The sequence below is a fragment of the Tetrao urogallus genome (assembly GCF_951394365.1).
Source record: "Tetrao urogallus genome assembly, chromosome: 1".
In the NCBI taxonomy this organism is placed as follows: Eukaryota; Metazoa; Chordata; class Aves; order Galliformes; family Phasianidae; genus Tetrao; species Tetrao urogallus.
The window spans coordinates 116,163,510-116,222,224 of NC_136813.1; the positions used below are offsets into that span (position 1 = coordinate 116,163,510).

General features: G+C 41.7%; 1 protein-coding gene across 1 annotated transcript; it reads left to right on the forward strand.

Annotated features, from left to right (window-relative positions):
• Positions 1–6,580: 6,580 nt before the first annotated feature.
• Positions 6,581–30,002, forward strand: LOC306958536 (kell blood group glycoprotein homolog; the record flags this gene model as incomplete). The annotated part of the gene is made up of 18 exons (XM_079550077.1): positions 6,581–6,598; positions 9,368–9,509; positions 11,744–11,941; positions 12,563–12,687; positions 17,252–17,398; positions 18,012–18,074; positions 18,999–19,187; positions 19,583–19,728; positions 20,945–21,068; positions 22,504–22,614; positions 23,714–23,812; positions 24,349–24,426; positions 24,853–24,956; positions 25,843–25,953; positions 27,099–27,166; positions 27,398–27,555; positions 28,436–28,531; positions 29,826–30,002. The coding sequence occupies 18 exons, from the start codon at positions 6,581–6,583 to the stop codon at positions 30,000–30,002; spliced, it is 2,154 nt and encodes a 717-aa protein (XP_079406203.1).
• Between the last annotated feature and the right edge of the window lie 28,713 nt (positions 30,003–58,715).

Genomic DNA, 58,715 nt, shown 5'->3' on the forward strand with positions numbered 1-58,715 from the left:
GAACCCGCACGCATGGGGATCCCTTGAAAACTTCAGGGCTAAGCCCCATCTCACCTGCACGCACGGGGTCCCCTCCCCAGCCGGAGGGCACCCCAGTCGCACCTGCACGCATGGGGATCCCTTGAAAACTTCAGGGCTAAGCCCCATCTCACCTGCACGCACGGGGTCCCCTCCCCAGCCGGAGGGCACCCCAGTCGCACCTGCACGCATGGGGATCCCTTGAAAACTTCAGGGCTAAGCCCCATCTCACCTGCACGCACGGGGTCCCCTCCCCAGCCGGAGGGCACCCCAGCCACGCTTGCATGCATGGGGATCCCTTGAAAACTTCAGGGCTAAGCCCCATCTCACCTGCACGCACGGGGTCCCCTCCCCAGCCGGAGGGCACCCCAGCCACGCTTGCACGCATGGGGATCCCTTGAAAACTTCAGGGCTAAGCCCCATCTCACCTGCACGCACGAGGTCCCCTCCCCAGCCGGAGGGCACCCCAGCCACGCTTGCATGCATGGGGATCCCTTGAAAACTTCAGGGCTAAGCCCCATCTCACCTGCACGCACGGGGTCCCCTCCCCAGCCGGAGGGCACCCCAGTCGCACCTGCACGCATGGGGATCCCTTGAAAACTTCAGGGCTAAGCCCCATCTCACCTGCACGCACGGGGTCCCCTCCCCAGCCGGAGGGCATCCCAGCCACGCTCGCACTCAAGGGGATCCCTTGAAAACTTCAGGGCTAAGCCCCATCTCACCTCCACGCACGGGGTCCCCTCCCCAGCCGGAGGGCACCCCAGCCACGCTTGCATGCATGGGGATCCCTTGAAAACTTCAGGGCTAAGCCCCATCTCACCTGCACGCACGGGGTCCCCTCCCCAGCCGGAGGGCACCCCAGTCGCACCCGCACGCATGGGGATCCCTTGAAAACTTCAGGGCTAAGCCCCATCTCACCTGCACACACGGGGTCTCCTCCCCAGCCGGAGGGCACCCCAGCCACGCTTGCATGCATGGGGATCCCTTGAAAACTTCAGGGCTAAGCCCCATCTCACCTGCACGCACGGGGTCCCCTCCCCAGCCGGAGGGCACCCCAGTCGCACCCGCACGCATGGGGATCCCTTGAAAACTTCAGGGCTAAGCCCCATCTCACCTCCACGCACGGGGTCCCCTCCCCAGCCGGAGGGCATCCCAGTTGAACCCGCACGCATGGGGATCCCTTGAAAACTTCAGGGCTAAGCCCCATCTCACCTGCACGCACGGGGTCCCCTCCCCAGCCGGAGGGCATCCCACTCAAACCTGCACGCATGGGGATCCCTTGAAAACTTCAGGGCTAAGCCCCATCTCACCTGCACGCACGGGGTCCCCTCCCCAGCCGGAGGGCACCCCAGTCGCACCTGCACGCATGGGGATCCCTTGAAAACTTCAGGGCTAAGCCCCATCTCACCTCCACGCACGGGGTCCCCTCTCCAGCCGGAGGGCACCCCAGCCACGCCCGCACACAAGGGGATCCCTCGAAAACTCGAGGGCTAAGCCCCATCTCACCTGCATGCATGGGGTATGGAGGGCACTCCTCTCCCCATATCCTTTCATTTTTTCTCAACAGGATGGATTTGTCGTGGTCAGATGTTTTCGTCTTCCTCCGTGTTGTCTCGTCTTCAAGGAACTTAGAGAAGACCATCCGTGCCCAATGCTGCCAGCATATCTGCCGGCACACCTGGAAAATAAATTGTTGTGCTCAGTGTAGATGTTCTGCAGTTCTTTGCACTCCGGAAAGCAGGCTGGATGGGGGACGGCACTGCAGCTCTCCCCCCACCCGTGGGAGAATGCATGCAGTCCCAAAGGGCTGCCCGCTGATAAGTAGCACCACCCTGGGAAGCCTCAGCCTCAGCCTCAGCCAAGAACTGGGGGAGAAGCAGGGGCTCCAGAGCTGCGCAGGGCCCAGGGGAGCAGCGAACTGGGATGGGGGTAGAGGAAGGTTCCACCACGTGCCGGGTCCCACCGACACTGCTCTTAGCAGGACAGAGAACATCACACTTGTGCAGCTTCTGCCATTTCTTGCTCACTACCTGCAGCAGCACCCAGCTGCATCACTGCACCTGCACTGCCGGTGGAGGAGATGTAGCTGCTCCCCGGATGCCGTGTCCCCAGGTTGCCCCTACCCCCACAGGAGCTGAGTGGTGCCCCACAGCAGGAAGCATCACCAGGACCCCAACTGCCTTTAGGAAGTGCTACTTGCACCCCAGCACCCCTGCACCACTGCTCCCCGTTCCTCTCCATTCCCACTGCAGCCGCTCCATCTTCCTGGAGAGCAGTAGGCATGTGCCTTCAGTGCTGGAAGACAAGAAAAAAGTTGCAGGGTGGGGGTCCAGCTTTGGAGAGGAATGTGGTACCAGGCACCCCGTCACCCCACACACAGGAGGAGGGATGCAAGAAGTGCTTTTGTCCTCTATCTGGCACCCAGCCTCAGCCACAAACTATTTCCAAAGGGCACCATACAGAGGCTGGAGATGCAAGGACAGGGCTCACCTTGCTGCTGAGCTGGGAAAGGCTTTGCTGCACTTCTATGCTCACTGCAGCTCCAGACCTGCGGGAAGAGGAACTCTGAGAGCTACCTGCAGGGGGATGCAGCCCATGCACCACAGTGTTTATGATTTGACCTCTGACTGGAGATTTGCTTACAACCACTGTCACCATAGTGGTCGCCTCATATGGCATCTTCAGGGTGAAGAAGTATGCTGTGGAAGCCCTCAAAGGCCTTTCCTAGTTGTATGTTGTCATCTGGTCTCTTCCCAAAGAGGTCTCTCTGATGCATTTCTGACCCTTGGTGGTTCTGATAGATCTCTGCTCTGTTACGTTCTTTCCTAGAGAAGAGAAGAGTAGAGTAGAGTAGAGTAGAGTAGAGTAGAGTAGAGTAGAGTAGAGTAGAGTAGAGTAGAGTAGAGGACCATGGATAGGATAGGATAGGATAGGATAGGATAGGATAGGATAGGATAGGATAGGATAGGATAGGATAGGATAGGACAGGAGGTGGAAGGTTCCTACGAAGGCCATGTACTTAACTGCATGAGAGCTAACAAAAAGATAAAGCACATTTATAAGCGCATTGTCCAAATGTCCCTTGCACACTGACAGTCATGGGACATGTGCTACCTCACTAGGAAGCCTCCTTCTGTTTTCAACCACCTTCACTGGAAATAAATTTTTCCTGGTATCCATTCTGAACCTCCCATGTCATACCTCTGTGCTGTTCCTTTGTGTCCTTGCATCTGTTAGAAGGAAGAAGTAAATGGCACCTCCCTCTCCATTTCCCTTTGGAAAGTTTTGGAGACAAATAAGGTTACCTCTGTTCATCCCTACCAGCCAGCCAGACCATCTTCAGCTTCTCCTCATACCACATGCCTTCCAGCACTTTTACCAGCTTTGATGCCTTCCTTTGCATCCATGCAAGTATCTTAACATTCCCTCTATATTGTGGAGCACAGAACTGCACACAGTATTTAAGATGAGATTGCACCAGTGAGGAAGACTGTTAAGCAAAACAGACCTGGCTGGCCTGAAAGGGTCAAACAGAGAACATGCGGCCCCTCCTGAAAGGGAAGGACTGTCATGTGAGACTGGCAAGCATAAGTTACAGCTTCTTCGTTCCGTGACCAAGAGCAGAACATGTTCTGTGAATAGAACACCTTTTGATCATAATCCACAAAAGAGTTAATTAAGTAATGATGTATTGCTGTCAGCTGCATGAATGTTATCTGATTTAAGTATTGTATACTCGCATAGCAAAAAGATATAAAAAGCCTGTAACAACAATAAAGATTGCTTCTTGCGCCACCAGAGCCTAAGCCCGTCTGTTCCAGGCGTCTTGAGCTGGTCTCCGTCACACCAGCACTTAATAAAGCAGAAGAATTGCCAGCCGCAGCTGGCTGTGCTGTGTTTAATGCAGCCCATCCACTAAGCCAGAGACCTTCTAATAGGAGATGAGATTACTAAGGCAGGACATTCCCTTCATGATCTCCTGTGGACTATGCCTGGTAAAGGCTTTGTTCTTTAAGTATCTTCCAATAGCAGGTAATATCCTTAACTTTTCCAGGGCCTGAGCTTAGACCAGCAGGTCTGTTTTCCGGGTATTCTCTGCTCCCTTATTCTTGATCAGCGTAACACTATCTAGGTTCAAACCAGCAGTGGCCTCCCACGACCTTTGGCAAATAGGTGGAAAGGGTCCAGCTTTAACATCTATTAAGTCCTTCAGCACTCTAGGATGAATCACATCAGGCCCTATAGACTTATGAACACTGAGCTCGTACAACTGTTTCTTCACAATTTCTGGCCACAGTTTGGAAGTCACTGCTCTGCCGGTCATGGTCTTCAAATTCAGAGGACTCAGCAGCCTGAAACCTGTCACTGATATTAAAAACTGAGACTAAAATACAAAAGCTAACAAAGAAACAAACAAACAGCAAAAAAAAGACAACCAAGAAAAATCCGCCACATTAAATGCCTCAGCCTTTTCCTTATGCTACTGCAAATGATGCAGAAGGTGATGTCTCCTCTCCTAAGTCATTACAAAGCATATCAGCATTGCATACCGCAGCTGAAACTGTTTATGATTTTATGATGATCTGGGGTCGTTAGCTGAAGCTGACTAATTCAGACTCTGTAGTTATATGCCTTTTCAGGTAGACTTTCTTTCATCAGCAAATTCAGGGTAGGGACAAAGCACGTATTTATCCGGCAGCAGTAAGCCATGTAAGCATACCCTACATTTTCCACACTATCAGTTGGATATGCAAGTTTTCATTCTGTCAGGTGCCACCGGACAGTGGAATGTCCTTATGTGCATTTGCGCTTAGAGAAAAGTCTGTCTTGGAGGAGACTGCATGTTTGCATGCATGTTTTATTGAATATGCAACCTCTAGAACTCGAAGAATCTAGACAGCTGAATATGTATTCATGCATACATTAATATGGTGCTTTTACATTGTGAAGTTGTTTTCTCCTAGTAACGTGCAAGTTTATTTGAAGACACTCTTATCAACTACGGAAAGAAAAGACAAAACGTTTCTCTGTAAACTTTGTCTAATCACTGAGGAAGGAAGAGGGATTGGCAGTATATGTTGGAATGACGTCACAAGTAATCCTTATCGACTGATTCCCTTCTTATCTGTACAGCACAGATGACAGCTCTGCTCTCCTGAGTTCACAAGCTAGTCAGAAGGCCTCTAGCTTTTTGCTCTGTGACAGAATCCCTGACTCTCCTCTCCTCTCCTCTCCTCTCCTCTCCTCTCCTCTCCTCTCCTCTCCTCCCTCTCCTCTCCTCTCCTCTCCTCTCCTCTCCTCTCCTCTCCTCTCCTCTCCTCTCCTCTCCTCTCCTCTCCTCTCCTCTCCTCTCCTCTCCTCTCCTCTCCTCTCCTCTCCTCTCCTCTCCTCTCCTCTCCTCTCCTCTCCTCTCCTCTCCTCTCCTCTCCTCTCTCTCCTCTCCTCTCCTCTCCTCTCTCTGGTCCAGAAATTTTATACAGCTTAGAAGGTAAATGTACAGATATCTTCACTACCTAAAGCCTGAGAGCTGTTAGATGCTCTCATTAGGAAGATGGGGAGTTCAGACACATACAGAAGATGGATTAAGAAACTGCATACTGCTGTGAAAGATTTTGTGCTATCAGCCCTTTTGGAAGCAGATAGCAAACTGCTCTGACCATCCCCCTCAACTCCCAGCTTCCACACGATCAGGTCTCAACTCCCAGCTTCCATTACCCTCTTTTTAATGCCTCTGGGAAGTGATTCTATCTCATACTATTTGAAGTAAATAAGCTGCCCTCCTAAATCTTTCCAGTACATACTCTTCAGGAAGCAAAGACACACAGGCTGCCATCACCTGAGAAGCAACGTAAACAGAGTCAACGATCAATGTGGTTTTCGTGCATCTCAGTTAAAAATAACAATAAAGAAAAAGAACCTGGACCTGCGTTCGCCGCTGGAATGCACAGCTGGATGCAGATCAGAGAGAGCCAAATCCAAGTCAGCATGTCGGCCTTTCTTTTGGAAGAGGAGGAACAATAGTATCCATAGCCCACAGCATCTCGCTATATACAGAGGCTTCCAGTCCGTGGGACATCAGGTTGAGCAGGCTGAGAACAGGGAAAATATCAGACCCAAACAGGCTTCGATAGCAAGGCCATTGGAGAGGAAAGAAGCAAGTAGCTGAGGGGAGACGTAGAAACACATCCTTCTCTTCACATAGATTTCAGTCTAACTCCAACAAACAAACAAACAAACAAACAAACAGAGCCAACAACCAGAAGGACCCACGGTCAGAAGGAATTGCAGAAGGGAACAATGCAGCTAATTTTCTGGTGGAGAAGGTGGGTGGAGAATTGCAGAAATGTCACAGTTTCCCTCCCTCCCATTTTCTTCAAGGGTGTTTTCCTCAGAGCTCTTCCTTGCTCTTCTCCTCCCCACAGCAATCAGCCAAGCTGGGAAGAGGAGATTGTCTCTAAACTCAGCAGTGTGCCTTGAGCACAGAACAAGTGCTGATAGTAAACAAGTAAGCACAGTCGACAGCTGTGGCAACCACAGAGGCAAAGCCTGCTCAGTGACAGGAATGAAGGCTGTTCCAGAGGTAAGGAGGGTTTGTCTTTCTTTTCTGGTCACAGCTGTGCTTCTTACTGTTACTGGCCTAGAGGATCAGGGCAGCAGAGTTTTGGAACTCTGCATCCAGAAGGGTCTTGCCCCTGTCCCACAGTGTGCGGGGATTTCGAGCTCCTTGCTCTTCCTGTTACTCGTCCGTGCTTAGGCTGTATTCAGAGAATAAAGAACTGCAAAATGGTAATAATTTTATAACAGGTGGCCAAAATTTCCAATGTGAAAATCAGAAAGTCTATTGCAACAGATAATTCAGGAGCAAAGTGAATGTAAATAATTCACTTGTTCCTAAATGGTAAGGGATGAGATCTTACACAATGAAGAATAGTCATTTTTTTTCAGCCAAGTAAATAGTAGTTAGCCAAGTAATAGTAATTCCTTTTCAGCAAGTCAATTTTTTTTGCTCACTTCTCTGCCATAGTCTGCATTTGGAAAGTAAAAGCTACAGTGTTTTATGACCCTAAGGAGTCAGCAGAATAGAATTAGAAAGGTACAGAAGCAGTTAGGCATTTAACCTTTGCAAGAAGTTTACAGGAGTCAAGTAAGATGCTTTTGCTTTTGGCAGGTTTCTGTTAATGACTAAATAAATGGACATTTAAAAGATATTGGACAATAGTATTCTCCTCCTCCTCCCACCCCCCCACCTCTTTCTGTATTTTCTGTTCTCTTAGTGTGCTGGTACAGGAATCACTAACACAGTGTCCAAACATAGTCCACTATTATATTACTGGAGATGATAATACATTTCGAGAATGATGAACAGGCTGTTCGTTTTCTTAGCCTTTCCATGTGGGAAGGAGTCCATGCTGAGCATGTCTACTTCTTGTAGGCTTCATGATTTTTGTAAATAGCCATGTTTCCTGTTTTTGCAGTAAATTAAATAAATATTAAGCACGATGACGAGCACAGTTCTACATAATCTTTAGCTGATGCATGCAAAAAACAAACATGATTGAAGGCAAAGTTATACCAATGTTACAGAGATGGATCAAAACCAAAATCTTGGAATGGAATCTCGGTGTGAAGGTTCAACCTCTACTGCCGTACCAACAACCCCCACTCTTGGTATTGTGGGGCAACATAATTCAAGAGGAGGCGTTACTTTTGGAGCATCCCCCACAGATAGAAGCAGTGAGCAGGAAGGACGTGGAGCTCTTGGAGCGGGTCCAGAGGAGGGGAACTGAGATGATCAGAGGGCTGGAGCACCTCTCCTATGAGGAAAGGCTGAGGGAGCTGGGCTTGTTTAGCTTGGAGAAGAGAAGGCTTCAGGGAGACCTCATTGTAGCCTTCCAGTATTTGTAAGGAGAGTATAAAGAGGAGGGGCAATGACTGTTTCAAGGGTGGGTAGTGATAGAACAAGGGGGAATGGTTTTAAACTGAGGCAGGGGAGATGTAGGTTAGATATTAGGGGGAAGTTTTTCACATAGAGGGTACTGGTGCACTGGAACAGGCTGCCCAGGGAGGCTGTGGAAGCCCCATCCCTGGAGGCATTCAAGGCCAGGCTGGATGTGGCTCTGGGCAGCCTGGTCTGGTGGTTGGTGACCCTGCACATAGCAGGGGGGTTGAAACTAGATGTTCATTGTGTTTGTTTTCAACCCAGGCCATTCTAGGTTTCTAGGATTCTACGATCCTATGATTTGAACTCGCCTACAGGGACTTCATTAAAAGAGAGACATGGATCTGTTGAGGTGCCTCCAGAGGAGGACCACAGATGTGATGCTAGGGATAGAACCTCCCCTATGAGGACAGGATGAAAGAGCTGGGGCTGTTCAGCCTGGAAAGAGAAGACTCCCGGGAGATCTGCTAGTGCCCTTTCAGTATCTAAACGGGGGCAGTAAGAAAGAAGGGGACAGACTCTTCAGCAGTTCTGTTGTGGCAGAGCAAGGGGAAATGGTTTCATACTAAAAGAGGGGACATTTATATCGTATATTGAGGTTTAGAAGTTTTTGGTGTTAAGTGTAGCGAAGCACAGGAACTGATTGCCCAAAGATGTGGGGATGTCTTGTCCGTGGGTACATTCAACATCAGGCTGAGCAACTTGGTCTAGCTGTAGACGTCCGTGTTTATTGCAGGGGATTTGGACAGGATGACCTTGAAGGGTCCCTTCCAACACAAACAATACTCTGATTCTTTGATTGGGATGCAGGAGCTATTTCTTGAGGAGATATCTGAAATTAGTGCTCAACAGGCTGTCCAGGCGGATTGTGGATTCTCCTCCTCTGGAGACATTCAGGACCCACCTGGACACCTTTCCTGTGCAGCCTGTTGTAGGGGGCCTGCTTGGCAGGGAGGTTGGACTTGATGATCTCTGGAGGTCCCTTCCAGCTCCTGCAATTCTGTGATTCACTCAACTTATCACACTAACAGAATAAAGAACCACTAGTCCAGACCATCCTGTAATCAGCTTTATGGGCTCCAAATAGGCTTTGATCTCTTCAGGAGGCTATTCAAGGTGATTCCGTAAACCAGCAGAAGCTAGGAAAGGACATGCCTCCTCATGGCAAGCTGGTTCTTAGGTGCAGATTTCATAGCCCTGTGGAACCTGCTGTATTTGGAAGAGAACGGGAAACAAAGGGCGTGAAGCAAAGCCTATGGGAGTGGACTGGGCCTCCTGTTAGCCTTCTGGCACGAGTCAATAGTGAGTTTCTAGTAGCTTAGGGAGACGGCATAGCATATGGCCAGTGCTAAATGTAATGAGTTGTCTTTTCTTCCTTTTTTTCTGCACATTCCATTTTTCTCTCTACAGACCTGTGACCAGGAGCTGGGAACAGGTACAAAGAAAGAACGATGTCTTCGGGAGAAAAGCCTACTTTTGTGCGCCCTTCTTCTCAGTACTCTCCTTGGTTTTGCATTACTCATCACCTACATCACGATGACTTGTGCTCCAGGTATAATGTGGAATATCCTTTTCCCTGACTCCATATCCACCCTGTTTTTAAGATCTCTTCCTCCCTCTGCCTGCATGGATTATTGTGCCCAGTGTCTGTGTGAGGGTAAGACTTTCAGAAAGACAAAGAAGCGTAAAATACCAGCTGTAAAAAAGGTAGACTGTTCTGCCTCCTCCTTGTGTGATAGTAGGGAGTTATACCCCTGCTTGTCCTCCTCTGACTGCCATTTGATAAGCCTGGGCCCAGCTTTGTGAGAGAGCAGGATTATATTGTCAAGAAGTTCTTGAATTTCATCATCCTGGCTTCTAGCTTCTATGACCCTGCTCCATCTGCAGTCAGCTCCAGGAAACTGGCTCTGAATCTGAGATTTAGAGCTTCTCTTCCACTTGTCTATCCTTGATTTAATAAGCCTAGTTCTAGTTTTCTAATACCAATCACTACACTGATATACAGAAAACTCACATTCTCCTGGGCAGTGGGGAAGCTGTGAGTGGAGACCTGAAATAGTCAGTTATCTTTCAAATTCACTAAAAAGCTACCTGCAGAACAGTCCACACAAATGCCTGCAGAGTAGTCAACACAAATATTTAGCTTAGATAGCTTAATATTGAGGCTGTGTTTATATGGGTGGGTACACGTATCTCCTACTCCAAAACAAGCATGGTTGACAGGCACTTTTCTTCAACTTCTGTCATGAACGGTTCACTAGAGAAACTAGGGAAAAAGTTGTTAGTTTAGATCGTGTCCATTTCCACTCTGCGTACCTCCTTCCACTTTAACAAACCACAGTTTGAAACCATAGCATGAAAATCTTGCTTTGATCTGTGAGTGGTTAATTTAATAGTAGAGCTGATGTTGATGTTGTATCTGATGTCGATACAAGACCCTGACACTAAGTGAGAGCATACACCCATTGGGTTCACAGCATTCCGGATGAAGGAGGTTTTAAATGAAAGCAAGATACACCACAAGCAAGTCTTTGTCCTGTTTAAAAGCTGTCATTGCCAAGAAACGTCTGTTTCCCATGCTTGAACACCTCCCTGCGTGCATTAACCTCTTCTCCTCACCTCCTTTGTACCATGTCCTCCTTTTGCTTTGTGTGTGAACATCACCAGTAGTTCCTTGTTTGTCGCCTGGTCAAATCAGTGCGTGCTGTTTGAGAGAAAACAGAGAGAAGGCGGAGTAATGCAACCTGTGGCTGCCGAGCTGGAACCACTGGAGGGCACCACCCCTGGACGAACTGCCTGTCTTTGACTGACACAATCTCCCTTGCAAAGTGCAAAGCAGCCTTGGTGTGAAGTCAAAGACAGAGGGTATATTACTGCATCCTCAGCCAAAACTTACAGGGAGTTCAACAGTCTGTATGCAACGGAGCTTGTATCAAACAGAAATCTTATTATAAGTTTCCTCTTGTTTTCTTTTTTTTCTGGCACTCTTGGCCAGACTCCTGAATTCTAGGAATGAGGATTTCCACAAATTTGACTGTGGCAGCTGGGAAGGCAAACACTCAAGCACAAAAGTATCAGGAAACATCTCTGATGTGTTGTTGGAAGAAAACCAGCTGATATTGAAAAGGCTTCCTTCCTTCCTTCCTGCCTCCCTGCCTCCCTGCCTCCCTGCCTTCCTGCCTTCCTGCCTTCCTCCCTCCCTCCCTCCCTCCCTCCCTTCCTTCCTTCCTTCCTGCCTTCCTGCCTTCCTGCCTCCCTGCCTCCCTGCCTCCCTGCATTCCTTCCTGTCTTCCTGTCTTCCTACCTTCCTGCCTGGCCTGCCTGCCTGCCTTCCTGGCTCCCTGCCTCCCTGCCTCCCTCCTTGCCTTTCTTCCTGCCTCCCTCCCTCCTTTCCTCCCTCCCTCCCTCCCTCCCTCCCTCCTTTTCTCCCTCCTTTTCTCCCTCCCTCCCGCCCTCCCTCTTTCCCTTCCTTCCTTCCTTCCTTCCTTCCTTCCTTCCTTCCTTCCTTCCTTCCTTCCTTCCTTCCTTCCTTCCTTCCTTCCTTCCTTCCTTCCTTCCTTCCTTCCTTCCTTCCTTCCTTCCTTCCTTCCTTCCTTCCTTCCTTCCTTCCTTCCTTCCTTCCTTCCTTCCTTCCTTCCTTCCTTCCTTCCTTCCTTCCTTCCTTCCTTCCTTCCTTCCTTCCTTCCTTTTTTTTCTTTTTTTTTTTTTTTTTTCTCCCAGTTGTTGAATGTATTGTCCTCATTCTTCAATGTCACTGCTCAGATCTCTCTTTTCCTTCCTACCCAGGATCATGTGATGTTGAACCGAGCCTTGCACTCTTGACCAGACTCCTGAATTCTAGGAATGATACTGTAGACCCCTGTGAGGATTTCTACAAATATGCTTGTGGCAGCTGGGAAGGCAAACACTCAAGCACAGAAGTATCACAAAACATCTTTGATGTGCTGTTGGAAGAAAACCAGCTGATATTGAAAAGGCTTTTAGGTAGGAAGAGGTGATTGGTGTGGTACCTTCAGCATCTTCCTCAGTCAGAGATGAGAAAACCAAGAATTGAGTGCACAAGCATTCCTATAAGGAACTGAGTCCAGTTTTTTGTTGTTTTTTTTTTTTCATTCTTCTATCATAGAAAGTAGAGATTTACACCTATAAGAAAAGTCATATTAAAATACTTACATTTCAGACAGTTTAGTTCTTCTCTCCAAGTGTAACAGATGGAAGTCATTCCTTAAAATTTAGGAAACCAGATCATTTTCTTACTGCCTTCTAAAAGTAGATACTTTTTGCTGTGCCTGTCTGAATGTGCACTCTGGCTATGTCCTGATTCTATATGAGACCAAAGCCTAGATATGCTCCATGTTTATGTTGTCATCAGTTTCCATGCAAAGAAACTCATGGATTCCTAAGACCAAAGTCTTAGGAAGAGTCATGGCAAACATGAGCTCTCTTGCTTTGGGTTACTTAGAGAAGTGTGAATGTGTTTACTGAATTGGTCTGAATCAAAGTGAAAGGTGATGTTCTCTTAGAAATTTTCCTGTTCTAATACTGCCCATCTTTATTAGCTCTTTTGTAGTTTTTCGCATATATATATATTTTTTTTCTCCTCAGAGGCCCCACACTTTGAGATAAGAGGCTCAGCTAAGGAAAAAGCAATCCAGTTCTATCGCTCCTGCATGGATACCCAAAGGATAGAATCCCAAGGAAGTCAACTATTGAAGGACCTCATAAATCAGGTGAATGTTTGTGCTACTCCTTCTCTCTCCAGAAGGTAAGATAATTATTGCAAGGGATAGGAAAGGGTGAAGTTCAGGCTATGTGATCCTATATAACAAAATTTTGCTAGCGCCCAACTTGTAGGAGAGAAATCTGTTTTTGAGTGTCGTTTAAAGATTTAGCTTTCCAACCATCAGATACCTAAATGTGCCCTCATGACCATGCATGTTAGGACTGACGTGCAGCAACCAAGACTGCCGAGTGAGATCATCTTTAATCTCAAAAGCTCAGTTCAGTAGGATTCAACTTACAGATCAGGGAGCATCTTGTAAAATGGGTGAAATGCTTGTGTATGAGATCTGAGGACCATCTGCTACTTCAAGTTTCAGGACATCTTGCTTGGAGAGGAAAACGCTTCTCTTGTCATTCTGTGAGATTCCTCCCAGTGCCAGGGAAGGTTGTCTATCTTTCTGTTAGCAAAAAACATTTATGCCCTCTCTCCAAGGAAGATGCAGAACCCTTTTCAGCTGAAGGAAAATGACTGCAGGGCATCCTGTGTGTCTTCTTGTCAGGGAGGAGGAACCCTACATCCCTGATGTTTTTTGTTAAAATGAATGTTCTGGGCAGAAAAAAACCGGATGAGGTTTAACAAAAGCAAGTGTAGAGTCTTGCATCTGGGGAGGAATAATTCCATGCACCAGTACAGGTTGGAGGATGACCTGCTGGAGGGGAGCTCTGCGGAAGGGGACCTGGGTGTCCTGGTGGACGACAGGTTGGCCATAAGCCAGCAGTGTGCACTTGTAGCCAAAAAGGCCAATGGCTTACTGGGGTGCATTAAAAAGAGCGTGTCCAGCAGGTCGATGGAGGTGATCCTCCCCCTCTACTCTGCCCTGGTAAGGCCTCATCTGGAGTACTGCATCCAGTTCTGGGCTCCCCAGTACAAAAAAGACAAGGATCTCTTGGAAAGAGTCCAGCGGAGGGCCACGAAGATGGTGAAGGGCCTGGAGCATCTCTCCTATGAAGAAAGGCTGAGTGAACTGGGTCTGTTCAGCCTCGAGAAAAGAAGACTGAGAGGGGACCTGATCCAGGTCTATAAATATCTAAGGTGTTGGGGGCAGAATGGCGAGGCCAGACTGTTTTCAGTGGTGAGTGGAGACAGGACAAGGGGAAATGACCGGAAACTGCAGCATAGGAAGTTCCGCACAAACATGCGCAAGAACTTCTTTACAGTGAGGTGACGGAGCACTGGAACAGGCTGCCCAGGGAGGTGGTGGAGTCTCCTTCTCTGGAGATGTTCAAGACCTGCCTGGATGCCTACCTGTGCGACCTGCTGTAGGGAGCCTGCTTTGGCAGGGGGGTTGGACTCGATGATCTCTGGAGGTCCCTTCCAACCCCTACAATTCTGTGATTCTGTGATTCTGTGAATAACTTTGGAGAAGTGTGTCCTGTTTTCTCTTTCCTTCACAACAACATTTTTTCTGGTTTTTTTTTTTTTTTTTTTCCCCTGTATACTGTTCTGCTGTTAATTATAATGCATTTTTACTGTGTCACACAGTGACAGAATGGTTGAGGCTAGAAGGGATCTCTGGAAATCATCTTATCCAACCTCCTTGTTCAAGCAGGGCCATCTAGAGCCATCACCCAAGACCATGTCTTTCAAAATATCTCCAAGGAGACAGACCCCACAACATTTGCCAGTGGTCAGTAACCTACACAGTATAAAAAAAATACTTCCTGATGTTCAGGCAGAATCTCTTGTGTTTTAGTCTGTGCTCACTGTCTCTTGTCCTGTCACTGGGCACAAATGAAAATCCTGATTCCATTCTTTTTGCACATTCAGGTGCATTAATACACATTGATAAGATCTGTTCTGAGCCTTCTCTTTTCCACACTAGACAGTCCCATCTCTCTCGGCCTTTTCTTGTAAGAAGCTAGCATCCCTTAACCATTTTTGTGGCTGTTTGAACTCTCTCCATTAGCTCATGTCTCTCTTGTATTCTAGAGCCCAGAACAGTGCACAGTACTTCAGGTGTGGCTTCACTAGTGCTGAGAAGAGGGAAAGAATCAGTTCTCTTGACCTGCTGGCAATACTTTTCCTAATTCTGTCTAGGATACCGTTAGCCTTCTTTGCAGCAAAGGCACATTACTAGATCATGTTCAACTTGGTGATTACCAGGAGTCCCAGGTCATTTTCTGCCAGTCAGATTTTCAGCTGGGTGGCCCTCATGATATACTGGTGCTTACAGTTCTTCTCCACATGCAGAATTTTGTATTTCCCCTTTTTGAACTTCATGAAGTTCCTATGAGGCCATTTCTGCAGATTATCCATGTCCCTCTGGATGACCCTCTGGTGAATCAGCCACTGCTCCCAGTTTTGCTGTGGGCGCACTCTCCTCCGTAATCCATATTGTTAATGAAGACATTGAACAGGCTGCACCCAGAAAGAATGCCTGGGGTATATTGCTAGTTACTGGCTTCCAACTAGACTTTGCAACTCTGGACCTGCTGTTCATCCAGTTTTCATTCAATCTACTTCACTTGTCTGCATATCCAGCTCATTCATTCACATCTTGACTCTGAAGTTCATGTAGTGTCAGAAAGCTTTACTGAAGTCCAGGAAGATTCATGACTCTCCCCTCAGTTACTACGCCAGTCACTTCATTAGGGAACCTTATCTTATTGGTTAAGCATGACTTCCTCTTGGTGAAGCCATGCTAACTATTCCTGATAATTTTCTTCTTTATGTGCCTTGAAATGTTTTCCAGGATTAGCAGCTCCATCACCTTCCCAGAGACTGAGGTGAGGGTAACCAGCCTGCAGTTCCTTAAGTCTTCTTCCTTACCCTTCCTGAAGACAGGAATTACATTTGCTTTCCTACGATACTCTGGCACTTCTCTCAGTCTGCATGGTCAATCAGCGATTCCTGAGAATGATCTCACAGTAACACCTGCCAGTTCCCACAGCACTCATGGGTGCATCCCATCAGGACCCACGGACTTCCATATGTCCAGTTTGCCTAAGTATTCCCTGACCTGTTTCTCTTCCACCAAGGGTACACCTTTCTTGTTCCAGCCTTTCTTCATTGTCTGTGGGACCTAGATTTAGTGAAAGTCAGTGTTGCTAGTAAAATCTCTGTCAAAGAAGGTTGTATCTCAGCCTTCTTCATTTCCTATGTAACCAGATTATTTGTCTTTGTTTCCATCCTCTGTATGCTTCCTTTTTATGTTTGAGTTTGTATAGAAGGTCCTTGTTCATCCACACAAGCCACCTGGCATTTTTGCCTGATTTTCAATTCATTTAGATGAACAGTTTTGAGCTTGGGAGAGGTGACCCTTCAATATGTGAGTATTGTGTCGGGCTGGGCCGTTACAAAGTGTGCTGAGAATATTCACCTTGTGAGGAAAAACAGGGGCTTAGTGCTGGGGCCCATCTTGTTTAATGTTTTTATTGAGGACCTGGATGAGGGCATTGAGTGCACCCTCAGTTTGCAGGTAACACCAAGCTGGGAGGTGGTGTGGATCTGCCTGAGGGCAGGGAGGCCCTGCAGAGGGATTTAGACAGGCTGGACCACTGGGCTGAGGTGAATGGGATGAGGTTCAACAAGGCCAAGTGCTGGGTCCTGCACTTTGGGCACAACAACCCCATGCAGCGCTGCAGGCTTGGGGCTGAGTGGCTGGATGAGTGTGAAGAAGAGAAGGACCTGGGGGTGCTGGTTGATGCTCGGCTGAACATGAGCCCACAGTGTGCCCAGGTGACCAAAGGGCCTACGGCATCCTGGCCTGCATTAGAAATGGTGTGGCCTGCAGGAGCAGGGAGGTGAGCATCCCCTGTACTCAGCAACGGTGAGGCCGCACCTCGAGTATTGTGTTCAGTTTTGGGCCCCTCACTATAGGAAAGATGTTGAGGTCCTGGAGCATGTCCAGAGAAGGGCGACGAAACTGTGAGGGGTCTGGAGCACAAATATGAGGAGTGGCTGAGGGAGATGGGATTGTTCAGTCTGGAGAAGAGGAGGCTCAGGTGAGATCTCACTGCACTGTACAACTTCCTGAAGGGAGGCTGTGGTGAAGAGGGATTTGACCTCTTCTCCCATGCAACGAGCAGGACACGGGGTGATGGCTGCAAGTTGTACCAGAGGAGGTTTAGGTTGGACATGAGGAAGAACTTTTTCTCTCAGAGAGTGGTCAGGACTGCAATGGCTGCCCAGGGGGGTGGTGGAGTTGCCGTCCCTGGCAGTGTTCAAGAGGCATCTGGATGAGGAGCTGTGTGATGTGGTTTGGTGCTGGTGGTGGCAATGGTGATGAGGAGACGGTTGGACTAGATGATCTTATAGGTCGTTTCCAACCTTGTGATTCTACGATTCTAATATCAACTAGCTATTGTGGACCTCTCTCCCCTCTCAGTGTCATCTTGCAGTTTGCTGCTTGAGTGAAAGTTACAGGTAAGGAAGGTATGTAGAAATCTTCACGAGTTTCTTCTGTTGCTATTTGCTTTATTGTTTCTCAGTTGTCATAATGACTGAGCCCATAGGGGTGGCAGAAGTTCGTAAATATGAATCAAATAAATTTCTCTCTGTTTCCTCTCTAGGTTGGTGGATGGAACATCACAGGCATAGGGAAAGCAAAAGATTTTAATGAAACTCTTCAGATTCTCATGGGCAGATACAACACTTTTCCCTTTTTCAGAGTGCATGTGGGACCCAGTCCTTCTGATCCCAAGACCAATGTAATTCAGGTGAGTGAAATAAAGACAGAGAATTATCTGGAAATGCTGGGAATGAAGAGTCAATTGCGCAGTTCATGAGATCCAGCCCTGCTCAAGTTAAGCCTATGGTCTTTTCTGAAAAAAGTTTTCCTAACATTTTCTTTAATTTTCTTAGTTCTGTTACACAGATACACACACAAAACCAATCAATAGTTCAGAAAAATGAGCAGATGAGGAAGAATTAATTATTTTAATTTCCTCTGTTTGGCCATTGTATATTTCCATTACTGTGGAAGGATCTAGTTCTCATGTTCTTGGGTGTGGCTATTAGAATAACGTACAGTACATGTTAAGTGTTTAATACTTGTGGTGTACTATTGATTTTGCAGCGCATGGAGAAATATTTAAGAGTATTTATTATTTAAGAGAATTCCAGTCACCACAGATTTGTAATGGGATTGCAAATGAGATGCAGATTTTGATAGATAAACGAAAACTACTTAGTAAACATTTTTCAACAGTAAAACAATTTATTAACATTTCATATTCTGTGACACAGAGACAAAAAACATTTATTTAACGTACTATTACATTTCTGGTGTTTCTGGAATACTGAGATATTTGTCCTTTACTTTTTTTGCAGATTGACCATCCTGAGTTTGAGATGCCAGCTGAAAGTAAATTCAAAAAGAAAAATTATCTTGAGGTAACATATCAGAGGCTGAATAAAGGTAAAAATAGCTATTTGGCATAGGGATCTCCTTGAATTGCTTCCTGGTTCAGAGTGACGTATTTCCATGGGGTATGGTCAGTGACCTCTGAAAATGTCTCCAAATGGAATTTCTTAAGCAATTGATTGATTTTCTAAAAAAATAATAGTTTCTAAAGTGTAACCAATTTTTAGATGCCAGAATTAAAAATGTTAGTGTAGAAAGAAAAGATTCTAATTTTTTTCTTTTGTATTTTCTAGGTAGTATGAAACTCTATGTTTCATCTTGCAGAATGTTTAAAAAAAACTTTTTTTTCAAAGTGAAGGCTTTATAACCCATTAAAATCTCTGGACCTGGGGAGTGATTGCTAGCATTTTCAAGTTATTTTGAAGTATTTTAACCGAAATTGGGGAAACAAGGTCTTTGACCTTAGGAGTTATTGTAACAAAGTTAATTTCATCATAATTACAATTTGTCTGAACTGAGCTCATTTTTCTGCATAAAAACAGAGTTGATTTCAGTTTCTCTGTCTGAATCTTTCAGAATAGTTCTCAGAAAATAAGGCCATATGCAAGCATTCCTGTCATAGCTCATGAACATAGAAGCAATGCTACCATTTCCTCTCCATCCAAAATTCTGACTTACCATGTCACTATCTATTACAAGTCTCTCTTTTGAGTCCAAAGATAGCTGTAAACTGATTTTGGTATCTGAAGAAATAGTTAATTGGAAAAAAATTAAGATTATTTCCTTTTGGAATCACCTTGTTCTTCACTGAAAAGGGAGCTGTGTTTGATAAATTTTTGGACAGGACTATTGTGTTTTTAAAATCCTGTGGTCAGGATGGATGGGTGAATGGATGGACTGACTTACTTTTGGTCACGTCTCTCCCTGTGATCATATGCTCATATGTATTGCAGGTTCTCCGTGTGTATCTCTCATATTTGGAGAAACTGGGGGACCTACTTGGAGGTCTACAAGATGGTCCTCCTCATTCCTTTTCCCTTACCTTGTCCTTCATCTCCAATCTCCAGCGTGTTGTCACCCCCCTGCAGGAAAGACGGCAGAGGGGAATGCTGTTCTTTCGCACTACCATTAGGGAGTTACAGGTATCTATCTGTGCCTTAGAACTTAAGAAACACAATTATATATGACATTCACATTCTGAAGGTCCAGATCAAAACAGATACAAAATACATTGTTTAGATACCATTTCCTTGCAACTTACCCTTGGAGTCTGTTGAAGTTTAAATAACCTGTTAATTTGCTGTCTATTTTTTTATAGTAGTTGGACTTTTCAGGCCACAGAACTTTATACTGATTTAATAAAATAAATATATGTTATTCTTCTTTTCTACTATAATCAATATCCATAGCATAAAACAACTCAATTCACTGGAGTTATCTCTTATATGTATCAAAGGGACAATCCTAGTTTTCCTGTTATTTCTTGTCAGTTGATCTAAACTAGTGGTTTGCCACATAAGCTTTATTTTACTTTCAGGAAAAGGCACCTGCTATTGACTGGTTGTCGTGTCTCCGGGCTGTCTTCCATCCTATGCCAATTAATCTCTCTCAGCCAATTGCAGTGCATGATATGGATTATTTAAGAGGCATGTCACAGATCATTGAAGAATGGCACAAAGAAAGGTAAGAATTAATATTTATGGCTAGTAGTGAAATACATATAAGTATACATACGTACACATACAATATGGACCACTACAGTAGCTGATCTTAGACATTCAGTCACTCCAGTAGCTGGCCTCAGGTTGCCTGATCTCTGCATTTATTGGTACCTTCATATATGATCCATTGGGACTTGCAGCCCTACTCTGGTTGCAGGTACTCATGTATCTTCTTGCAACAAACATGTATGTACAAGCAGATCTCTTCAGTAGGTTGCACATACTGTTGGTTTTTTCAACAGCCAATTCTCAGACACTTTGTTTCTCCAGAATTCAGTTCCATCCCTGCCACACTCCCACCCCAAAGGAGAGAGAGTACGTACCCAGAAAATATTTAAGAATAGCATTTAATGAGATGAGACGGACTCTGGTGACCACACACAGGGTTCGGTGAGGCAAACATCCTGGCAAGCCAAAAGTTTACACTCAGCCATTCCCTCCTACCAGCTTTCCCCTCAATTTTACCATGCACGTTTCTCCTATTCCATCATCTCTCTCTTTTGCTGCCTCTGGTCATTCTTATAAACATCCCATAATAAATCTCTAGAATCCTCCAGTCTCTTTGATATATTCCATAACATGTTTTACCTAGTGCTAAAATTCTCTTTTCCCTTCCTCCCATAATTAGTCCTGTACCCTTGAAGTTAATTACCCCTTGAGTCTTCAGAGTGTTCTTGAGGGTGTTTCTTTGGTTGACTCATGTTAGTGGGTTTCATAGGAAAGTCAATGAGGAATTCATCCCCCTTTTGATAGACCCAGCAGTAGACCATTCAGAATATTTTGTTGCTATCATTCAAACTACCAGGTTCCCTCTGCTTCAAATGATTCCTCTGCACTTGCCATACCTCTTTGTTTATGATGACCTCATAACATGACAATCTGACTATTGCTGAAAAAAAACCTCACCATATCAACCTTGTTCTCTTATTCATGGCTTTCTGGCACTTCCAATGTGTTTTGTATGGTATTCTGCCTGCTTCTATTCATATTTGAATATTCAGTTCATAAAACTGAATACTGCTTGCTGTTCAGAACTGATTGGCTTCTGCTCATTTCCTAATGTTCTAATGGAATTACTGCTCAAAAATTTGACTTCATCTAGCCAGGAGGTGACTTCATCTTAATGTGAATCAAAGTGGTTCTCTGTATTGGTCTTTTAAAGTGCCATTTTCCTACAGGGTTCCGCATATCTATATGATTGTTTGTCTGGTTGGGAATCTCTCCCCTGCCCTTGATAGTCGATTCCAAGATGCACGTGAGGAGCTATCTAAGATTCTTTATGGGAAAACGGAATCCAAAATGGTGAGTTAATATTTAGCCATCTTCTTCAGCTTCTACAGCCACTGAATAAACTAAGACACACATTCTGGATGTTCTCTTGATATCTCACCTGGATAGAGCTCCTTAGATTTGGTGTGCACTGCAGCCTGCAAGATCAAGAGAAGCCTTTTAATGAAGCCTTCTTCCTCTAGCTACAGGAGGTGTCGAGTTCACAGGCTCTTGTCCTGTTGGAGGACTGAACCATACTAACATCTGCTGAAAAAGTAGCATGGTGAGCTGAAGGCAATCCAGGTGGCTCCTGAAATGTATCAAGGAAAACTTTCTAAACCAATAGACTCTATCTCAATAATAATCAATAATAATCAACTCTACTGGGGAGATGCAGTGCTGGACCTATTGTTCACTAACACCATTAAACTGATTGGTGACATCAGGATTGGAGGTTGCCTGGGGAGTAGTGACCTTGCAATGCTGGCTATTGCACTCTTGAGGGATATCACACAGGCAAAGAGTAAAATCAGACAGCCAAATTCCAACCCTTCAGAAAGTTAGTAAACATTTTTCCCTCTGGGAAACTGTCCTTCCTGAAGATGTTCAACAAACATTCAGATGTGGTACTACATGGGTTAGTAGAGGTATATTAGTGGTAGGTGGATGGTTGGACTAGATAATCTTGGAGGTTTTTCCAACCTAGGTGATTCTAGGATTCTATGAAATGTTTTCAGAATAAAACAGGAGAGATTTAGACAGGACATAAGGAAGAATTTTTTTTCAGTAAGGATGGTGAGGCACTGGAACAGGTTACCCAAAGATGTGGTGGATATTCCGTCCTTGGAGACATTCAAGGTCAGGCTGGACCAGGCTCTGAGCAACCTGATGTAACTATAGATGTCTCTGTTCATTGCAGGAGAGTTAGACTAGATGATCTTAAATGTTCCTTTCACCTCAAACAATTCTATGATTCTGTGATGATTCTATGATTTGACAAGGAAAACAATACTCACTAGGCCAATAAATGCTTTATGTTGGTGGTAGGTGGATGGTTGGACTGGATAATCTTAGAGGTTTTTTCCAACCTTTATATGATTCTATGATTCTATGTTTCTCAAAAAGTTGTGAAAGTAGACGTGATATACAAACTTTAGAGAGCTAATTGCATTGTACCATGGGATAGGAAACAATATATAGCTAACCACCTTCTTCTATGTTTTTGTCACAGCTAGAATATGAGTATTCATCTTATGTGAAGTTGAGTATTGTAAGTAACACAGTGCTTTACTGAGTTGAAGTTTCCTGAAGTAGCTTGAAAGGGGTTACGTTACATCCACAGCCGTCATTTTTAAATAGCTATGTATAAGCTAGTGACTGTGTGTTCACATATCTTTTTACCGTCTTCATCTTCTTGTCTCTTCCTCTTCACTCTCATATGTCTTGATTACTTTTTCTATTCTTACAGATCTCAGATGAGCGCTGGAGGAAGTGTCTGACTGATACCAGTTCCTTCTTTGAGCCAGTCCTAGGGCAGATGATTGTGAAAGAAATTTTCCCTGAGCAGAACAAGAAACTTGTAGGTATTCATCATCTTAATCCCAAGTAGAGCTCAGCTTCATCCCTTTTTTTTTTCTTTTTTTTTTAATCCCAACAACTAAGCAATACATCAAAGCAGGAAGATCATGTGTAGGTTTCATACCTTTTTATATATCATGTGGTTACTTATTTCCCCTCCTCATAGACAAATGGGATCAGAACAAGGGCACTGTCATTGCTAGAATAAACATTATTACCTTTATCTCATCTGTTAACAAAGTCATGTGTACAGCACAAATACATATGGAAACCCTACAAATACATGCAGTTTCAGAGTGCTTAACTGGGATGACAGTATCAACACTTTGCATCATAAATCCTGAAACTTTAAAGCAAGATTTTCAGTTATAAAGCCAATAAGCAGATGGCATGTGAGCCAAGGCTACATAATGTTTATGACCAGTTGTAACAGAAAAAAAATTCAATGACAAAAGATTCTGAATGGATCCACAGTAAATGGAACACCTCCCTGCACTGTTGAAAAAGCTTTTCTTTGTTGTTTTTTTTTTTTCCTTTGATGACCAAATTTCTTTTTTGGGGGGGGCAGGGGAGAGGGAAACTGATAGTATAGGCACCATGTTTTATAAAGAGTTTGCAATGAGAAGGGTAAACAACTCCAAGAAAAGACAGTGAAAAACTAAGACTGTATTGAAGCCCAAAACTAGATGAACAAAGCATAATAATTTTGTGAAGGAGAGATTCAGACTCTCCAGACATTTAGAAAGGGAGACACCAATGTGAAATACTCACGAATATTGGATTTTCATGTCACTATAGAACTGGGACAATTATTTTATCCGTTCCCATTTCAATAGCGATTGAACAAAAAGGGATTATGAGACTCTTATTTACAGTGATAGGCAAGAGGAAAAGGGGAGTGGGAAAGAATTGTGAGACCTGTGAAGAACTACTGTATGCCTACGAAACCGAGATCTAAATAGATGTGGAAACTACTATTTCCCCTTTCATCAAGAGAACTACTGTATTGTAGTTGAATTGCTGGATCATAGGAAGACAGTAGGCAGGCCTGAACAATGTGTTTCTGCACTTGTGACTGTGCCTTCTATTCTCCATTGCAGGCTGAGCAGATGTTCTCTGAGATCCAAGATACCCTCTGTGGTCAACTGGATCAGCTGGAGTGGATGGATGAACAAACTCGCCAGGAAGCTAAAACCTTGGTGAGTGCACAAGGCAGAATTAACTGAGGCCATCCTTTCCATCACCTTATCCACACACCAAAAACTATGTCGTTTTTTAAGTGCCATCAGGCATGTGTGATCATACACTGACACATAGGCAAAGAAGATCTAAGGATGCTGTGAATTAACTGTAATGAGGTACATTGTACCTTTAGTTTTATATATCTATAGAATTTAAAAACTACAAACTGAATTTAAGAAAATGTTATTAAAAAAGAAAAAGAAAAAAAAAAAAAAGAAAAAAAAAGAAAAAAGCACAATACTATGCCATAGGTCCCTGAGTGAAGAAAACAGAATAGCAAGAGGAGATGAGGTGTCTTGTTTAAATAGAGTGGTTGTTTTTGTAAAGGACTGATTAACAAGATCATAGTTTTGTTGCTTAGAAATAGTTCATAAAGAATTACCAGAATGTAGAACCTGTTGCTGGTCATGCTTCTTTTTTTTCTTTCTTTTTTTTTTTTTGGTTTGTTTGTTTGTTTTGTTTTGTTTTGTTTTGTTGGTTGTTATGATTTCAGGTGTCCAAACTACAAGTGGAAATTGGCTATCCAACTTACATACTCCAGACTGCCAAAGTGAACAAGGAATACCAGAATGTGAGCTAAAAAATATAACTATTTGCCTCTTACCAGCAGTTTACCTGTACTGGCTGATATTTTGCCTGCTACCAAAAGATTTCATGACTTCTGAATCAATGCAAATATCATATTGCTCTCTTTCTGAGAATGAATCCAATTAACCAGTATCTATTACTTCTACACTGTCATGCCTGTGTTGTCTCCTCTTGATTGTGATCTGCTTGCATGTTCTGTTCGGTGACAGATAATGTTCCTGTCACATCTTAAAGTGAGGTATTTTTAGAGCCAGAAGAAGGAAAACAAACGAAGAAACACACAATAGGTGTTCAATCTTTTGATGAACAATTTTTTTTTTTGCCTGTGGAATTTTCCTCTCAGTCATACTATCCAATTCATTACTCGATCACTCCATGTGATGGTGACATTTCTCTACTCTTTCCTTAGCTGGAGATAAATGAAGACACTTTTTTCCTAAATGTGGTGGCTTGCTTGAAGATGATGAGGGAGAATTCATTCTCAAAGCTCCTTCAGCATCATTCACAAGATACGTAAGTGTACAAGATATGTAAGTACTGAAATGAAAGATAATCAGAATAATGTACTTGTGGAATATACTTGTGGTGATCTCCACATCAATCCTCCCAGTCAAAACAGGTTCAAATGGAATATGTCACTCAGGACTGTGTCTAGCTGTATTTCTGTATCTTTTTCTATTGAGGGTGAAGGGGACTTGGGCAGAACTGGAAACAGTAGTAATAGATAATATTTAATTAGTCCTGAACTGAAGGCCATAATCATCTCTCCTAACTTACTGATGACACCTCCTAATCCTAAGGACAAGATGCTGCAGTTTTTTTTCTGCAAGAGTACGCATATATTAAAAATAAGCATTGTCTTGTATTTTCACCTATCTTATTCTATCAAAAACATCACTGTCGTGGAGAACAGTCTCAGACTCCTGAGAGAGGGATTTTTCTGCCCACTGTCATAAACCCTCGATGAAGAGAAATAGTTGGTGTTCTTGGGCTTCGCTAACTGACAGAAAAGCACTGACTTGATGTGAGTATTGGTGGAGAGATCTTAAAGGGAGGACATGGATGCTTCTGAAGGCAGGCAATGGAACTGAGTATACTGGGAATCTGACATTTTCAGTGTTGGTCATCATAGGAGGTTAATAATCTTGACTTATTTGACAGATGAAATCGTGAAGAGGAATCCCTTAATGTGAGTGAAAGTTATGCTCATAGCTCTGACTAACTCTAAATAAGCTAAGGTTTATATCACATACCTTAACTCTACATAATGTGAATTTCATCCTTCTCCTCTGCTGTATCAACTGTTGTAATGAGTGAACTGTTTCTGCAATGGAGAATAAGAGCAATCCATGAGGTAAAGAGTCAGTACATTCTCTCATTTCTCTTTTTCTGCTTCTAGCTGGCAGGTGGCCCCCTGGGCTGTCCATTCATACTACTCAATAAGGCACCACATGGTGGTCTTTCCTGCTGGAATGTTCCGCAGCCCTTTTTTCCACGTGGAGTTTCCCAGGTATGGAGAGTATGCAAAAGTGAAGCTGAATGTAGTCCTTTTACTACACCATGTTTCCAGAAAGAATATCAGCAGATCTGCCCTTAATCTCTCTTTCTTAGAGCATTCCAGATAAGGGGAAAAACAATTATTTTCTGAAGCCAGATGGAAATGGTTTGACAGTTCTGCTCTGTGAGGGTAGGAGGGCCCTATTGAGGGATTGGGACAGGTTGGATTGATGGGCTGAGGCCTGTGGGATGAAGTTCAACAAGTGTCAGGACCTGAAGTTTTGTCACAGCAGCTCCATGCAATGCTACAGGCTTGGAGCAGAGTGGCTCTCAAGCTGTCTGGAGGAAAAAGATCTAGAAGTGTTAGTTGACAGCTAGCTGAACAGCAGTGTGCTCAGGTGGTCAAGAAGGCCAATGGCATCCTGGTCTGCATTAGAAATAGTCGTCCAGCCACTCATCCCCAAGCCTATAACACTGCCCAAAGTGCAGGACCTGACACTTGGCCTTGTTGAACCTCATCCCATTCACCTCAGCCCAGCAATCCAGCATATCCAGATCCCTCTGAAGGGCTTCCCTACCCTCAGATCAACACTACCTCCCAGCTTGGTGTCATCTGCAAACTTACTGAGAGTATACTCAATCCCCTCATTTAGGTCATCAAGATACTAAACAAGATGGGCCCCAGTACCAACCCCTGGGGGACACCACTTGAAACAGGTTGCCAGCTGGACTTAACCACTACCCGCTGGGCACGGCCCTCTAGCCAGTTCCTTACCCAAAGGAGTGTACACCTGTCCAGGCCACAGGCAGCCAGTTTCCAGTGTCAAAGGCTTTGCTGAAGTCTAGGTAGACCACAACAACAGCCCCTCCCTCATCTACCAGTCTAGTCACCCAGTCATAGGAGGAGATGAGGTTGGTCAAGCACAACCTGCCTTTCATGAACCCGTGCTGGCTGGGTCTGATCCCCTGGACACCACACACACGCTGTATGATCTCACCCAAGATTATTTGCTCCATACAAATTTTACAGAGTACCACATCTGGAAGACAGTAAGTAGAAAATGTTTCTGAGTGCTCTTGAAGTAGAATAGGTTATAAAGAATTCTCAACTGTCTTTCTTTTCTTTTCAAAACCACTCTTTTTATGTTTATTTTTCAGTGCTGTGAACTTTGGAGCCATTGGGGTCTTCATGGCACATGAAATTCTTCACGTATTTTATGATTATAGTAAGTACCAGCTGTTGGGTGAAGCTTATCTTCTTTGTTTACTCTTCTGGACCCCACTAGCAGTTTACCTCAAGAGATCTTAAATCCTATTCCTTGCATTCATGTGTACATACATTATTAAAGCAAGTGAAGCTTGCCCATACAATATCAAATGGACTGCTAAGAAAACTCTGTGAGGGGTAGAAGTGAGCATCAGAAATACCTTAACTTAGGATTCTTTTCCCCCCACAGTGCATCCTGGTGGCTGTCCTACATGCAACAGTAGTATGCTACAGAAATCTATAGATTGCTTGGTAGAACAGTATGAAAGTTTTGGCTTTAAGGTCAGTGGTACTTCCACACTGTTGGAGAATACAGCAGACACTGGAGGTCTTGCCATTGCTTACCAGGTATTCTAGTCTACTTACTTCTCTGATTTCACTTCTATGACCATGAAGTCTACCAGATGGCTCAACTGACAAGTCATAACACCTGACTCTTGTGCTCCATTCCAGGATTTTTTGCAAGCCTGTGCCAGCAAAGCAGTGCTTTGCATTTCCTCTGCTGTTTAAACTGTAGGCTTTCCACCTTGCTTGTAACCTCACTACCACCATATAAAACCATTTCTTCCCTTCACCTATTCTGGGGACAACCTTTTTTCTTACTTCCCCAGTTAGATCACACTCACAAAAGCAAGTTATTATTTTATATTGGATTACTATATGCTTATGTTATACCTAAGCTGAGACACGAACTAGAATATAATGTAATATGATAATAATAATAGTCATAGTAATATTTTTCAGCAATACTTCTGTCTAGAACTCCTTCATGTAGGATTTGAGAGGTTTAATTAATTATTGAGTGTGGGGTGATCTGAGTTCTCTAGGTATCAGATGGTACCTATTACAATGTTACATGAAGAATTTTGAGAGGGTCAAGGAATTTTTGATGGTGTCCATAGCAACATTTTAAATTTTTTTATTCACATAAGTATTTCTTTCTTTGTAAATCATTTTCTTTTTTCTTTTTCATAGCGTAGTCATTAATCTCCTCTTCTGATCAGTTGTGTGTAGTAGTGTCTGAAAAGGGAAGCAAAGGAGTTGATGTTGCTCTTCTCCCTTCTTACAGATATTAGGGGTTTAGCAAGAGCAAGGCATCTCAGGGTGAGCAGAGATACAAACATGCTAAATGTATTAAATATATATTAGATTGATGTGTATAATTGAAAGAAGATATGTTTCTGGGTTACTGACTGAAAGGAAGTTTATAAGTTTTTTCTCTTCACAGGCCTATAAGAATTGGCTGAAAAAGCATAAACAAGAGGAGTATTTACCGAAGATCGGACTTTCACATGACCAGCTTTTCTACCTCAGTTTTGCTCATGTAATGAATTCTAGGCTAGTCATGTATCTCTCTCATTCTCCATTGTCTTTTGCATTATTACAGCTCTTCTCTCTCAATATTCAATCCTTTCTCCCCACTCTTTGAAGAACTGGATATGATGGATGTTGTTGGAAGGTTCAGCATCTTATTTTGAAAGCTAAAATTCATTTTCAGGTCTCCTAATTTGTCGTGGATCTCAAAGCAAACAAGAGGCCTTTCTATGAATATACCATCATAAATCTCTGAAATCTACCAATGTTAAGTTGTAGCAAACCAGTTGTCAGAGAAAGCTGACTTCATTGTCAGACACTAAATACTTTTTTTTTTTTTTTTTTTTTTTTTTTCCTGCTGTGAGCAATCAAATGAATGGAAAGAGAAACTTTAGTGGAAAAGTTGCATATTCCTCTGTCTCTTGTTCCATCCACCTCTTTGTTGTGATATACAGTAATTCTGAGTGATTGATAGAAAAAAATAATCAGAATGCTTCTTAAAGAACTAGAAATACACATACACTTAGCTGAAGATTTCTGTGGGAATATAGTTTAAGGATTTGTGCCATTGTACATAGTTGTGAAGCTGAGTTTATCAACATAGGATTTTGGATTTCTGCACTCAGAAAATTCTCATCCTTATTAGTCGCTGTGACTGTGTAAAGAAAAAAGTTCTGTGTATGTATTAGCATCAGGTCAGGGCAGTATGTAGAAAAGCAGTAATGCAGTTCTAAAATCACAAATAATTGGGTCTCAATACCAAGAACTGTATTTCAGAGGTGATCTGACAAGCGACTGGATCATTTCTCAATGAATAAGGACAGGAATCACAAGAATGAAGAACTTCAACTGTAAAGCCACAGTAAAGCCACATAACCTTCTTCCCAATCTCTCTCACAGTAATGTGGTGTTAAATACTCCCCTTTCTTAATGATCACTGATTTATTTTTGTTAATAAGCTGAACCTGAACACTGAGGGCTACATCTATACTGCCACAGTAGATGGAGTCCAATGTTACATAAGCCTGAAGTCCAAGATGGTCTAAATTTGTTGTGTTGTGGACTAGATGGCATAAAGAAAAACGCAAGTGCCTGATCAGATAGGGAAACTGGGACAGAGTGGAGGGAAAGGGATAAGAAACTAAAGTTCAAAAGCAAAGGGTGTTATTATTGTTGGCATCCACAAAAGCTTTTCCTTGTCTACTTCAGCAGTCCCAGTCATGTGGAATATGCAGAAGAGCTTTATGACCTATTTACATGAGCACTTTTGCATAGACTTACTTTTCTGTTTTGCTTCTCTTCAGGCAATGTGTGGACACCAGGATCCTGAGGATTTACAGTCTTCCTTGGATACAGATCCACATAGTCCCTTGCCACTTCGTGTCTATGGACCTGTCAGCAATAATCAGGACTTTGTAAAACACTTCCATTGTCCCCGTAGATCACCAATGAATCCAGACAGCAAGTGCCAAATCTGGTAATTTGTATGAAAAAGGAGGATGAGAGACACGACCCCAGGGAGATGAAATCTTGAGCTGTGAAAGTATGATTCATGGGTCATACTCAGGGCCAATGGAGTGATGTGGAGCATTTATTTCCTCTTCTAACTTCCTCTTCTTGTTATCCATTTCCCAGCAGTTTATGATAGGAATCATCTCAAATTGAGCTCATAAGAGAAAAGGGTCTCTTCCTGCTGCTCCCAGCACTGTCTCAGATGGGACAACTCTGTAGTTCAGCATGTCCTAAGGTAACAAGATGACTAGCCACTCCCTAGTAGGTAGCTTCTGAGGAGTTGTTAACAGAAAGACTGTTGCATCATTAGGCCTGCTGTTCAGTGTATTTCCCTGTCCACTGCAACAACATCACCATCATGTTGAATGGGCAGGACAATATGCTAGAGTCCTAAGACTTGTTCATACGAGATTGCATCTTAGAAAATTTCTTCGGGTTACATGGAAAACACACAAGTAAGTTACCAGTGAGAGAAGAGTCCTCTTCTCTTCTTCAGCAGATAAATGGAGATAAGTTGTAAGGAAAAATTAGTGGTTCCAGTTTCTAGGTTGAAGATGAGTCACTTAATAATGAAGGTTATTCATGCATTTCACAAGGAAACATCCTCGTTGATGGAAATGGGACTGGGAGTTGAAAATTGTTTCATTTTCTTCTTTCTGTCATTTCCAGAAAGATTCCTCTTTTATTCTTACTCTCTCTTTAGGGTTGAGGATATGGATAAAGATGAAGTATGAGGTAGTCACAAGGCTTTTCTAGAGGTATCTGGAGATCATTAACTTGAATATTCCAAATTCTCTGGATCCTGAACCAGGCTTTCACATCCCTACATTTGTAAATATTTACCATCCAAACAGAGAAGTTTATCTGACATATGATTTAATACCTACTTGAAACTGAATTTTATGTAATAGTTTACTTTGGGGAAAAAGGAGAGTTAAGAAATAATATATTTTAGGGTAGCAGGAGATGTGCAAAAAATACATTCTCAAGAGCAACCTAATAATTACATCAATTCAATTTTTAAAATTTCCCCCAATCAAGAAGCATTCAAAACTCCCCCACATTTTGCATACTGTTAGAACTGTTCTGTTTATTTTACTTATTATATTGAATGCCTGGTTATTGTGTGTGGAATAGATGAAGGCAAGTGGAAACGGCCCTTATCAATGTAAGTATTACATTGTGAAAAGCCCAGTAAAAGTGTTCATCTTCACACATTGACCAATGCAGCAAAATATTTTCCAAGAATGAACTGTTCAGAGATTTTTTCATTAATTTATGGACTAACATGTTAATAAAACATTTGCTTTCAAACAAAAAAAAAAAGAACAACAAAAAAATCCCCCCTCCCCCCTCAAAAGAATTAAAAAAAATATATATCCCTTTGATTACAAACTGTTTATGGCCTAGTCTGTATCTTTATTTGGTCTGTTCTCTGCATGAACACAGTACATAGCTGAAATTCACAAATAGTAGATAATAATACATTATGATCATAGGATTTATTTAACCAGTGTAAAAACAATCAAACAAACAAAACAAAAAGAAAACAGAAAATTAGGGTATTTTTAAAAATCTTTACCTTTTAAACATTGTATACTCTCTCTCCACTTGTTTAATCAACTTTGTCCTATCAGCATGTTCAGAACATTTGGTCTTTCTTTCATTGTTATAATAACCAAATGTATGTAACATTATACTATGCATCTTTTGTATTACAGCACTTATTTCACTGGACTTATTTGTTTAAAATGTATAGAAAAAGAGACAGTCTGCAACTTGATAAGTTTTTTATTTCTTGTATCTATCTTGTTAAGGGTGTGTGGGTAACAATTCTCTGGAATATGCATTGTTTTCCTTCTTTCTACCATGTATGATGAATTTATGGGTCTTTCAAAGATAGGGTCACTATTGAAGCTGGTGAGTTCAATCCTTATTTATCTTGAGTAGGATAGAACAGGACAGAAGAGGAGAGGAGAGGAGAGGAGAGGAGAGGAGAGGAGAGGAGAGGAGAGGAGAGGAGAGGAGAGGAGAGGAGAGGAGAGGAGAGGAGAGGAGAGGAGAGGAGAGGAGAGGAGAGGAGAGGAGAGGAGAGGAGAGGAGAGGAGAGGAGAGGAGAGGAGAGGAGAGGAGAGGAGAGGAGAGGAGAGGAGAGGAGAGGAGAGGAGAGGAGAGGAGAGGAGGAAAGGACCTTCAAAGATCATCTCGCTCAATTTCCTGACCATCTCATAGCTAGCTAAAAGTTAAAGAATATTAACAAGGACATTGTTCAAATGTCTCTTGAACACTAACAGGCATGGGGCATGACTCAACTCACTAGGAAACCTGTTCCAGTGTTTTGACCACCCTCATGTTAAATAATTTGTTCCTACTATCGAGTCTGAACCTTCCCTGTTACATTATTGTGCTATTCCTTTGTGTACTGCCATCTGTTTCCAGCAAGAAAAGCTGGCCACTTCCCTCTCTGCTTCTGCTGCTGAGGAGATTATAGAGAGTCACAAAGAGTTTGCCTCTTGGCCTCCTCATCACCAAACTGGACAACCCCAGCATACTTACAGGACATGCCTTCAAGCCCTTTTACTAGCTTTGATGCCCTCATTTGCTCTAATATCAAGTGTTTCAACATTCCCTCTGTATTGTGGAGCACAGAACTGCACACAGTATTCAAGACGAGGTTGCACCAGCACTAAATATAGAATTGCCTCTTTTAACCAGCTGGCTGTGCTGTGCTGAATGTACTCCAAAATGTGGTTTGGCAGCTGCGGCATGCTGTTGGCTCATGTCGAGCCTGATGGTGATCAGCACCCCTGATCCCTTTCTGATGAGTTGCTATCCAACCACTCATCTCCTAGTCTGTACCTGTACCTTGCATTACTCTTTCCCAGATGTAGAACTTGGCATCTTTCTTTATTGAAATTTATACTATTAGTGAGTGCCCAATGCTCCAATCTATCTAGATCCTTCTGTAAGGCTTCTTGTCCCTCAACAACAGCAGCCCTCAGTCTAGTATCATCAGCAAACATGATGTTTCTAGATCGTTGATACAAATGTTGAACAGGAGTGAACTTAGAACTGGGCCCTCCTGGAAAACACTGCTGCTGACTGTCCATGAGACAGATGTAACCCCATGCACTACAGTTCTGTTGTCTGAAAGACAGATATGTTACTTGGTGTGCTATAAGCCAGTCTGACACACATAGACAAGATATTCATTTATTGCAGAGTTATGCAAGTTTGGGTGCTAGATGGTCTTTAACAAGACTAGCACACTCCAGGATTTTCACAATGGTTTTTTTATGCATATTCTTATCACTAGGGATAGGATAAGGGATAAGATAGGGATAATCTCACTACCTGCAGGCTAGCTAGACTTGCTAATTAACTGCATGTTTTTTTCAAGATCCTCCTGTCTTCAAAGACAAATTTAGTTGTGGCATTGTGATTAGGAGATCCCCTTTTAATCACTTTCGCAGTTTCAAGGGTGGTCAACCTGACAAAGATAAAAGTACATATTTGCTATTTCTAAGGATACACATACATAGATGGCTTCTCTAAGGACTTATTCTCACAGCCTGCATACATACCTAGGATTGCCTGGATGCAAGTGCAACATCATGTACTTGGCTTTGTTGAAACTCAATAGGTTAATTAGGCCTGCTTTTTGAGCCTGTCCAGATTTGGTATCATCTGCCAATTTGTTGAGGATGCACTCAATCCCATCATCCACGTCATTGATAAAGATGTTAAAGAACACCAGTCCCAAGACAGACTCCCTAGGGACACCATTTGTGATCAGCCTCTGCCGAGACACGGAGCTTTTGACAACTACCCTCTGGTTATGACCATCCAACCAATTCTTTATCCATAGAATAGTCTGGCCTTCAAATTCAAAACTTTCCAACTCAGAGATAAGGATATGATGTGAGATGATGTCAGAGGCCTTGCACAAGTCCAGGTAGACAACATTGGTTGCCTTTCTTTTGTCCACTGAAGCCATCAATCCATTGTAGAAAGCCAACAGATTGGTCAGGCACAATCTGCCCTAGATGAAGCAATACTGGTTGTCTTGGATCACCTCATTGTCTCACATGTGCCTTAGGATGCACATACAAAGATTTGTACAAAGGCTAATTCTTACAGCAGTCGCTTGAGCTCTACCATTGAGCCAGTTCCTCAGCCAGTGTAGTGTGAGGCTGTTCATCTCACAATTGAAAAGCATGTGGGAAGTGCAGGAAGGGAGAAAAAAATGCATGAGCTGTATGCTGAATTTATCGTACTTTTCGAGGGGAGGAGGAAGAAAAAGCACTTTCAGTATGTGCTTACTTTCAGTAAGCACAAGATCCCCGTCCTTTTTCTCAGTGTTTGCAGGTTCACTGGGATGTGGATGTTGAAAAGAAGCCTTGCTGCCTAGTATGTGATCATGAAACACAAGTAGATGTTCAAATTGCCATCATCCATGACTTTTACTCTTTATGTCACAAATTAAAAAAACAGGACCATGATGCTGATGTTCAAGGAAAGGGCCAGATACAAGAGAAGATTATTCACTGCTGAATTCTTCATTCTCTGAGAGTCCTCCTGCTGCACCATATTGATTAATTCCATTCCTTCTCCTGTAGAAGACGCCACAAATGTTTCTTCCATCTTCTCCCAGCCTGCAACCAGAGATGGGTGTGGTCAACATAAACTTTGTTTTGAACTCTACCTCTTCTCCCTGCTTTCTAAACTCTAGATCAAGCATTCATTTCACTGTCACTATCTATACATTCTCTTCTTCATACCTGGCAGCTTTTTATTCACAGCCCTTCCCAGTCTATTAGCTTCCCTTGTCCTTTTGTTGGTTTACTCCACTCAGTGTGCTCCTCAGTGCTCACCCCTGCCCCCCCATACTGTTTTTACAATTCCCAAGTGTGGTTCCTTGATGTATGTGGAAATAAGTTGTGTAAACCTCACTAAAACTTCTCTCTCTTTGCCCTCTGCAATGCATGCAATTGCTGCAGAGTAGTAACTGATCATCCAGGAAAGGGAGACCACCCTTCTTGCTATTTTACCAATGGAACTTAAGTACAAAGAAGCAAGGCACTAGAAGAACTACTGGATGAAGTCTTTTACATGTTATTCTGGCTCCTAACCTACAGATTGACTTGATTTATTCTTGGATTAAGTGCCTTATCACTACAGATTTGCCTAGTAGTCACTAGACAAGATAACCCTGGTTACTTTCATCCCTGGCTTTAACTGCCTCAAAATCATGGCCTAATGTTCTTTATTCTTGACAGATCCTGAACACCATCCCCAGGCCTGCCTTTCTTGCCTTACTGAGTAGATGCTCATCTGCTGGCTCCTTGTCCCTTAAAAAGCAGCTGGAACTTGCTGAATGTTAGCTCGGACCTTCTAATGCCCTAAGATGAACAATATGGAAATGGGCCTATGATGCCTCATGATGGAAAAGTGTGGTTGCCGGGTACTGATCTCTTTAGGTGTGATGGGGCCTGCTGAGAATGAAGGCTGCAGTCAGAGTCATGAGTAAACTAAGAAGCTTTAATGTTCCTGGCTTGCCTAAGCTTCTACTTACTCCCACATCTTCTGTCTGGTTTAAGCGTAGGGTGAGGCTGTGCTTGACCTTAGTTACTGTCATTGAGTCTGAACCTGACAATGACTAAGATTTCCGCTTGAATACAGACCTGCCCTATCATGATGGACTTGCCTGCTGATCCCTTCCCAGGTCTGTACCAATGGCCCTGCTGCTCCTGCTGTGGGGCTGTGAGGACTGGGCCCTGGTGAGTGGGAACGCTCTGCTCTGCAGGTATTACAACTCTTGGTTGGTGGCTTCCTGTTCCTTATGGAGCACCTGGTCCCCACCGTCCTTTCACATCTCTTTTCATTTCTCATCTGCTTTTGTCTTTGCAAAACCAAGCTTCTATACACACTATTTTATATGCTTTTCTTGCTGCTCTCAATTGCTGCTCATCCTTTCACTTCAACACATCTTCTCACCTGCTGATGGACTGTTTCCCTCTTGTTGTCTTTCCTTGGCTGAGAGAATCACGTTCTGGCTTTTCAGTGGTATGAAAGCATTAGAGAAGACTAGGCAGGGAGTGGCCAGGAATGTAGCCACCAGATAAATGGTACACTGTAAGGAAACCATCAAAGATGGATTAGTCCTCACTCAGATCTCTTGCTGAACTCAAGATACTTTTGTTCTTAACTCCCTTCAGCTATCCTAGAGTCAGAATTTCCCTGGCATCATGGTCTTATATTGTGACATCAGAGAGTTCTTCTGACATACAAAGTCATACCCTTTTAGGCCAAAACACTGTGGACTTTGCCTCATAATTAGCTAAAACATTCTGAAGCATAAAAAAGAGTGTGAAAGCTTTTGGGAATATGTAATAGCATGTCTCTGCTCAAAGTCGGAAAGTGAAAATATGAAATGGGTCCACTTGTGATAGAATGATAACAAAAGAAGATCACCTAATCTAATGTGAAAGATTATGCATCATCCTGATGTTATCTGTAGCCATGCCTCGCAAATAGTGCCCAAAGTAACTCTGAAATTGGAAAAAAACATTTTATAAGGGTGATGCAATTGAAAGGGAAATGAAGATTTAATGTTTTTACAACTTCTGTGCTTAATTCAGATTTTGTGCTTGTTGGTAATCTGTGTGGAGAATAATAAATTATATACTTTTTAAAAGCACTAGAATTACATGCATGTGTTTTTAAATCTCCTCTAGATGGTGATCTAACAACATCTAATGCAGAAAACCTGTTGCAAAGTACCTACTCTTTGGACACAAGTATATATGTGTAAAACTCATGTTGCCTTTTATCTTGCCAGACCAAACTGTCCACTATAATGAAGTCTTAGTCTGCACATTGCTCTGTCTAGGTCTCTAATGTTAATTTAACACCGTGTAGCTCATGGGACAATTCTCCAATTATTTTTAAACTCACATTTAACCTCAACTATTATTTGCTGTACAGAACATTTTCCACAGACCCTGAATTTATATAGAATTTTATATTACCAGTGGCTTTCTCTTTACTATTCATTCTTTTTTTTTTTTAATTTATTCTTCTCTCCTACTAATAATGATCTTTCTATTCAAGATCTTCACTTTTTTGTTTTGTTTTCCTTTCCTTTCCTTTTCTTCTTCTTCTTCTTTTTTTTTTTTTCTTTTTCTTTTTTTTTTTTCCAAAACGCCCCAGGCCTGTCTGGAATTTAGGCATTTCAGGAATTTAGCTTGTCAAATAAATACAGCAATTCTGTAAGCCTATTGAACTCAGAACTACAGAAGTAAAAATATGCAAGGATACATACACTCTGATTCACTCTGATTTACAGACAGTGAGATCTGCTGACCAGGTAGTGGGCTTTTTTTTTCCTTTATTAGTAGTTGTAGGTATTTTCTTTTTCAGCTAGTCTTCAAACTGTATTACATTCAGCCCGGAGAGTGTTGATTAAATCAAGATTACAGAAATTTACACCGTCATTTTTTTTCAGGAATATTTATTAAATTTAATGGTTTAACAATACACAGTTGTATGTCATATGTTTCCTACTGAATTGTGTGCAATAAGTAGTGAGATCAATTTCCCAGGTATCAGTAGTTATATACTGAAGTGTTAACAGATCTCTAGATGCAGATTATAGGGTAGAGTAAGAGGGAGTGGGACAGGAATGTGGAATTTTCCGCTCTGCAGTGGGACTAATAAAGCAACCTCCAGGGGCATGCTTGGATCTAAGGGAATCTGTACACAATTGAGTGTAAGATTGCGTATCAAAGGCAGTGTGCATTCCTCACAGGGAACGTGGAACACTTTCAAGTCCTCACTTGCACCTTTGTTTAACCGAAGTGGATAAGCAAATAATCTCGGGTGTGGGAACTCCTACTACTAGCAGAGGTCATGGTATTCATTCCGGCATATATCTAGGCTCCTGCCTCAGCAGGGGTGTCTGACACAGGATGTGTGCTTCCACATCTTCTGTTGCTCTGACATCAGTGTTGGTGAGGCACAGTTAAAGAGGCACATTAGGTGACAAAAGCTTTTTAAATACAGGCTTTTGTTAGACCATTTTTTCTAATGGGTGAATTTTAGATCCAGATAACGATGTATGAAGTGAGATAAAGAGTGTAACCACTTGCTTCAGCCACTCCAGCTGCTCCAGACCAAAGAAATCTCCCTTCTGACTGGAGCCCAGCCCGGTGCCCGGGAACCTGCCATCTCTGCTCAGGCTACTGGACGTGGTTGCTGCTTTCCCCTTTCAGTGGGAAGCAAATCTGAGTATGTATCCCAGAGACATACAAGAAGAGATGGAGATGGGTCACTGACATTACACAGTGACGTGCAGACTCTTCTGTTTTAAGGATGCCTTCAACAACAGTTGCACACAGGACTCGTAAACATACATACAAACAGCTGAGACCCTCCTTTCGTCATGTTAGAGATACAATTTCACTGGTGCAGGGATGCACACAGAACTCACAAGAGCATTTGCAGATCCTCTGAGTATCAGCAGAGTCCCCCTGACTGTCCAGCACCCTGCCACTTTACTCCCTGTAGGTGTACCAGCATGGACTTTCCCTGTCCATCTGATACCTCTGCCTGGACCTGAGATCCCTGCTACTAGCAAATACACTGCCCCCTCCCCCACCCCACTAACATACACACACATGCACCCAGGTTAAGGAAGATGAAGACAAGTGGCTCCCAACCCAGCAGTCTGCACCAGGCACACAGTCTCTGAGATCAGCAGCCTCACACCAGTTGCCAGTGCAGAGCTCACACTCATGTCAGCGTTCCCTAGGTAGCTGGTTTGCAAACAGGCACGGCTCCATCTACAGTGTCTGGGAGTAGGGAACTATACTCATTGCAGTGGCTGTCACCACAGGACAGGGTGTCTGTCCCCTTTATCTGGCACCAGTCTTCACTTGCACGCAGGTCATGCCAGTCTCTGCGTGTAGTTTTTACAGCATACACACACAAGAGAGAGAGTGTGTGTATATGCAGAGAGTTAAGAAAAGATTTAATGAGAAAACATAAGATAGGACACACTGCAATGATCAGGGACAGAGCTCAGGTAAACAAGCATAATGACATATTTAACACACAGCCAACCATTTTCAACACTTCTCTGCCTACCCACTTTTGTTCCTCCCACTGCCCCTCTATGGATTTGAAGAGCTCTACAGTTTCCTGCGCCCTTCTCAATATAGCCCTCTAGTTCACAATCTTATTTATTGTAAAGTCTAGGTTTAGTTTCCTAGAAGTGACACCTAGAGTTTCAAAGCTCATCAGCTAGCGTGACTGGAAGGTTTGTTTCTTGTCACTATCTCCATTTTTTATTAGGTCTGTGCTCAGTATTTTGCTTGCTGTTTCCTCTTCTTATTTTATCAATCCAGAAATCCTCATTCAGCCACCCTTTCCTGAAACAGGTTTCTCACATTCCCTCTCTTTCCTTATTAATTAGTACAACTGACAACGTTTCTGTATTTTGTTTCCAAACTTCAAAGTCCTCAATTGGATAATTCTGCTGGAGTAAACATTCCCACGTGCTCACGTCTCCAATTAATGTGACTGATCACCTTTTCCCATTGCCCCTTATGTATTGAAAAAAGTCCTTCACTGAATCCCCTTGAAAAAGCAGACACTCTCCTATTTATCCTTACACTATACAGTCACACAAACACTAATCTGCACATAGGCTGTAGAAAAATAAATGACTGGGGAGGAATTGTGGAAGGCTAGGCTGCCCTTCACTGAAAGTGGAATGACATAGCCTTAAAAAGAGAAAGGTAACTATGCAATCCTTCTCCCTTGAGTTCAAAGGGTTCAAAGAGTTCTGTTTTCTGTCATTTATAGTTATGCATACTCGCCAGCAAATAATATGTGTAACAGAATTGGAAAGGGATGTAGTAAGATGAAATGTAAAATGAGAAGGAGTTAAATTAATAGCAGTGCTCCTTAAATACTGCTTCGTGGTTGAAGGGTTCACAAAATAAAAAAAAATCCTTTAAAAAGAAAAATGATGAAGGATAGAGAAAGAGTGTTTAGAACAATTTTTTTTATTATTTTTTGCTCAGTGACTGACAGTAGAAAGATATTCAGCTGTCTCTCTCAGATTTTCCATATACAAAGGCTGCTCTGAAAGTAACACCTCCTATTTTATTATGTTGGCCCACATCAGAAGTGGCTGTAGGTAATATGGCAGTAGAGGCTGGCAACAGAGGTTGAACCTTCCCAATAATATTCCATTACATTTTGTGCCATGCAACAGATGGCAGCAGAGGGGCAATCTGACCAGTAGATGCAAGCACAATGAGGTGGTGGGTGGTGCAGTGACGGTTGGTTACCTCCACTGTTGCTGATTTTTACAAGTGCAATAAGCGGGCCCTTGTTCATCGCTGGCAGAAATGCATAGCTAACGATACTGACATTAAAAAATAGTGTTCTATAGCTGAGAATTTGCTCCATCAAATAGTATTACTATGTTCTTTGTATCTACGGTAGTTTCCATGAAAATAAAAAAGAAGCATTATTTTTGGAGAGAACTATATATTTCCTTGTTACAGAGTGTTTTGCATCAGATGGTGAAGGAATGTGTGAACATTACAATCTTTATGAAGTCAGCACGAGAAAGAGTAACAACAAAAAAGGCATTAAAGTAAAACTGACCTTTTTTTTTAAATTTCATGTCTATTCCCAAAATTAAATCCCACTTTGTCAGCACTGCCACCCTTTGTGAACACAGAAATTCCTTTACTTTATACGAATCTATCTTCAGTAGATTAATTCAACCAATAACAAAAAAACCCTCTAGCTCAAATAACTATGTCAATAATAACAACAGTTAAGAAGATCAATATATTATCTTTAAAGGTAAATATATCTAAGAGAAAAATAAAGTTATAAATAAGAAACAGATAGTAGTATTTATGGAATGAGGCAGGAGAAGTCATCAGACTCCTCTGAACCTCTTCTGGTTGAAGAAACTCCTCTGGAAGTTGGGAAGGAACAGAAAACGACACTTTAAAGTTGTTGGATATTATATCTAAATTTGAGATATTTTGAACCAATTTTTTTTTTTTTTCTGCTTGGGTTTCATGGCCTGCATGCTGTTGCATTAACATGATTTCCTGCCATAGAGGAGAATTAGCTTATGATCAAATTTTTTCTCCTGATCTTGGCCATTTCTAAAATCATCATGGTCGTTTCATGCTTATTGTCACAGTGACTGCACTAAACAACTGATTTTTGCTTAGAGTTGTGCTTTTCTAATGAGACCAAGAGATAAAGGTGCGTTTCTGTAGCTAATGGAATGCACTCTTTGTGTAGTCCAAAGGATTTTCTTTGAGTTCTTCTGAAGTAGAGGCAGAAAGGGTGCAAAAGAACAGAGACTATGGATTGCCTTGTCCATAGAGTGGATCCAGAGGGATGTAGTATGAACAACCTATGAGGGAGGTGATGAAGCTGAAGCAAATAGATAAACCAGAGTCTGCAATAATTCTAGAGAATTTAACTCAATATTTCATATTTTCCTCATGTAACTAACTGCAACATGCATTGATGTGATGTGCAAAGACAGTCAAAATATGTAATCTAGTACAGCTCACTGGCCACTGCCTTCAGATTGGTCTTGGGGACGGGGATCAGACAAACTAGTTAATGTATGCTTTCTCTCTCACCAGACTGAAAGAGCTGGTGCATTAAATCTAGTAAAGCAGCTCTCCAGTCCAGTGAAGCACAGGACCATTAGCAGCACCAGGAAGGTTATCGCTGTCTGCATCAGATGACTCCCCTATGTGAGGTAAAAACCCATTGGATTTGTAATAGAGAGGTGGAGGAGGTTGTAAAGTAATTCCCAAAACTGAGCAGTAAAGGCCTTGAGGCAAGAAGGAGCCAGTGAAGGGAAGAAAGGAAATGGACTGAAAGATCATTATCAGTGAATTTCTGTATCCTACCCTCAGGCCATATTCCTCAGAGGACAGAATAGTGCCAGGCAGTTAAAGGCACACCCACTGGCTAATCTTGATGCCATGATCAGAAAACTGATAGAGATGGAAAACATGGGGACACTTTAGATTGTTGTGAGGGACTCCAGGAACATGACTGAAAGCAGATGCCCTTGAGAGTATTCAGAAGTACAAGAGGCAAGTAATAGAGTAAGGGCAAATGGTACAAGTAGGACTGCATGAAGAAGCCAGAAGTAAGTAGAGGGATGCAGGACAGGAGAGAGAGGAGGTGGTAGATTGTTTTGAGAACCATATGGTGGGAATGGCTAGGCAGCTGGAAGACTAGAATGATGGAGGTTGGAAGTTCTGGGTTTGAAATGAATGAATATCAGACCACAAATAGTTGTGTGAGGAGACAGGTGTAGAATGTGATGAAGTCACTGCCAGCAGTTCTGCGTTCTGGCTAATAATCTGCTATTGTGGAGAGTCAACAACTGCACTGCAAATTCTGAGCAACTGATTCCCCTCTGACAGACAACTTCTTTGTATTTTTTCAGTCAATCTTATTATAAGAATTGCAAGTAGTCTGATGAAATATGCTTTTTTCATGACTCAACATGCACTATACAGTGAAGAACACAATCTTTTTGCTTTCTTGTGCAGAATTCTCTATTTCTAATGGCATCAGTACATAGGGAAGATAAGGAGCAGAAACCTGGCTGGGGTTTTCAAACATGGCACTTCTTCACTACTAATATTGGATCCTGAAAAAGGAAGAGTCCTTGCTTTTTCTAACAGCAGATATCAGCAATCAGGTGGTATCATCCTCTGTAAGAGACAAACATAGCATTATTATTTCAGAAGTTTCATCTATCTTACTATGACATAGTAACAAGAAATGGAAAGGTTCTGAGCTGATTGATGGTGACAATGTATGATCATTAATTAAAAAAACTGTGCAGATTAGATTTCCACTGAAGCATGGACATGGTTCAGAAGGTTCTTGCAATTTATTGAAGATAACTTTCAGATGCAGGTGATGGAGGAACTGATGACGAAAGTTGTGCTCCTGGACGTTCTTCTTACAAACAAGGAAGAGATGGTTGGGAATGTGAAGGTTAGAGTCAGTCTGTGAAGAGGCATAGACCTTTTAAATTACATCAGCAGCAAAAGGAAGACTAGTAAAATGTGGGTCTGTTGCCTAATGAGGGGAGTGCCCTGGTAATGGAATGCTGAGAAGGCAGAGATACTGAAAATTCCCTTAGCTTCAGTCTTTACTGATAAGTCTGGCCCTCAGAAATATTAGACCATGGAGGTAACAAAGAGAGACTGAGGAAAGGAAGACTTGCCCTTAGTTGAGGAGGATCTTGATAGAAACTGTCTAGGCAAAATAAATGCACACAAGTCATAGAATTATAGCCTTAGATTGGGAGGATCACTGCGCTACAACCCCCCTGTCACTGGCAGAGTTACAGATCAGTAGATCAGACTGCCCATGGTTCCATCTGACTTGGCCTTTAACACCTCCAGGAATGGGGCACCCACAACTTCTCTGGGCAGTCTGTTGCAGTGCTTCACCACTCTCTGAGTAGAGGTTTTTTTTCCTAACATCTAACGTAAATCTCCCCTCTTTTAATTCAAAGCCATTCTCCCTTTTCCTATCACTGTTAGATCACGTAAAAAGTTGCTCTACTTCCTGCCTACAGCCTTCTTTCAAGTACTGGAAAGCCACAGCAAGGTCTCCCTGGAGCCTTCTTTTCTCCAGGCTAAACAAGGCCAACTACCTCAACACTTTTCATATGAGATGCTGCAGCCCTCTGACAATCTTCATGGTCCTCCTCTGGACTTGCTCCAATAGCTCAGCATCCTTCTCGTACTTGGGGGGTCTCTGGCCTGGATGCAGTACTCCAGAAGGACAAGGACAAAGTAGAGGAGGACAGTCATCTCCCTCACCCTGCTCGCCACCCCTCTTTCAATGCAGCCTGGGATACTGCTGGCACTGTGGGCTGTGAGTGCACGCTGCTGTCTCATGTCCAGCTTTTCTTCCACCAGAACCCTTCAAGTCCTTCTCAACAGGGCAACTCTAAGGACTTATTCTCCCAGTCTGTAGACATATCTGGGATTTCCCTAACCCAAGTGCAATACCTGGCACTCGACGTTGTTGAACCTCATTATTTTCTCATGGTCCATGTGTAGGAGTCCATGCAGAATGATATCAGTTGTCCTTCCTCTGTCCATTGAAGTCATCACTCCATCATCTTAGTCAGGCATAATCTGCCCTTGGTGGGGCTATACTGGCTGTCTCAGAACATTTCTTCACCTTGTATGTGCCTTAACATCTCTTCCAGAATGTTCTGTTATATAATCTTACCAGGCACAGAGGTGAGGCTCACCAGACTGTAGTTCCTCTTTCTTTCCAGTTTTCATTTCTCCCTTTTTTGAAAATGGGAATGTTTCACTTTATCCAATCACCAGAAACTTTGCCTGACAGTGACAACTTTTCCAAGGGAGCAGTTTGGCAACCGCAACAGGTAGTTCCTTCAGAACTCTGGGATGCATGTAGTCTGGACCCATAAACTTGTATGTGTTTAGCATCACCTATGGGCCCTGATGAGATGCACCCTGAGTGCTGAGAGAGCTGATTGTCGAACTACTCTTTAGCATCTCTGAAAAGATGAGAGAGGTGTGTGAAGACTGGATGAAAGCTGATGTCACTCCAGTCTTCACAAAGGCAAGAAAAGAAGGTAATTAGGAGCAGTCAGCATGTCTTCAATAAGGGGGAATCATGCTTGACCAATCTTGTAGCCTTCCATGATGTCAACGCTGGCTGGATAGATAAGGGGAGAGCGGTGGATGGTGTGTACCTTGACTTCAGCAAGGCTTCTGACACTGTTTCCTGTAACCAACTTGTTTGTAAGCTTAGGATGTGTGGGATAGATAAGTGGACAGTGATGTGGAATGAGAACTGGTTGATTGGCAGAGCTCGGGGGATTGTCATCAGTGGCACAGAGTCTGGTTGAAGGCCAGTAGCTAACACAGTGTTCTCCAGGGGTCAGTGCTCTGTCACATCTTCAGTGACCTGGATGAAGGGAGTGAGTCCACTCTCAGCAAGTTTGCTGATACCAATCTGGGAGTAGTGACTGACACATCAGAAGGCTGTACTGCCAGTCAGCAAGATCTGAACAGGCTGGAGAGTTGGGCAGAAAGGAACCAGATGTGGTTCAACAAGGGCAAGCATAGAGCCCTGCAGCCAGTGTGGAATAACTGCATACGTCACTAGAGGTTAGGGGTTTATCTGCTGGAAAAGAGCTCTGAGCAGAAGGGTTCCTGGTGGACAACAAGTTGACCATGAGCCAGCAGTGCATCCTTGTGGCCAAGAAGGCCAATGGTACTTTGGGGTACATTAAAAAGAGTATGGCTAGTAGATCATGGGAGGTGATCCTCCCCCTCTACTCTGCCATGGTGAGGTCAAATCTGAAGAACTGTGTTGAGTTCTGGGCTCCTCGGTTCAAGAAAGACGGGGAACTACAGTTCAGCTTGAGAGCTACAAAGATGATTAGGGACCCGGAGAATCACTCTTATGGCTGGGATGGCTGAGAGATCTGGAACTGTTTAGCCTGGAGAAGAGAATGCTGAGAAGGGTTCTTATCAACACTTAAAAATATCTAAACAGCAGCAGTCAAACGGATGGAACTAGGTTCATTTAAGTGGTGTGCTGTGACAGGACAAGAGGTAATGGGCTAAAACTTCAATACAGGAAGTTCCATCTGAACATGTTTTTTACTGAGTGTGCCAGAATGTTGGAACAATCTGCCCAGAGAGGTTGAGAAGTCTCCTTCTGTGGCGTTATTCAAAACTCACTTCAGTGCTTTCCTATGCAACCTACTGTAGGGAACTTGATTTAGCAGGGATTTGGACTTGATAATACCCAGATGCCCCTTCCAACCTTATGTTCTTGTGATTGTACGACTATAAATGCCACTCTCTTATTCTCTGCTTGTTCCATTTCTGTTTTAAACTGCACTTGTCTTGATTGCTATTCATAATAACAACAATGGAATCATATACAAGCTACCTCCAGTGAATTTTGGAAAAGAAAATAAGACTGTCCACATGACTTCAGAGTTGGTTCTGCCTTTAATGTTGGCAGGAGCCCTGACATTTATACAACATTTATAATTTGTGCCTAAGTAAAATAGCTCAGAGATTACATTAGAATCTATCATTTAATAGTTAGATGTTAATTAACTTGAGAAATTAGAGATTTGTTTAAAAGGTTGCCAAACAATTGGACTTTGGATTTTACATACTTAAGGCAAATGTTAGTCTGTAGGGCCCTAAGCTGTCTTAGCAAAATTTAGATGCTTAATTATTAGTTGTTCAAACCGGTACTAAACCTAGTCTCCCTCATTAGCAATTGAAGACAGCATGTCACTTCCAGGGAGCAATCTTTCCCAATCAGTTCGAACAACTATCAGTGCAGGATACATTACTTTGTAGACTAATTCAGACTTAACAATTTTTTAAATATCTATATTTCAGAGAGATGAACAACTGTTCTAGTTTTTTTTTAAAAAAAAAAGAAGAAGAGATTGAGAAATAAGATCAAAGTGGAAATCCCAGTCTAGAATCTCCTGAAGCAGATTGCTCCACTTGCAGGTCCCTTTCTCTTATATAGATGAAGACACTGGAGTCTTTTTCAGCAACGGAGTAGGTACTACAGCCTGTGGAGAGTCTCCCACACAACATCTTAAACTATTGAAGCACTTTTCTCTCTGGCATCTCAAGATGCACATTCGCTTATCCAAGTATCTTTCTGACAAACGTCAACCACCTCCTTGTGCTATTGGCATATGTTAGAATCTTCATCACTATGATCTACTTGTGTTTGTTTTTTTCTCTAAATTTCCTATGTTTTTTTTTTTTCTCTAAATTACTTCAGAATACCCTGGCCAAATCTAAACACAAGACAAAACAAAAACTTTCAGTTTCTTATTAGTTCAGACACAATTCTTAGTACGTTCTTTAAAAATATGTATTTGTAAAAGGTCATAAGAAAGACAGTATGGAAACACAGTAAGGTTTGCCTTCTACTCTTTGAACAGGATAACTTAATGTTTTTTAGTGTTCAGTTTTTAGTAATGAAATCTAGAAAGTAGTTTATTAAAAAGCTCGTAAAATTCAGTCCAGTATGCAATGTGGGTTTTGAAGGCCTTGTTGCAGAAAGCATTTTAGTGATAGTGTAGTGCAAGTCATGTTCATTGTCCTTAGAATCTGCATATATCCCTCCATCTCTCTGTTTTTGCTTAAGCATCAGTAAATTATGCTTTTCTTAATTGGTGAAGTGATTGGAAACCTATGCAGGAAAATATACAAATTATTTAATTAAATAATAAACTAGTAATTATTATTTAATAAATAAGTTAATATGCTTCATTATGGTAATGGCATGAGGTCTCCAAATGGATGATGGATGCATATGAGAATGTGAGGCAACTCTCCATGTCTTTACAGAAATTTCCTAAAGAGGAATGTTATAGCCACCATTGGAATGCAAAAGCATTAGGTGCATTGTCAGGGCCTTGCATTCCTTACTCCCCACGTGAAACATCAGTGACATTCTTCTGACGTGCTTTCTTTATGAATGACCAATTATACTAGAATCTGTTTTTTTCTTGAACCTGCTCCTGAGTTGACCACATGTTGCAACTGTTCATTTGATAAGGTACATTTGATAAGGTACACAAATCACTGATGTAATCTTCCTGGCTGTAATTTGGGTTTGGGTAAATGAGTGTAGCACAGTGACAAAACAGGGAGCCAAGGCAATTTAGCAGTTTGAAAGAAAGACTGTAAGATTCACTGCTATTAGAAGTGTTACTTATAAACTGCCCCTGAAGCTGCATGAACTCTACCCTGCACTATGTATCAGTCAGTCAGTCTTGTAAGGAAGAATATTTAGTGTTCAAATTACTAAACAAACAAATCATTGCTTAAACAGTTCAGAAAGATTACTAAGAAAACCAGTCTTATTTTATTATTATTATTTTAGTCACATTTGTAAATAGCCACAGAACACCATATTAACCTCAGTGACTTTCATTTCGCCATGAGATATGTACCATTCCTCTTTCAGTCAGTTCATTCTTCTTGCAGTTGCTGCCATGGGTATTTGTGAAGCCTGTGTTTGCAGTACTGACTTGCTGTAATGGAAGAGCCAGATTTAAGGAACCGCGTAGTCCCTTTAAATACAACTGTTCTGATTTTGAAAAGTTGTTGCAAAATAGCAATATCTTCATTTGAAGCCAAGATTTTCTTTAAGTAGTATATGTGTGTGTATTAGTGAAGTGAGTTAATTAGGAGCATTACAGGTAGTCTGTAGTATGCTTGATACAGGTAGTCAGAAGTTAGACAATACAGTACTCTAGATTGATTTGTTTTTTATATTTTTTGGTTATTTTTGCTTTCACTTTGTTGAAAAAAACCCAACAACTTGTCAACCTCAAATATAATGTTTCAATTTTATTGCTTGCGAAATGATTTGAATTACTTGTCTGGAGTTATCTGGAGATGGAGAGACAAGTATTTGTGTCCAACTGTGAAGCATTTTGACTGAGAGAACTGCAGGGTGGGATGAAATGGACCAACAATTGTTGAAACTTCAAAGACACCACCTCAGATGCTTTGCACTAACTACATCTTATATAGATATGCTTCATATTCACCTATCTACTCTTCTTTAAGGCTGAGGACTTCTATTTTTTTCAGATACTTCTTCCAAAATAGCCATCCATACATTTCTACTACCAGCAAACTGTATTTTCTTGTTTATCAGACAAGAAAAAGTGTTCTGAAAGTCTAGTTGTGGCAGAAATACTTGCTAGTACTATCTCACACTTCCTCAGAATTGTAAGTATGGGCAGAATTTATAATTTATATGTCCAATCTCATGTCCAATCTGTAATCTGATCTGTGTATTTTGAAATGTGAGCCATGCCCACTACTGTAGCACTTGTTACCAGCTGTATATTGAGTTTCTTGGTGTGTTTCTTCTAGGCTAGCTCTGGGAAAGAAATAGCAGAAGTTGTTTTGAAAGTTCTTTTTTTTTAATTCCTCATTCCAAAGATAGCAGATTCACAAGTGTTTTTGTTGAGATTAACCAAAAGGTGGGGAAGTTCAAATGCCTTATTTTTAGTAATTTATGTGACCTCTGAGCTCCTTCTCATGTTAATGACATAGTTGGAAGATATATTCTTAGAGCTTTCTCTCCATGGCTTGGAAAATTAGCTGTTTCTCCACAACACAGTCGTATGTTACTAACATAAAAATATTTTATATAGTTTCACAGAAAAAAAGTGACATTACGGAGAATTCAAGCAATATTACAGAACTGATGCAAAAGATAAAAATTGTTTTTTAAATGGTGGAAATTATATATACTTACTTGTAATGAGACCTATTCTTAAAAGTTGTAAAAAAAATTTTTTTTTTCTTAGCCATACTGTAAGTTACTCCTGTTTGTAAAGTCATTTTTTCCTTTGGGTAAGTTTACAGAACATATCTCTCCCTTGGTGTAGATAATTGTGGGAAAATGTCTACCCATTTAAATTATTTAGCTTTAAATTGTCTTAAAATTTATCATCAGATTATCGTTTCTCTATATATCTCACACAGGTAATGCTAAATAAAAATAATGATAAAGTTTATATTGTCAGAATCATTGCTTCAATTTTTATAAAAATAATAGGAAAATGTCAATTTTAAGCTTCTCCTTGAACATAACATACAGTTTACAACACAATTTTATCCAATAATGGATGACAATGGAAATAGATGTGTCTATCTATGAAATGTGGATCTGCAAAACAGTAGTTTTGTGAATGGTGGGAATGAGATGGCAAAATAATGCCCACAGGTTTTATAAGCATTAACTTACTGACTATATATGCATCATTCCCCATCCTCCAAGTTCTCTTTACACTACTTCTGACAAAGAAGCAGGCATCAGAGTTTCATTACCTGGTGATGGAAATGAAAATGTTTCAAACTGTTGAAAAAAGAAATGTCCAAATTAGAAAAAATTAAAAGCACTAGAAAGACTAAAGAAAAAACGAACAAGAGATGACATTACACTTCTGACACCAAAACACCAAACAAATTATCTGGTCCATAATAGAAATAATCAGTTTTCAAATTAAGTTTGTCTATGACATAAGATGAGAATGGATTATGATTCAGTGTTTATATCTGTCTTCAGAAGAGATTTAAGAGGCAGAGATAGCCTTAAAACTTAACAATTTTCCCTGGCATTCCTATATATGGGAGGAACCAAATGAAATGGGTGTGTTCACTTAGCCTTTCTTTTTCAGTAAACTCCATGACTCCTAAGAGCAAATTATGGAAAAATGCCGTGGGTGCAAAAGAGATGTTCATGTGGGAAAATACTTTGTAGTCTTTTCCCCAGGGTTTGGATGAAGGTCACTCAGATGCAGTATTCTTTTAGTGGTTCTAAAGAAGTGACCTCTTATCTTACAGACTTAAAACTGGAAGATGGACAATCTTGTGCCCCTAATACTTGCTACCTTGCTGTGTTAATGGGAAATCAAGCACCCAAGAGCTTCAGCTAATGTGATCCAGAATTTGTGAAGGTCCTGCTGAAAGTGGAAAGTTTGAATGGATACCCCCAGATGTGTCTTCCCAGGACTGTGAAGAAAACATTTTATTTTCAGGAGAATTATGGCTTTGAATTCCCAACGACTTGACTAAATCGTGAGGAACAGATGATAAACTGCTTCTTCTCAATGATAGTAGAAATCATACATATTTCAAGAGATATCAGATTAAGAAACAGAATGGGTCATACAAGACTCCAGTGAAAGCTAGAAGGATCTTGGATGAAGTAGGCTTACACTTCAGCCTGTAGTGGTGAAATACATAGGTTGCTCTAAAAGTAAAGCCTCCAATTTATATAAATGGAAATGATAACAGATACAAAGAGCACTGATAAAGCAAACTCACAGCTAAAAAATGTTATTTTTCAACAGCACAACAAAATGTAATGGAATCTTATTGAGAAAGCTCAGCCTCTACTGCCATACTACCAATATCCACCTCTGATGTTGTGGGACAACATAATAAAATTGGAGGCATTACTTTTGGAGCAGCTTTTGTACATGAATTAACTTTGTTGGTTGTAGTAGCATCAGTTTCCACTGGATTCTGTGCAATAATTCTTTTAGCTTGTACAAAGAGATATTGTTGTGATTACAATGCAGTTTAACCATTACTGTGTGTGTATTTCAAATAGGTCTAGACTAAAATTATTTTGTAGAAGAACTGAAGTTGGATACCTCTTGGGAACAACAGTTTTCCAGGTGCTTTGGAAGACAAATTCTTCATTTTGCAAATTAAAACCTTGCCAGTTTATTTTAGCAAAATTCAGTGCCCAATGCACCTAACCTGATACATATCATTGCATAAAGTAATTAAAAATAAATGCTACAAATGGAATTTTTTTTCTTTTTTTCTTTTTTTCTAAGGTCTGTCTTCTAAAATTATTTTTTAGTAGAAATAAGAGCTTTAGCTTTAACTTTAGCTTTAGCTACTTCTAAGTCCAATTTATTTTTTATTTAGATCTAACTCATTACTACATCACAAACAGAATTATTTGTAAGTACTGTTCAGGCTTTATGTGTTGAAAATACTAATACAAATAGAGTTGGTTCACACACAAAAAAAATCTGGAGGACAAGTGGGTCATATTTTTGGATGGTTATTCACCTCCAAAAGCTGCTTTGATTAATGCTTGAAGAATGACTTTGCAGGCGTAGCATATATTAACATCAGTAAACAAATAACGATCAGATACAAGAAGTTCACATGTTAACTAGTTAAAGATAATATTTGAAGACTTAATGTTTTAGTCCTTTAAAGCACTTCAGTATATTCATAGCTTTTAGAAAGGCTGCACTCTCTCTCAAAGCGGTATTAATACAAACATTCATTCAGTTTGCTCAGTGTTGTTCAACTGAGTTTTGAAAAGCTCAAACAATAAAGATTTTACAGCCTCCCTTTGGCAACATATTCTACTACTGAACCACCCTCATTTCAGCGTTTAATTTTTTTATTCTTGTCTTTTGTTCTTCTGAGAAGAGTCTGGCTCAACCCTTTCTATAACACTGTTTTAATGCAGTTGAGTTGAGAGGTGCTCATCAGGTGATCTTTCCTGTACCCTCTAGGGTTTTTTCCATCTCAGAAATAGGCTTGGGCATCTCTTTCTTGAACTCTGTATTCTGTTGGCCTGTAACTTCATCGTATTGAGGACTCTGTGAATGGCAGCCCTGTTCCTCACTATTTCAATCACTCCACATAATGTGGCGCCATCTGTAAAGTTACTGAAGGTACCCTTTGTACTTTGTATGCATAGGTATGAAAACCTTTAACAACGTGAATGAACTTTCATCAGTCTAGTAGAAGGTAGCTGATCTCTCATTTTTAACACATATAGGATAGTGTCAATGGTTTAAGGGCTGATTTGGCCCAGCATACTTCTGCTGCACAACTCTGCTGGTACCAGGAGTGGTGTTCAAACCCACACGGACATATGTCCATTGGAACCATGTCAAAGTTTAAATGCTACCCCTATGTCAGCTCTTGTTATGTTTCATGGATATGCGGTTCACAATCATTAGGACTGAAGGGAATATCTAAAATAAAATGTGTTTAAGTTTGTTACTCAGCTGTTGAATATTACATTGAGTCTTGAGCTTGTACTTAGTGATAGTCGATGTACAGCGTCCACATCTCTGTACTGGCACAGGTGGACTGAACAGGCAGAGATGAATCTCCTACTGAGTCATCTCCTAACGTTATTTTCTTATATCAATTGTATGCTGCTTCATTAGCTTGCAGTTTTTGCGTCATATTATTAGTGCTCTCAGCTGTCCTATTCAGAGTTACACAACTGAATGGATCTTCTTTCCTCTTAGGAGCCTGGTTTGTGGTCACTAGCAAGACGTGGTACATAATGCTTCAGGACACTCTGCACAGTAGAAAAATTCAACTCCTGGTGGAAAAACCAGTTCATCACATTAGTTCAGGGCAGTGCCTGGTATATGTCCAAGCATCTGAAGTTTTAATTTCTTAGAACTTTTGTTCTGTACTCAGTTTTCAGTCACTGAAGGTCTATGTCAGGGAACAGCTTTCTCTTATATTCTCCGTTCCCCAGGGAAGAGAGAGTAATGAAGCAGTTAAGCATCCTGTGAAAATTCTTACTGTTAGCATGTAGTTGTACCCTATTTTCCTAATAGGGTAAACTCTTCATTATTAAATAGGGTGAAAATGAGAGAATCGGTAGAAAAACAAAAATGCAAATGAATAAAAATAGCAACCAGCAACTTTTCAGTAGAAACTAAGGGGAAGATAACCTGTGGCTAGTAACAAAGTTGACAAGTATATTATCTTAGTTTTAGTAGATACTTTAATAAATGTGTTAAATAGAAAACGACAAGTTCCATTTTACTGGAAGTTTGTCACTTCCTTTCTCATTGCTGTCAAAACATAATTTCAAGTTTAGTTCATTGCCATCTCCCTGAATCAATTCTGCTTTATGTACAGCATCCTTAATTTTCTACCATAAACTTTTCTGTGAAGTGTATAATAGTCCTTTTTCTGGAAGTTCAGGAAAAAAATGTACTGTAGCCTTCAAGCATCCTTCTTAAGTGTTGCTATAGCAAATCTGAACAGAAAGAACAGGATTGCCCACACACTAACACAGTAACCTGACCCTCCTCTTGGTTAGCTAACATAGCTGATTAACAGACAAGAACTGTCTCTGGGTAACTTATTCAATAAATATCTTTCTCCAGCATAACATACCAGAGAGGAACATTTCTAGATTCTCTGCTGTAGAAGGCAACACTCTGCTATTTTTCAGAGGGAACTCTTTTTCCAGTCCGTCTGCGTGGTGTTCAAGCTCTGGTATACTCAATCAAAGACCTTCAAATTATTACTGCAATAAACCACTGACTACTTTATCATTTCTCTACAAGAGAAATTCTATATGTAGCCCTTCAGATTCTATAAGATGACTATTATTTTTCAGTGATGATTTATTTTCTGTTGATGAATGCAACATGTTCACATTACATCTACTTTATTACTACTTCCAGCAACTTGGTTGACCAAGTTAATTTTGCAGAATTTGAAGCCACATCCATCCTCTTCCTCTGATCTCTTGCTACTGCCCAAGCTTTCAGAAGAGGTCAGGAATTCATTGGGATAATCTGCCATACTATAATTTGAATATTAGTAAGTGCAGAAGTTTGTATAGGACTTCTCAAGAAGGTGGTCTTATGGAGCAGCAGGGACTGTAACCAGAGCTAAGTACAGGGGAATGATCACCTCCCTTCTTCTGCTGGCTATTTCTTATACAAGAAAGGATGCTACTGGCCTTCTTGCCTACCTGGGCACACTGCTGGCTCATGTTCAGCTGAGCATCTACCAACACCCCAAGACCCCAAGGAAAACTCTGCACAGCTTGCCAGCGACTCTGCCCCAAGCCTGTATCTCGCATGGGTTTATTGTGATCATAATGCAGGACACTTGGTCTTCTTGAATTTCATCCCACTGGCCTCAACCCATCAATCCAGGTCCCCTTGGAGGGCCTTCCTACTCTCAGGCAGATCAATTCTTCTCCCCAGTTTGGTCATCTGGAAACTTAATGAAGGCACAGTAAATCCCCTTGTCTAGGTCATCAATAAAGATGTTAGCAGGACAGATCCCAATACTGACCTCTGGGGAATAACACTTGTGACTGGTTGCCAGCTGGATTTAAGTCTATTGACCCGTGCTCTCTGGGCCCAGACCTCCAGCCAGTCCTTTACCCAGCAAAGAGTATAGCCATGGGCTGCCAGCTTCCCTAGGAGAATACTGTGGGAGACAGCATCAAAAACCTTGCTGAAATCTAGGTAGACTATGCCAACAGCCTATCCCTCATCCATCAGGCTGATCGGCTGATTATAAAAGGAGATTAGGTTGGTCAATCAGGATCTGCCTTTCATGAACTCATGCTGTCTGGGCCTGATCCCCTGGTTGTCCTGTACATGCCTTGTGATCTCACTCCAGATGATCTGTTCCAGATGATCTAGCCTTCTTTAGCACTGAGGCCAGGCTGACAGGCCTGTAGTTCCTCAGATCCTCCTCATGACCCTTTTGTAGATGGAAGCTACACTGGCAAACCTCTGGGACCTCTCTGGTTGATCAGGAGTGCTGATAGATGTTGGAAAGTGGCTTGGCAATCACCTCTGCCAGCTCCCTCAGCACTGTCAGATGGACCCCACCTGGCCTCCTGGACCTGTGACAGTCTAGGTGCAGTACTAGGTCTCTAATTGTCTTCATCTGAATTGCAGGGAGTTTGTTCCACTCCCCATCCCAGACTTCCAGGTCAGGGGGTAGAGTTCCCTGATGATATCTGGACTGACTATTAAAGACAGATGTAAAGAAAGCATTGAGAATCTCAGCCTTTTCCCTAATCCTCAGTGGTTACATTCTTCACTCTACCTGCTGGAGATTCTCTTTAACCCTCTTCTTTCTGCTATTGTATCTGTAAACATTTTTTTGTTGTCTTCTATTACAGTGTCCAGGAGACACATTCTCAGAGTTATACATCACTGCTGCTTGTGTGATGTGTAGTAAATCCCTAAACGACACTTCTGCTCTGGTATAGTTTATAATGCATTGTTAATTCATTTCTATTTCTCAGTCATCTGTGATTTACTGGTAGCAATGTAATTCATACTTATATAGAAATTGAAATCTTGTGAAGATAAGAATTTCTCAAGAATAGTGGAGATAGAACTCCTGGAATATTTAGTTATTTTCCTCTATTACCTAGCTTTGTCTTACGTGGATATATATCACCATTCAATTGTATGATATTAAACATAATAACATTCATTTGCATACAGTCATCTACAACTTTGTTTTGCTTTGCTACTCTAGTAAGATGCTACAACTTGAATAACTGGAAATATCACAATCCATCAGTGTTTCTTAATGTATCTGCAATACACGAAGCAGTTGCTGGCTTGTTGTCAGTACAGCATTTTCAGATGCAGTATTATCTATTGTACACATGGAAAAGTTGCATTACTATTTATTTCCGGTCTCATGAGTTCTTAGCTCTGTGTTCTGTGCATACACAGAAACTGTTCTTTTTCACTACTTTTTTTCTGTATTCATACTTCTCTCATTCTTTTCTCTCACAACTCACATTTGGAGCTTTTCTTAAATGCTGCTACTTCAGAAAAATAACACAGTACAATCAGTATTGTACAGAGGCATTATTGAAAGATTGAAGTATAGCTGTTGGCTGCACTTCCACTGTTGGTCTTAAGATGGTAGCCTAAACCCTGTTATCCAAATCCATGCACTTTGTTTTCATCAATGTTGAAATGATAACATTTCTTTCGTAATTTCTAAAGTGGGATTTTTTTTAAGAACAAATTTTGTGAGCGGTAAGATGAAAGATGTTTGTGAATTGAAGCAAAAGAATGGAATATGTCGTTTAATTCTTAAGGTTAGAGCATATATATAATTCAGAAAGAATATATGAAACAAGAGGGAGATAGATGCAGTAGAAAAATAAGGGCTTGTAACACAGCCTGGCAGCTTGTGACTCTGAAGCTGACTCTGAGACAGCAAAACTTCCAAGTCTTAGTGTAGGATAGTCTGGGACCCAGCTTATCAGTGATACAGAAAATATGGCTTGCCTAGACTAGTCAACTTAGCTTCTCAATGTCTGTATGGTGCTGTAGTCATATTTGCCAGATGCTTAACATGGATCTGGGGAGCAAATGTGGAAGACTAATGAGAAAGAGAATTTCAGGTCATCATAAACAATAAATAAGTTGAGTTATTTTCCTTTCTCTTAGTCATTTTTGTGTAAGTTTTCCTGATACTATCCATTACATTCTTTTTTTTGTGTCTAATAGAATCCTTTAAAATCTTTCAGAAGGAATAAAGGAGGGACTTTAGAATGTGCAGCTAAACCCTTCAGTTCAACAGCTTTCCTTACTTTTGCGACATCTTTTACAATCTCTGTTACTTGCTAAACAGAATTCACAGTCAGATGTATTTTGTGAATGATTAGGATTAGACATTTATTTATGGTAACTTCAAAATGTCATCCCGCTCTTGTAATTTTCCCTCTCTATGGCAACGATAACTGAGAATTAGAGAAAAAAAAGAATGCATGCTTACGTCCTGATTCGTCACCAGGTAAGCACATTGGATTAAATCCTACATACCTTTGGTACTCAAAACTTCCAGGAAAGTTAACAGCAGTTTTGCATAAACATGGAATGTGAGTGTCAGGGTCATTCTGAAGGAAAGGAATCCATGCCGTGTACTGTGCAAATCATGTCTATCTCTATATTAGTGCTGAAATTACTTTATAATAGGTCAGATAATAGCCACTTTGATTTATATTTGAAACAAAGAAGGAACAGAAAATGTGGGCAGAACAGAACTAAAACCAAAGACTGTGTAGAAATTATTCCTTTTTGGCATGCTGCTAGAAAAGGCTAACTTTAGATCTACGGTCACCAAAAATCAGTTCATTCAGATTTGGCTACAAAGTGCCATATGTGTTATGTTTTTTAAAATCTAGGATGACCTTAAAGGAATAAGAAAAAAGAAATGCAAGGTAGTCCTTGTGGCAAGATGACAAACCCCACTGGTCAAAGTGGAGTGTCTTGTTTCCTTATATTATAGCAGTATTTGAAAATGTGAATTTCCTGGTTGTGGGTAAAGTATTTGCGTGTATTGGCTTACCTAAACTATTTCTGTGGCTCTAGAAAGAGCAACTCATGCTAACCATGCCATATGGTTATACGGTAATATTAATCCCCAAAAACCACATGATGGTTTTAGCATTATTTTATCACAATTTTGTTCCTATTTTGTTGTCGTTGTTGTTGTTGTTAGACACTGCTGTGTCTAACATATTTAATTAAATTGTGTTTTGCATTTTTTTTCATGCTTACTTTGCTACTCATGGCCATGGATACAAGAGAAAAACTGTGCATGAGGAGATGAAATTGAGGCATTCCAAAATTCAGAAATTATTAGTCAGAAACAATCCAAGTCAGAATTAAGAGAGGTCAAGACACTAAGAAGGGGCATGACTGACATCCAGGATAAAAAGTTTGCAATTGTAAAAGACCGGAAAAAGGAACACTTATAGAGAAATGTAGAACTAGAATACTGTCACGAGGCAAAGGAAGGCCTTGAGAATTAGAGCTAGGATACAGGGTAACAGTGTGACTCAGAAGCAGTGGAAATGGGTACCAAGAGCTAAAACCAGGTGCAATGTATGTGAGAAACCACATGCATTCTATTACCTTTGCAAATTAATTCTACATGAATTATAAAAACATTATTTTGCAGTATTAAGATTTTGTATTCATGTTTATGGGTAAAGGAGCCAGATTTACAGCAGTCTGAAGAATGAGAGCTGTAATGAGCCCTCCTTCCTCCCCCTGCTGCGTGACAATTTAGGTAGTCCATCTTAGGTACTGGCGTGCAGTTGTTTGAATTGCACTGGCTGCCCAGGAAAATAGAGACTGTGTTTGTCTATCACAGCACTTAACTGTATATTCAAGATCTAACAATATTCAAGATCTAAATATCTTACTCAACTTTGAATGAAGCTGCTCCCACCCT